General features: G+C 39.5%; 2 protein-coding genes and 1 pseudogene across 2 annotated transcripts; 2 read left to right on the top strand and 1 right to left on the bottom strand.

Moving 5' to 3' along the window:
• Positions 1-9,050: 9,050 nt before the first annotated feature.
• LOC142606868 (clathrin heavy chain 1-like) lies at positions 9,051-22,033 on the top strand. Its single transcript, XM_075778231.1, has 30 exons — positions 9,051-9,280; positions 9,377-9,581; positions 11,117-11,205; positions 11,327-11,405; positions 11,546-11,673; positions 12,322-12,420; positions 12,547-12,655; positions 12,861-12,940; positions 13,021-13,248; positions 13,335-13,400; positions 13,523-13,639; positions 13,801-13,998; positions 14,307-14,423; positions 15,015-15,074; positions 15,369-15,455; positions 15,683-15,766; positions 15,885-16,019; positions 16,111-16,173; positions 16,251-16,355; positions 16,437-16,549; positions 16,641-16,893; positions 17,049-17,185; positions 17,259-17,537; positions 17,631-18,633; positions 19,032-19,517; positions 19,631-19,801; positions 19,883-20,068; positions 20,466-20,588; positions 20,689-20,799; positions 21,411-22,033. Exons 1-30 carry the CDS (start codon positions 9,203-9,205, stop codon positions 21,555-21,557), a joined length of 5,136 nt encoding a protein of 1,711 aa, XP_075634346.1. The 5' UTR covers positions 9,051-9,202; the 3' UTR covers positions 21,558-22,033.
• Positions 22,034-23,106: 1,073 nt separating this feature from the next.
• Positions 23,107-37,057, bottom strand: LOC142605966 (uncharacterized; annotated as a pseudogene).
• Positions 37,058-47,022: 9,965 nt separating this feature from the next.
• On the top strand, positions 47,023-49,906 carry LOC142608404 (ran-binding protein 1 homolog a-like). The gene is made up of 4 exons (XM_075780178.1): positions 47,023-47,356; positions 47,459-47,610; positions 47,704-47,829; positions 49,210-49,906. The coding sequence occupies exons 1-4, from the start codon at positions 47,202-47,204 to the stop codon at positions 49,431-49,433; spliced, it is 657 nt and encodes a 218-aa protein (XP_075636293.1). The 5' UTR covers positions 47,023-47,201; the 3' UTR covers positions 49,434-49,906.
• The last annotated feature ends 14,561 nt before the right edge of the window (positions 49,907-64,467 follow it).

Raw genomic sequence — 64,467 nt, 5'->3', positions numbered from 1 at the left:
ATGGGTGCGTGCTGGTTAGAAAAATGAAGATAAATCGAACAAAAGAGTAATTAACGCTAATCTTTATAAATTATAATATTATGTTTGCCACCACCTATTTAAATTGACTTTTGTAAGGTCATAAGAATATGCATTTTGATTGAATCTTCACTAAGGAGTTCCTCTCAAAATAAAAGAAGCTAGGGAGTTGGGTTAATAATATTAGATATTTACCTGTCAAAAGTGTTTTTGAGAACAAACTCAGACAAATTAGCAGCTTCAATGACAACCGCCCTTCACCTGATACATGACAGTTAGGTTTTAATTTTTACAAAACCTAGTTTTTAGATCTTTCTTTTCCCTTAATTTTTTTAGTTTTTTATGTTTTAAGAGAAGAGAGATATAAAAGGGTAATGAACATACAAATTTATCCTTGTTTTTAATAGAAGTAGGTAACGAAAGATGAACAGAGCTAATTTCAGGTGGGTAAAACATCAATTTTTAAAACTCATGTAGGCAAAGTGTTTTTTGAGCAAACCATAGGTGAGCAAAATGTAATTTTCCCTTAATTTAATTCTTTTCTTTTCTTTTCTTAAGGTTTTTTTTTTTTAATTTCATTATTTGATTTTTTTAATTTTCTGAGGTGGCTTTTTTAATTATTAAAATGCTGACATGGATGATGACATGGTATTTTTAATATTATTTTAATAGCTACGTCAATATCTAACATGCCACATATGCATTCTGTTAGTCACGTAGGAGGTTTCCGTTAGTGGGTTGACGGCAAAGACCAAAATAGAATCTTTTTTTTTTTAGGGACTGCATTAGTAGCAAAATCAATTTAGGGATTAAAATGAAAAACGGCCAAAATGTATGGACCAAAAATGTATTTTTGCCTTTATTTTAACGAGTGTCAATTTTTAATTGGGCCTAGAAACCCCAACTAGATGTTGAGTTGGTATTTCTGAAACAAGATATACTTTCTCCTTTGAAAACAAATAATATACTATTTTGAATACATTATTTGTTTTATCTAACTATTTACTTTAATAGCAAGTAACAATTTGCCTTTTAGAATTTGTTGTGAATATTGTGGACATAACATTTCTCTTATTTTAATTCAAAGATAACCCCTTATCCATATCCCTAAAAATTAGGCACATCTACCTTTCCTTATTTCTTGTGAACGGCAAGTCAGTTGCCAAAAATTAAACATAAATAAACATCTTTCATCCTTTTCTTTAATCTTTAAAAAAAAAAAAATCTCTATATTTTCTCTTTTAGAGAAAAGAGTAGTCCTCCTTTTCCTACAAGGTGATTCTCTAAGTGCTTTTTTTTTTTTTTTCATATGATTTTGATTGTTGTATATTGTAGGGATGAAAGACCCAAAAATGTATATTTGGCTGTGGGCGTTGTCTCAGGACATTTAGTAGTCCGAGGACAAGTAGATGTTAGGGAAGAAGTATGAGTCAGAATGTCATGGAAGACTTATGAACAGGAAGGTTTGGGAAGGTAGTCAGAGGAGGAATGCTTCCTTACCTAAGCAAAGTAGAGCTTAGAAGGTCTGATCTGCCATCTAGAGCAACACTCTAGACAATTCTATTGAAAAGGATAAATATCGAGAGGGAATAGGACAAAGGAAAGCTAAGAAATATCTAAGAGAAAGCTGCTACCACTGCATTGAATGATCTGCAACTAACTCTCTGGCTGCATTTATATGGAGGTGATACCTGAACAATGATATTTAGCCTTACCGCTAGTCCTAGAGACTTCAAGAATGTGCTGATGGGATAAGGATCAAAACCAGCAATTTGACTTGCACGTGGAGGGTGGAGATGAAAAAAAAATGAATATAAAGGAGAAAGAGACCCTTTACAAGGGATCAATCAGAGTATCAAGAGAAAAAACATTGTATCAACAAGAACTAAAATTGTAGTCAAGTATAAAAGAAATATATACAAGAACCGTTCTCCTCGGACTTTGCCGAGGAAGGATTTCTTTGCATAAAGCTTATTTTTCTTTGCTTTCTTATCATCTTTTGTCCCTTGTGAGCATTGTTCAATTCATTGAAGCCTATTTTTTAGTCCATTCTCTACAAATTCATTGTGTTGGGTTCTTTGGGCCTTAATCCTGTTACCTCTTGGGCTTAGGACCCAAATCGCGCCCTTACAATTGGTGTCGTCTGTGAGAATTACTTGAGCTTTAGTGAGATCAAAGTTCAGTTATGGTAGAATCGGGGCCAAACTGAGAAGAGTTTGTTGGGTCCCAACGTGAAGATTATTTTCTTAATCTTTAGTGGATAAGGGATTAGGAGATTAGTGTGCACACCATACACACTAGCAGGAGCCAGTCTCGAAGTGGGAGTCATATCTCTCATGAGGAAAATACTAGAAGCATGCAACTAGAGATTGACCGGTTGCGAAGAAGGTTATGTCGAAAGTGATGTAGAGGAAGTCCCTCGAGTTCTGATCATTCTTCTAGTGATGATAGTGATAATAGCCACGGGCCTAGGTCAAGGGCTCCCTTGAGTGAGTCCTTTTCATGTGATGAGAAGCGCTATGATAGGCAGAGGGGGAAGAATCTATCTCACAAAGGACTGGGCAATGACGCTATGGGTAGGGCTCTGAATTAGATTTTTAAGTCACCTTTTACTCATGGAATTGAGAGAAGAAAGCTTCCTCGGCGGTTTACTCAACCAACGTTCACTATGTATAATGGTTGAAATGGCTAACATGCTCCACAGGGTCCATTCGAATGGACCCTGTGGAGCATGTTAGCCATTTCAACCAAAGAATGGTTGTTCATTCGAAGAATGAGGCCTTGATGTGTAAGGTGTTCCCATCCAGTTTGGGGCTCGTGGCGATGAGATGGTTCGATGGCTTGAAGAAAGGTTCTATTAACTCCTTTAAGGAGCTTACCAAAGCCTTTGGTTCTTGTTTTGTAACTTGTAGTAGAATTCCTCGGCCTTTAGACTCCCTGTTGTCTATGACTATGCGAGAAGGGGAAACCCTGAAGACGTATTTTGACAGATACTAGGAGATGTTCGATGAGATAGATGAGAATTTTGATGACGTGGCTGTAAGGACATTCAAAGTCAGCCTACCTGCCAAGCATGGTTCAAGGAAATCTTTGACTGAGAAACCTGTTAAGAGTGTGCATCAGCTCATGAACCGTATTGACAAGTATAAGCTGGTCGAGAAGGACTAACAACAAGGGAAAGGGAAGGCTGAGGTGGTCCATAAGGATAGAAGGGATTTTAGGTCGGACAGATACAACAATAAGCGTCCTCAGAGGGATTTTGCTAGGCAATTTGGACCTACTGCCACTCAAGTGGTTAACACGGTGTTCTGAGAACTAGTGCATCAAATCCTGAAAAAAAATTAAAAATGAGCCATACTTTAAATGGCCGAATAAGATGGGAGGAGACTTCACGAAGCACAATTAAAGCCTTCATTGCCAATACCACCAAAAGCGAAGACACACCACAGAAGATTGCAAGATTTTCTGGAATCATCTGGAGCAGCTAGTCAGAAGTGGAAAGTTGAAGCAATTTCCATTTCAACCCAATGAGCAGGGAGGCCAGACAGGGTCGGGAGCTCAGAGAAATGCTTCTTTAAGGCCACCTCTAGGCACAATCAGTGTTATTCTAGCTGCTTCGAGGAGAACTGGTTCTCGTGCCTTCAGGGTAATGTCTATAGCTCGGCCATTCGCAGATGACTCCTTCTCTGAGCTGTAGAGAAGTAGGGTAGAGGTCCAACCAGCATTGAGTTTCTTTGATGAAGATAAGGTTAGAACCTTGCAGCCACATGATGATGCCCTAGTGGTCACCCTCAAGATAAGGAGGTATAATGTGAAGAGTGTTGGTAGATCAGAGTAGCGGGGCAGAGATCATGTACCCTGACTTGTATAAGGGGTTAAAATTGAAACTTGAGGATTTGGCATGTTATGTTTCACCTTTGGTAGGTTTTGATGGGAAAGTTGTTATTCCAAGGGGCCAGATTAGACTACTAGTACAAGTAGGTTCAGAAGTGGTGGAGGTGGACTTCATTGTAGTGGATGCTTACCCCTCTTACACTGCCATTGTGGCAAGATCATGGCTTCATGCCTTGGGGGTTGTTTCTTCCACTCTGCACTTGAAAGTGAAGTATTCGTCTAGGAATCCGGTTGAGGAATTGGTGGGGAGCCTATGGCTAGGCAGTGCTTGGTAGCTGCAATTATGCATCGGGTTGAGGGTGAGTCATTGGCCTCTGCTGAGTGGGGCTTATAGCAATCAAGGATGCCCGTGTTATCTACGGATGCAGTGTTAGAAGAGGCTAAGTGTGAGGAATTAAAACAGGTTGTTATAGGTGATGATAAGGAGAAGTTTTTCCAAGTCGGAACTCAGTTGCCCCCTCAAAAGAAGGAAAAGCTGATAGTGTTTCTCAGGAAGAATATTGATGTGTTTGAATGGAGTGCTTATGAAGCTCCTATGGTGGATCCAAATTTCATTTGACATCATTTAAATGCCAATCCAGCTGTTATCCCCAAAAAGCAACCACCTCAGCGCTCAATTAAAGAGCATTCTGAGGCTATCAAAGAGGAGGTGATCAAGCTTAAGCGGGCCGGGGCTATTAAGGAGGTGTTTTACCCTGAGTGGTTGGCCAATACAATGGTGGTGAAGAATAAAAATGGGAAGTGGTGAGTATGTGTAGATTTCACAGATTTGAACAAAACTTGCCCTAAGAACCTCTTCCCCATGCCTCAAATAGATCAATTAGTGGAAGAAAGGTCCATTCAAATCCCTTCCACCTATTTAACAATTGGAAGAAAGGTCTATTCCTGTCTGCTGATCGAGAGATGAATTGGTTCAAGGCATCAGTCATTCTCGTTAACTTTTGGACCTCTTTGGGGTTTCGAGGAGGTTGGAAATTGTTAATTGCCTTAATCCGATCAGGGTTAACTTCAATTCCCCGATGAGTGACTATGTAACTTAAAAACTTTCCTGAACTAACAACAAAAGAACACTTAGAGGCATTAAGGCGCAGCCTGTGTTTCCTTAATATCCCAAAGAAATTTCCGAGGTAACCAACATGCTTGGATTCTACCTTACTTTTCACCATCATATCATCTATATAAACCTCGATATTTTTTCCTAGTTGTGGCTTGAACATCCTGGTCATCATCCTTTCATAGGTGGACCCTGCATTTTTTAAACTAAAGGGCATCATCACCTTGTAGTGGTAATTTCCAGTGGGCATAACAAAAGTTGTATTCTCTTGATTATCTAAAGCTAAAGGTATTTGATGGTACCCTTGAAAGACATCTAAAAAGCTCATTCGAGGATGACCTATAGTTGCATCCACTAATTGATCTATTCGAGGCATGGGAAGGGGTCCTTAGGGTAGACTTTGTTCAAATCTGTGAAATCTATACATACTCACCACTTCCTATTTTTCTTCTTTACCACCACTGTATTGGCCAACCACTTAAGGTAAAACACGTCCTTAATAGCCCCTGCTCGCTTAAGTTTGATCACCTCTTCTTTGACAGCCTCAGAATGCTCTTTAGATGAGCATTGAGGAGGTTGCTTTTTGGGAATGACAGCTGGATTGACATTTAAATGATGGTAAATGAAATTTGGATCCATCCTAGGAGCTTCATAAGCACTCCATGCAAACACATTAATATTTTTCCTAAGGAACACTATCAGCTCTTCCTTCTCTTGAGGGGGCAACTGAGCTTTGACATGGAAAAACTTCTCCTTATCGTCACCTATAACAACCTTTTATAATTCTTCACACTTTGTCTTTTCTAACACCGCATCCGTAGATAACACTAGCATCCTTGATTGCTATAAGCCCCGCTCAGCAGAGGCCGATGACTCACCCTCAGCCCGATGCCTAATTGCAGCTACCAAGCACTGCCTAGCCATAGATTGGCTCCCCACTAGTTCCTCAACCTGGTTCCTGGACGGATACTTCACTTTCAAGTGCAGAGTGGAAGAAACGGCCCCCTGAGCATGAAGCTAGGGTTTCGCCATAATGGTAGTGTAAGGGGAGTAAACATCTACTACATGAAGTCTACCTCCACTATTTCTAAACCTGCTTGTACTGGTAGTCTAATCTGGCCCCTTGGAATAACAACTTTCCCATCAAAACCTACCAAAGGTGAATCATAACATGCCAAATCCTCAAGTTTCAATTTTAGCCCTTTATACAAGTCAAGGTACATGATCTCTACCCCGCTGCCCCGATCTACCAACACCCTCTTCACATCATACCCCCTTTATCTTGAGGGTGATCACTAGGGCATCATCATGTGGTTGCAAGGTTCCAACCTTGTCTTTATCAGAGAAACTCAACGTTGGTCGGACCTCCACCCTACTCCTCTACGACTCAAGGGAGGAGTCTTCTGCTAGTGGCCGAGCTATGGATATCACCCTGAAGGGATGAAAACCAGTTCTCCCCAAAGTAGCTAGAATAACACTGATTGTGCTTAGAGGTGGCCTTAAAGTAGCATCTCTCTGAGCTCCCAACCTTGTCTGGCCTTCCTGCCGATCGGGCTAAAATAAAAATTGCTTTAACTTTCCACTTCTGACCAGTTGCTCCAGATGATTCCACAAAATCCTGCAATCTTCTGTGGTGTGTCCTCGCTCTCGGTGGTATCGACAATGAAGGCTTTGATTGCGCTTTGTGGGGTCTCCTTCCATCTTATTCGGCCATTTAAAGTACGGGCCATTCTTAATTTTTTCTAAGATTTGATGCACTGGTTCTCGGAACACTGTGTTAACCACTTGAGTAGCAGTAGGTCCAGATTGCCTAGCAAAATCCTTCTGAGGACGGTTATTGTTATATCTGTCCGACCTAAAATCCCTTCTATCCTGATGGACCACCTTAGCCTTCCCTTTCCCTTGTTGTTGGTACTCCTTGGCTCGCTTATACTTGTCAATACGGTCCATGAGCTGACGCACACTCTTAACAGGTTTCCTAGTCAAAGATTTCCTTGCACCATGCTCGGTAGGTAAGCCGACCTTGATGTCGTTATAGCCACATTATCAAAATTCCCATCTCTCTCATTGAACATCTCTTAGTATCTATCAGAATACGTCTTCAAGGTCTCCCCTTCTCACATAGTCATTGACGACAAGGAGTCTAAAGACTGAAGAACTTTACTACAAGTTACAAAACGAGAACCAAAGGCTTTTGTAAGTTCCTTAAAGGAGTTAATAGAACCTTCCTTCAGGCCATCGAACCATCTTATTTCCACAAGCCCTAAACTGGATGGGAACACCTTACACATCAAGGTCTCATTCTTTGAATGAATAGCCATTCTTTGGTTGAAATGACTAACATGCTCCATAGGGTCTGTTTTGCCATTATACATGGTGAACGTTGGCTGAGTAAACCTGTCGAGGAAGCTTTCCTTTCTCAATTCTATAAGTAAAAGGTGACTTAGAAATCTGATTCAGAGCCCTACCTATAGTGTCTTTGCCCAGGCCTTTATGAGACAGATTCTTCCCCCTTCGCCTATCATGGCGCTCCTCATCACACGAAAAAGGCTCACTAGTGGGAGTCCTTGACTTAGGCCGGTAGCTATTATCATTATCATCACCAGAAGAATGGTTAGAACTCGAGGGAGTTCCTTTACATCGCTCGCGGCGTAACCTCCTTCGCAACCGGTCAATCTCTAGTTGCATGCTTTTAGTATTTTCTTCATGAGAGATGTGACTCCCACTTCGAGATTGGCTTTTACTAGTGTGTGTGGTGTGCACACTAATCTCCCGATCCCTTCTCCGCTTAAGATTAAGAAAATGATCTTAACGTTGACCCAACATACTCTTCTTGGTTTGGCCCTGAGCCTACCATAACTGAACGTTGATCTCACTAAAGCTCAAGTAATCCCTACAGACGGTGCCAATTGTAAGGATGCGATTTGGGTCCTAAGCCCAAGAGATAACAAAATTAAGGCCCAAAGAGCCCAACACAATGAATTTGTAGAGAATGGACTAAAAACTAGGCTTCAATGAATTGAACAATGCTCATAAGGGACAAAAGATGATAAGAAAGTAAAGAAAAATAAGCTTTATGCAAAGAAATCATTCCTCGGCAAAGTCCGAGGATAACAGTTCTTGTATATATTTCTTTTAGACTTGACTACAATTTCAGTTCTTGTTGATACAATTTTTTTTCTCTAGATTCTCTTATGGATCCCTTGTAAAGGGCCTCTTTCTCCTTTATATTCTCCTATTTTTCTTCATCTCCACCCTTCACGTGTATGTCAAGTTGCTGGTTTTGATTCTTGTCCCATCAGCACATTCTTGAAGCTTTTAGGACTAGTTGTAAGGCTGAATATCATTGTTCAGGTATCACTTCCACATAAATGAGACTAGAAAGTTAGCTGCAGAGCATTCAATGTGGTGGTAGCAGTTTTTTCTTAGATATTTCTCAGCTTCCCTTTATTCTATTCCCTCCTGATATTTATTCTTTTCAGTAGAATCGTTCGAAATGTTGCTCTGAATGACAGATCAGACATTCTGAGCTCTGCTTTGCTTAGCCAATGAGGCATTCCTCCTCGGACTACCTTTCCAAACCTTCTTGGTCATAAGCTTTCCATGACATTTTGACTCATACTTCTTTCCTAACATCTACTTGTTCGCGGACAAAGTCCACAGCTCAATATACATTTCTAAGCCTTTTATCCCTACAATAATTTTTCATTCGTCTAAATTTGAGATTTACGTATTTATCCAATAATATTATGTATTTTCAAACTAAAGATACAACTAGGACTAGAATGATCAGGAGATTAGCTAAAAAAAAAAAAACACAGTTCTCTGTAACTTTTTTGACATTTTGTTTTTAGAAGTAGTTCTCTATACTTTTTTTTTTTTTTTTGATAAGCAGTACTCTATAACATTTTTTTTTTTTTGTTGAGAAGCACAGTACTCTATAACTTAATTGATAAGTAATTATAAGTAAAATATTAAAATAAGTTTTATTCAGCAAAAAAATTCCAATTTCCACGTGGAAGCGCAAGTTAAATGACTTACTCGCAGACGCAGTAGAGAGCAGTACATAATTTTTGCATTGACTAATAATAATCGTGAAGGTACAACCCAAAGAAGCAGAATACCCTGCCGAGTACCTGTACAAGGAGCAGACTCTCTCCCAGATCTGCACCATAACCATTTCTCTTTCTCTCTCACAGTCACAGAGGGTTGCTGTACCCTCCGATCTGCACCACCATGTCTACCTCCATGTCTCCAACCAGGGATTCCGTTTCGGCTCCCAAGCCTCCCATTACCATGAAAGAGACCCTAACGGTAAAAAAAAAAATTCCCATTCAATTTCATCCAGATCGAGCTTCTGTCTGTGTTTGTTTCAGTTGAATGAAATTGTTGTTGTTGTTGTTGTTGTAGTTACCGAGCATCGGGATTAACCAGCAGTTCATAACGTTCACGCACGTGACAATGGAATCGGACAAGTACATATGCGTGAGAGAAACGGCGCCTCAGAACAGCGTTGTGATCATTGACATGAACATGCCCATGCAGCCTCTCAGGCGCCCTATCACAGCCGATTCCGCCCTCATGAACCCCAATTCCAGAATTCTCGCTCTTAAAGGTGTACCACTATTCCCTTATTTTCCAAATTAATTATGAAAATAGTAGGGCAGGGCCAGTTTTACGGTAAAATATCTGAAAGTTTTTTTATCTTATGTTAAGGTGTGGCAAAAATAAGATCCAAATTTTTTATTGTTTAATTGGGAAATGAGAGTATAGTTGAAAATTGAAATGATAGGATTTCAAGAGTTTGTTTAATTGCTGATGTTAAGATGGATAAGTGGAAATACACCGAAAGATAGGGTTCAAAATGGGGAAGTCGCTCGAGATGGTTTGGTCATGTTTAGAGGAGACCGAGTAATAGAGACTATGATTTTGAATAGAATATAATGGAGGAAAATAATGCATGTGGCTGACTTTAACTAATTTGTTAAGTATCCATAGCGGACCCTAAAAAAGTTGGGGTTAAGGCTTTTGTTGTTGAGGTTGTTTTGACATATAATTCTAGTGAAATTTATTGGATTTTGCAAATGGTGTAAGACTCGTCAAATAAAATTGTTTAGAATTTGCTTAGACTTTTTAGAATTCGTTCGATATGAATTGATTTAATGTGAGCTTGTATATTTGATGAGACCTAAGAGAGTGGGTGGATGTTAGGTTTGTACTTTTATGATTGTATGGTGGTTTTATTGAAGGAAATTAACCTAATTTGTGTGCTAATGTCATATGATTTGGTTGTCATAAGCTTATCTTGTACTTTGAGTGTTGAAATAACACCCTTTAGCTCATAGGCTGTTGACTCAATCAGTTCTTGTTTACTGTGAATGCCAACTTAAGATTATGGTACACTTGAATTTTTCTTTGGTTTCTTCCCCTAATAAAATTATAGGTGTTTGATTCAGTGTGGACAAAGGTGAGCCGGGCGCTCGCCTAGGTGCCCGGGCGAGGCGCCACTAAGGCAGCTTAAAGGCTCTAAAGATGAGGAACATGCCTTTTGAAATTGATAATCTAAATATAAGTTTCACAACAAACTTCTATAAAAAAAAAATTAAAAAAAAACAAAATTGGGGCTCTCACCTTAACGCCTTTTTCATGGCTTAAGGCAGTCACCTTGCTCACCTTAAGCCATGGAAAAGGCGTTAAGGTGAGATCCCCAAGTTTTTTTTTTTTTTTTAATTGTTTTTTTTATAGAAGTTCATTGTGAAACTTATATTTAGATTATTAATTTCAAAAGGCGTGTTATAAAACCTATTGTTAGTTAAATTAATTTACAAATTTATTTTGTAAGACTTATTGTTATATAGAAGCTTGTTGTAAAACGTATCATTAGAAGTTTGATTATTGATGTTTTTGTGGGGGCTAGTAACTTAGTGTTCCTTGTTTTCAGAGGGGTTAGACATTGATTGCAATTCTCAAGTTCAATACTTCCTTTTTTATATTTAAAATAGTTGGTGTATATTTTTTTTACATTACGTATTTGAAGCAATACTGGTATTTATTATTAAGAAATAGTAGCAAGTTTTTTACATTTCCTTCTTGATGTTTTTTGTTTTTTGGTTACTATCTGCCTAATGAATGGTTTCATTTGTTCTAAAGCTCAAGTTGCGGGAACTACCCAGGATCACTTACAAATATTTAACATTGAACTGAAAGCAAAGATCAAGTCTCATCAGATGCCTGAACAGGTGACAATTTTTCCTGTTCAAGCATATTAAAAAAAGTGTTTAATGTCAACCTTCAGTTTGCCGTGCTATGAGTTTAGCTTCATTAAATGGTGTTCATTGTTAAATTTCTCTCTTTGGATAGGTTGTCTTTTGGAAATGGATCACCCCAAAGTTGCTAGGCCTTGTCACACAAAGCTCAGTATATCATTGGTCAATTGAAGGTAAGAGTAAGACTTAAAAAAAAAAAAAAAAACTTTTCCTGATTATTTTGTTTCCCTTTTGTTGGAGTGTCCTTTTGTTCTCTGTGTGTGTGTGTGGTCATTGGTTTTATTTAATATGTTGAAGGTGTTTCATATATTAGGTGATTCTGAGCCTGTGAAGATGTTTGACCGAACTGCTAATTTGGCAAATAATCAAATAATCAACTATCGTTGTGATCCTACTGAAAAGTGGTTGGTTTTGATTGGTATTGCCCCTGGTTCGCCCGAGGTAATTGGTTCCATCCTTCTCTGTAGTCTTTGGCTTTGCCAATGTTTCTATGTTTTCTATGCTTGCTCTTATCTTTGTGTATCTTTCACTCTTGATTATGTGTGTGTGTGTATATATATATATATTAACATTTTTAGTGATTGGGTGTCTCTTAGTCATTTCATAATGCTTCAGACTTTGTACATGAAATGCATAAAATGTGTTGTTTCTATTTTTGACACGCACAAATACTCCTACATGCTCATCACTTTGATGAATTGTGTTGTTTACCTGTATATATGAGATAATTGTTATGCTGTGGTGAATGTTCACAAACTAAGCTTGTTATAAGTTGTCGCTCAATTGCTTAAATATGGTCGTGTCATTGTGTTCTATTTTCTTATTATAAGCGTTGTTAAAAATCGCGATTTGGATTGTGGGATTGTGCAATTCTATGACCATTAGGGTATCTTTTTGCACTAAACAGTTGTTTTATACTTTTTTTTTTTTCCTCTTAAAAAAGTAATAAAAATTGTACTGGATATATGGCTTTTGAATGATTGAAATCACGTCTTCCTTTAATAGAGCAGAACCGTCATGAAATTTAGCAGTTCATGTAATATTTATTTACCAATGATGTATTTTCTGTTTACAAAATTTTGGTTACAGAGGCCACAACTGGTCAAAGGAAATATGCAGCTCTTCTCTATGGATCAGCAACGTAGTCAAGCTCTAGAAGCACATGCTGCATCATTTGCCACTTTTAAAGTATGACTCTTGCCATCTATTTTGTTTTTTGTTTTTTGTTTTTTTATGGGATTTATGTTAATGTGCAGTTATTTTGTTGTGGTGCTAATTTGTTCTGTGTAATATTCATTTTAATGTTATGCACAGGTTGCAGGGAACGAAAATCCTTCAATTCTAATTTGTTTTGCCTCAAAGACCTTGAATGCTGGACAAATTACATCAAAGCTGCATATTATTGAACTTGGTGCCCAGCCAGGTCCAATTTTTCTTCCATTGACATCTCTCTTAACATAGAATTGAATGCATGCAACTAGCTTTATTATTATTGGTTTGTCAAATGCATGATTTCATGCTATCCGAAACTACAAGCAATTTATTTTGTCACAGTTTTAAGTTGAATGCTTCCGGTCTTCTCCTTTCTGTATTATCTTCTTGTACTGATTATGGATTTTTTTTTTCAGGCAAACCATCATTTACCAAGAAACAAGCAGATCTGTTCTTTCCCCCAGACTTTGCTGATGACTTTCCAGTGTCAATGCAGGTATCAGTTTAGTCTCTTAGTGTTTTGGTTAGTCCCATATATATTCACTATAAATTAAGCTGCAATTATTTACATGGCAGGTATCGCAAAAATATGGTTTAATATATGTGATCACAAAGCTTGGACTTCTTTTCGTGTATGACCTAGAGACAGCTACTGCGGTTTATAGAAACCGAATCAGTCCAGATCCTATATTTCTGACATCAGAAGCTGCATCGGTTGGGGGCTTTTATGCTGTTAATAGACGTGGCCAGGTGTTGCTTGCCACTGTAAATGAAGACACAATTGTAAAATTTGTTAGTGACCAGGTATGCTTATAAAGATTTCCCTATTTTTGGCTGCCGGGGCAAAAGAAATGATTCTCTTAAAATTATAAATTTTTGTGATTTTGCAGTTGAAGAATTTGGAACTTGCTGTTAATCTCGCCAAAAGAGGAAACCTTCCTGGAGCAGATGAGCTGGTAAGTTTACATTGATTTTGATTCCATTTATAATAATGGTTTTGCATTTGAGCTGTTATTGGTGATATTTAGTGAACTCTGAGCCATGTTTAACTGGTCTCTGTATTGTTCATAATGCTCAGATTATCCAGCGGTTTCAAGAGTTGTTCGCTCAGACAAAGTATAAGGAGGCTGCAGAGCTCGCTGCAGAATCTCCTAATGGAATACTCCGTACTCCTGATACTGTTGCTAAATTTCAGGTATATGTTTCAGTTTGCTTTTGCATATTCCTCACTTCTGATTATTTCTCGTGCATTCCATTTTGGTTAAGTGATCCTGGCAACAAGATGCTTCGTTTATAGATGCTTTTGTGATCTTTGGGGCTTGATTCTAATATACTTGTGTTGTTCATATGTTGCAGAGTGTTCCCGTGCAAGCAGGGCAAACACCACCGTTGTTGCAGTACTTTGGAACTCTGTTGACAAGAGGAAAGCTCAATGCTTTTGAGTCTTTGGAACTGTCACGCCTTGTTGTAAATCAAAATAAAAAGAATCTTCTGGAGAATTGGTTGGCAGAGGACAAACTTGAATGTAGTGAGGAGCTCGGAGATCTTGTGAAGGTCTGTGTGGAAGTTTTTATTGAACTCTTTAGTAACACCCTATGTGTGTTGGGATTTGTTGGGAAGTTTTTGAGAATAGTTCAAGCTGGCACAGCTCGAATTGTTAGCTCATTGGGTGGGGTGGGTTAAGTTATACTTCTTGGGAAAAGGGCAACTTTGTTCAAATTGTACTGCAATATGGTTTTGACTTGTAATTGACAATGGCCTCCCTGGATCTTTATAGTTGTGTGTTTATGGTGCTTTCATTTTAGTAATCTATTTACTTTTCCCCCTCTCTTTCTAATATTTTGAATGGTTCCAATTTGCAGACGGTGGATAACGACCTTGCATTGAAAATATATATCAAAGCTAGGGCAACTCCGAAAGTTGTTGCAGCATTTGCTGAGAGGAGGGAGTTTGACAAGATTTTGATTTACTCAAAGCAGGTGACTGAGATATGCTTTCCTTCTATTACCAGAGTCTTCATTGTACACTTAGTCAAATTCTACTATTTCAGCCAATAGTCATTATTTGTAAATTGCATCAAGTTCCTGTTTGTTATGGTGTATTGTTATTTAGGTTCAATGTTTTAAAGCTTCACTTTTTTTCTCTATCCTTTTTTTTTTTGTTTGTTTCCCTCTAGATACAGCTTATTAAAATGGGGTCCACTCCTAAAAATAAGCTGCTCAAAATAAGCTATCCCAAGTGGAAGGGTCCGTTTGGATAGAACTTATTGTTGAAAACTGAAAACTGAAAACACTGTAGCAAAATAATTTTTAAATGTATGAATAGTGCTGCGGGACCCATTTTTAATAAAAAATTGCTAAAAAAGTACGTGAACAGTGCACGCACAGTACGCGCACTGCGCACTTGTCTCCCCGCAGCAGAGAAAAAAAAAAAGCAAAACTCAAAACGTGGACGCAGCAACAAAAAAGCTGGATCCAAACGTCCTCGAAATTTGTCATATCATTGTAATATAATATGCAATACATGCTTGTTGATGCTCATCATACTCATGGTTTTCTCTACCAATGCAGGTTGGCTACACACCTGATTATTTGTTCCTTCTGCAAACGATTTTGCGGTCTGATCCCCAGGTCTGTGAATTCTTTTGTAAGAGAAGTTTTGAGGAAGTTTTGTTTTCCATACTAGGATATTATAATTAAGTTAGCTGCACTATCTGAAGGTTCATATACTATGATTCAAGTGTTAAATTGTATTCACTAGCATCTATTGCTGTCATGGAAAAGCATCTGTTCACTTGCGATGTTAAACACAATTTTCTTTGTTGGGTTCAACTTCTAGTGCATTTTTAAAAACCCTTTACTTTTTCCCTGATCTTTGGAGTTAAAAATGATGATTTAAGATAATTTGTAACTTTCTTGATGCAGGGGGCTGTTAATTTTGCATTAATGATGTCTCAAATGGAAGGAGGCTGCCCAGTTGACTACAATACCATAACAGATCTGTTTCTTCAGGTTCAATTGAAATTTTCCTTTACATGTCATTCAATAGTTTCAGATTCCACCTAGACTTCATTTTCTTTGTAAGATAATAAAATTTATTCTTAGATGAAGTTAAATACATTTTACACTTTTTAAGTTATCATTTATCATTTTCAAATTTTCTACCAGGACAACATTATTGTATTCTTATTGTTGATTTCAACTTTGACGTCCATTTATAAGTAATTTCTGTTATTCAGAGGAACTTAATCCGTGAGGCAACAGCGTTTTTGTTGGATGTGCTGAAGCCTAATCTCCCTGAACATGGATTCCTTCAAACAAAGGTCCAGTTTTTCATATTTTCCCCCTCCTTTTTAAATAACGTTTTGTTGTCTTAATGTGATTTTATGATTTTGTTTCCACGTTTTAACTTGTATCATATTTATTTTCTGTTCTGTTCAGGTTTTGGAAATTAATCTTGTGACATTTCCAAATGTTGCTGATGCTATATTAGCCAATGGTATGTTCAGTCATTATGACCGCCCACGTATTGCACAGCTTTGTGAAAAGGGTGGCTTATATTTGCGGGCCCTTCAGGTACAATGGCCTCCTGAACTTTGATAACAGATTTCTTTGATGGGATAATTAATTATCTCCAGGTCTGAATTTATCTATTTTTATTGTGCAGCACTATACAGAGTTGTCTGATATTAAGCGTGTCATTGTGAATACGCATGCTATTGAACCACAGGTTTGGTACTGGAATGCTTATACATTATTGGTCAAATGTGAATATGGTAAATTTTCTAATTGTTTGGTGCTTTCCAGTCTCTTGTTGAGTTCTTTGGAACCCTTTCCAAAGAATGGGCACTTGAGTGCATGAAAGATCTTCTACTGGTCAATCTTAGAGGAAATCTTCAGATAATTGTGCAGGTCAACTACTGTTTCTTTCAGCCTGTGTTGCTATTAGTTGTGTTCTTAAAACATGAGGCTTACTAGGATATTTTTATACAGGCTGCCAAAGAATACTCTGAGCAGTTGGGTGTTGATGCATGCATAAAACTATTTGAACAGTTCAAGTCCTACGAAGGATTATACTTTTTCTTAGGGTCATCTTTGAGCTCCAGGTACTCTTTATGGTGAAAGAAAAGGAAAATCTGACATTATTTGACCATGCTGTGGGAAACTTTTCATTACTTTTTATTTCCTTTTATATAGTGAGGATCCTGATATCCACTTCAAGTACATTGAAGCTGCTGCTAAAACTGGCCAAATTAAGGAGGTAGAACGCGTGACTCGGGAATCAAACTTTTATGACCCTGAAAAGACAAAGAACTTTCTGATGGAAGCCAAGCTGCCGGATGCACGTCCTCTGATTAATGTCTGTGATCGTTTTGGTTTTGTTCCGGATCTCACCCATTACCTTTACACAAGTAACATGCTTCGATATATTGAAGGTTATGTTCAAAAGGTAAATATTTAATGAGTTCTGCTTATATATACATACATATATTTACATATGTGTGTATGTATGTATTATGGTGATTTTTTTTTTGGTTCTGTACTTATGAAACTTGGTCAGTATCAGTTGGACATTAAGCATTATAATTCTTGGTTGCTTGATAGGTCAATCCGGGAAATGCTCCCTTAGTTGTAGGGCAGCTGTTAGATGACGAGTGCCCTGAAGATTTCATCAAAGGTCTTATTCTTTCAGTTCGTTCTCTTCTTCCTGTTGAGCCCCTAGTGGAGGAATGTGAGAAGAGGTGCGTTGTTTTCTCACTATGCCCTGTTTCATCATTCTGATTTCTATCTAATTCTTGCTTCTCTTTTTGGCAGGAATCGTCTCCGCTTGCTCACTCAGTTCTTAGAGCATCTTGTGAGTGAGGGAAGTCAGGATGTGCATGTTCACAATGCTCTGGGTAAAATCATCATTGACAGCAATAATAACCCAGAGCATTTTCTCACAACCAATCCATACTATGATTCTCGTGTTGTGGGAAAATATTGTGAGAAAAGGGATCCTACTCTTGCTGTTGTTGCTTACCGCAGAGGGCAATGTGATGAAGAACTTATAAATGTCACAAATAAAAACTCGTTATTCAAACTGCAGGCCAGGTTTGTGCATTGTTGCTTGCTTTTAGATTTGAATATGCATCCTTACCTATTTGGTGCACACAGTTTATTTATATATTCTTGTTTCTTTATCAGATATGTGGTGGAAAGGATGGATTCTGACCTCTGGGATAAAGTTCTTATTCCTGAAAATGAGTATAGAAGGCAGCTAATTGATCAAGTTGTGTCGACTGCTTTGCCTGAAAGCAAGAGTCCTGAGCAAGTGTCAGCAGCTGTTAAAGCTTTTATGACAGCAGATCTTCCACATGAACTAATTGAGCTTCTTGAGAAGATTGTGCTCCAAAATTCTGCATTTAGTGGAAACTTTAATCTGCAGAATCTGCTGATCCTTACTGCCATCAAGGCTGATCCATCAAGAGTTATGGATTACGTTAATAGGTTAGACAATTTTGATGGACCTGCTGTTGGGGAGGTGGCTGTGGAAGCTCAATTGTATGAAGAAGCATTTTCCATCTTTAAAAAGTTCAATTTGAATGTTCAGGCTGTGAGTGTCCTGTTGGATAACATTCGTAGCATTGAACGAGCTGTGGAGTTTGCTTTTCGGGTTGAAGAAGATGCTGTTTGGAGTCAAGTGGCTAAGGCCCAACTGCGAGAGGGGCTAGTGAGTGATGCTATTGAGTCATTTATCCGTGCGGATGATGCCACTCAATTTTTAGATGTCATACGGGCTGCTGAGGATGCAAATGTATACCATGACTTGGTGAAATACCTTCTGATGGTTAGACAGAAGACCAAAGAACCCAAAGTGGACAGTGAACTCATTTATGCATATGCTAAGATTGATCGGCTCAGTGACATTGAAGAGTTCATTCTCATGCCAAATGTTGCTAATCTCCAGAATGTTGGAGATCGTTTATATGATGAAGCCCTATACGAGGCGGCAAAGATTATATATGCATTCATTTCTAACTGGGCTAAGCTTGCCGTTACCCTGGTAAAGCTAAAACAATTCCAAGGTGCCGTTGATGCAGCTCGGAAAGCCAATAGCTCGAAAACATGGAAGGAAGTTTGCTTTGCCTGTGTTGATGCTGAGGAATTCCGCTTGGCTCAGATATGTGGTCTTAACATCATCATACAGGTACCAATATTGTTTAAAGTCCATTTTAATTTTTTATCATCTAACTTATGAAAGTTGTTTTTTACTGTTTTATATGTGTTGGGCTTCAATGGTGTAAATAGAGGGAAATCTGTAATAAATGTTCCTGTTGTATACTTCCACATGTCATGGATTTTCACACCAGTCCCTTAATTTTTTTTTATCTTTCCCCTTTTCTTTGTTGGGTTTTCAAAATTATCAACTTGGTAGAACTGTGATTGAATACAGGTACTTGGGTCATTTTGGACTTAAGTTGCCAGACTTATGGACTGGTGCCTATACTTTGGTCCATTGTTTTATAACATATTTAGTTGATTGCTTTATTAGAATCCTGTTGCTGTTTGGCTACTCCATAATTCTGTATATTTTGTCATTTTAAGGTGGATGATTTGGAAGAGGTTAGTGAGTATTACCAGAACAGGGGATGCTTTAATGAGCTCATATCTCTCATGGAGAGTGGACTAGGCTTGGAACGTGCTCATATGGGAATCTTTACTGAGTTGGGAGTTCTATATGCAAGATATCGTCCTGAGAAGCTTATGGAGCACATCAAATTGTTCTCAACACGCCTGAACATTCCAAAGCTCATACGAGCTTGTGATGAACAGCAGCACTGGCAGGAATTAACTTACTTATACATCCAATATGATGAGTTTGACAATGCCGCAACCACCGTAATGAACCACTCCCCAGAAGCATGGGATCATATGCAATTCAAGGATGTGATAGTCAAAGTTGCAAGTGTTGAGCTCTACTATAAGGCTGTGCATTTCTACTTGCAAGAACATCCTGATCTTATCAATGATCTTCTTAATGTGCTTGCCTTACGTGTTGACCATGCCCGTGTGGTGGATATAATGCGAAAGGTATGAATGTCACTTATGATGCCATTGATATTCTGGGAAGAAGACGATTGAGTTTTTTTTTGGCAAAAGATCTGTCTTTAATATCTTTCATTTCCTATCTTCTTGGCTTCTAGGCTGGTCACCTCCGTCTTGTGAAGCCATACATGGTTGCAGTTCAGAGTAACAATGTTTCTGCCGTAAACGAAGCTTTAAATGAGATCTACATAGAGGAAGAGGACTATGACAGACTTCGTGAATCAATTGATCTGCATGATAACTTCGATCAGATAGGCCTTGCACAGAAGGTGAGGTTAAAATCTTCTAGTTACTGGAAATTTCTGATGGTGGAACTCATACTAAGCTGTGTTAATGATACAAATGTGCAGATTGAGAAACATGAGCTTCTTGAGATGAGGCGTGTTGCTGCTTATATTTATAAGAAAGCAGGAAGATGGAAGCAGTCCATTGCATTGTCAAAGAAAGATAATCTTTACAAGGATGCGATGGAGACATGTTCACAGTCTGGTGACCGTGAACTTTCAGAGGAGTTGCTTGTCTATTTCATTGAGCAGGTTTGTGTTCTTATTTATTTTTAAGATAAACATATTCTAGAATAAAGCAAAGAGTCAATGACATGTAAATATCAGACTGATACCTGTTCTCTTCTTCCTACCCATATCCTCTTGCCTTTCCTTTCTAAATTTATCTTTTTGGATTAGAAGTTGTCCAAACTATAAAATACAGTACTGCTGTAGTCACTAGTCATTTTTATATAGCTCCTCCACATGTGTACCCTTTGTTCTTCTTGTTGGTTTTCTTGGATGAATCACATCTTATTTTTGGGCAGGGGCTAGGGTCTTCTCCATTTCCTTACTGTTGTATTGTTTTAGATGTGTTCACATGAAGTTTAGATTCACCTGTGAAAGCTTCTTGTTCTTCTTTAATGATTTGTGCTCAACGTATGTGCAGGGAAAGAAAGAGTGTTTTGCATCGTGCCTCTTTGTTTGTTATGATTTAATTCGGCCAGATGTTGCTCTTGAGCTAGCATGGATGAACAATATGATTGACTTTTCCTTCCCATACCTATTGCAGGTAACCTTTTTATGTTTGATAGTACTCTACTTTTTCTTCATCTTATTTAATTCTTGTTTATTTATTCTTAACATCTTTTATTTATTTATTTATTTTATAGTTTATTCGAGAGTACACAAGCAAGGTAGATGAACTTGTCAAGGACAAACTTGAGGCTCAAAAGGAGGTCAAAGCTAAAGAGACGGAGGAGAAGGACATGGTTGCTCAGCAGGTATGGCAATTCTCTTTTTGTATCATTTAGTAGGATTCCTTTTCTCCACCTGAAAATTGTGGTTCCGGGGCTTTTTTTTTTTTTGCAACATCTTGGCCAACATCGCATCCTAATTTTCAGTTCTTTATAGTGTTGGACACTTTGTCAGAAGAATATACTGTATTCAGGCCAATGGCCTATGGGTCAACTGGCACTTCCTTCCCTGGTGGAGGGGCCTCTCAACAAGTTTCCTGAGGAAAGAAGTTAGTCTATGCAGTCTGATGGTTTTCATTAGTTTCAGTCAGTCTGGGGGTTTCCTTAGTTGGGGGGCCTGCCTGCCTTGGATTTGATTTTAAGCCACCCTATGGGCCTTATCATCATAATATAAAAAATGATGTAGGAATTAGTCATATATTGAAAATTTAAAGTTATCCTTATGAGGCACTATTAACAAAATCTTATAAACGTTATCAGAGTTTAGATAGTTTTCTAGTGGTATAAGAATTCATTTGACCATCATTATGAACCATTTGAACTTGCCCATTTACTAAAGTGTTCATAAATAAAATTTGTTTCTTTAATAATAAGATAACAATAATAATTACTGATTTTTATGTTTTCATTTTCTGCAGAATATGTATGCTCAGTTGTTGCCTCTCGCATTGCCTGCACCACCAATGCCAGGAATGGGTGGAGGTTTCGCTCCACCACCACCGATGGGTGGGATGGGGATGCCTCCAATGCCACCTTATGGCATGCCATCCATGGGCTCATACTGATCTCTGGTTTGTTGAACATACAAGAGAGAACTTTTACATTGTGTAGCTAGTCCGGATTTCTTGTTAAACCGTTTACATTTATGATTGGCGCAAATTAAAGCATTAGTGCCAAATATTCTCATCTCTTGTCAGTACGTGCATCTTTTGTAGGGTTAGTTGTTTTGAATTAATTAGTTTGCATTACAAAGCTTCATTTCCTTGGCGGTCAAGGCTGAACTGAGCAGGCGGTGTTGGACTGATCATTCTGAGACCTTGGTATGACCAAACCTGGCTGTGGGTGGGCAAGCTGTCACGTGTATAGGTTTTTTTTTTTTAGATTATTATATCTTTTATCTTTTTAGCACCAAGACTCTTACATAGTAGGGTCTCACTGAGGGTTTAGAAATTTTGTACACACTAATGCCCTTGTATTACAGTTTTAATCTCTTAGTTTTATGATTAATTCTGAATCTCGATTATGTTCTTTTTTGGCCAAATTCTTTGTTCTTGTTATATGTGCTTTTAGATTCAGGGTCCGTTTGGATACAGCTTATTGCTGAAAACTGAAAACTGAAAACACTGTACCAAAATAATTTTTAAATGTGTGAATAGTGCCGTGGGTCCCATTTTTAATTTTAAAAAATCTGAAAAGTGAAGTTTGTGGGTCCCGTGAACAGTACACGGGACCCACAGAGGTGCTGAAAAGTCAACAAAATCGGCTACTGTTCATGCACTTGCATGAACAGTAACTGCTGTCCCCCTGAATCGTGCATCAGCCGAAGAAAAAAAAAAAAAAAAAAAAAAACGCACAGACGCGGACGCAATAATTTTCGTCCGTATCCAAACTCAGCCTCAGTGTACGTTTGGGTAGAAATTACCCACGTCTGCGTTTCTTTTGTGATTTCACGCTTTTTTTTTTTTCTTCCTCCGGGATGCGCACCATGCACTGTTCATGATTTCATTGGTCATGAATAGTGAATTTAGGCCAATGATTTTAAAAGTGAATAGTATTTTTTACACATTAAAAAATTATTTTGTTACAATATTTTTCAATTTGCTATTTCAATTTTCAGCTGTATTCAAATGGACCATAAATAAAATGTTTACGTGCTTGTTTGGTTAAGCTCATTGTCACCAATAATATGGAACATTTAGCTTTTTGAAGTATCATATTTTTCAAGATTCAGGGTGGGTTTGGATAGAGAGGCCAGCGTCCACGATGGGTTTCATGTTTCAGACTTTTTTTTTCCTTGCGCACGAGTTTCAACAGGTATTGTTCACCACTGTGTGATTACTGTTCACGCATAGTAGCGCACTATTCATATACTGTTTTAGCCATTTTTTTATTAAAAATGGAACCCGCAGTACTATTTACACATTTAAAAATTATTTTGCTACAATGTTTTTAGTTTTCAGTTTTTAGTTTTCAGCTGTATCCAAACGAACTCTAAATAAAGAGTCTGTAGCGTATAAACATAATTAGATAGCACAGAAATGTCTATTACAGAAATGCTTAAATGAAAATCAAGTCAAACATCTAACAAGCAAATCAAGTAATGAAGCTACCTCATATTTAAAAGGAACAGACAAAGTGACGGGGCATTTCAACAATCACATATCATAAGGAAGATCAGAAAAAGGAGGTACTGAAGTAGTCAAAATTGAAACAAAACATTAAATTTGGACATTCATCAATCATAGACAACAAGCTTCTCGTACATCTTTCCAGTGATGGCTTGGTGCATAACAGTCACAGGGTTGATAATCCCACCATTTTCCAAGGACAACTTCACCAAATTTTTAGAAAACCCACTCACAAGAGCCACCCCACCCTGATCGGAAGGAACGGGCGTGGCCTTGGGGTCCCTAAGGGGGTGTTTGGATTGAAGCTAACTCATTACTCAAAATTCTTGACTCAAAACTCATATCTCAAACTCATTACTCATATCTCAAAACTCTATTCCACCATCAACCCAAAACTCAAAATTCTTGTTTGGTTCATAACTCAAATTTTGTTCCTCTTCATTATTTCTCCTTTTTAGTGGAGCCCACACCTTGCCAAATACTCAGAATAGTAACCTGTGTATCCTCTCAGCCCATATAAAAATTGCTTAAAAACAATTTCCTTCTCTCCCACATACTCTGACTCAAGCATTTCATCAAATACCCTTCTCCCCAATTCAGTGAATCCTCTCCGAATCCATCTCCAGCACCTCCAACACTCTCCGATTTCCATCTCTAACACACTCCCTCAAATACCCATCTCCCTAATCTCCAACCCATTGCATATTCCATCTCTAGCACAAATACCCATCTCCCCAAATACCCATCTCCAGAAAACAGAGACCCATCTCGTCATCTACATTGCAGACCCATCGAAAGCAAAGTTTGAGGCTTCTATTCTTCTCCAACAAAAGTTGAAGACCATCTCTAGCAAAAATCAAAGATTATCGGTGAGTTTTTTTGGTTTCTCAGTTGTAGTGCTCTGTTGGTCTTCGTTTTGTTTCTTCTCTGCCTCGAAAGGAACACCGAAATTCATAGTGGGTTTATAGAGGGAGAAGGGGAAACCATTTTTACCTATGTAATACAAGGATCGGATTCTCAAACTGGTGTCGGCGCCGGTATCGGATGTGTCGGGGTGTGCTTGTTTTTGGCTACGACTCCTTCTTCTTCCTCTCGGTTTGTGTTGGGTTAAGAGTAGCTTGTGAAAATATAGAACACGTGAGAGGTCTGAGCAATAGAAGAAAAGACAAAAGTTAGAAATAATGGTATGTTGGTAGAGGTGGGTGAGAGGTGTTAATGGAGAAGGAGTAAATGAAATAAATGGAGAAGTCAGGAGTAAAGAGGAGAGAGGAAAACAGAGGCCTTGGCACGAGGCGGTATATGGTGTACCCGGCATATATGCCGGGTCACTCACATAGGGGCGGGTCCCACACACTGTGGGGCCCGCCCCTGTGTGAGACACCCGGCATATATGCCGAGTACAAGATATATTTTTCGCCTTGGCACAGCAAAAGCTTTCAACGGTTGAGGATGATGTGACCAGACACTGAAGAGGGTCCCACACTTTACAATTATTTACAAAAAATGCCACAGAAATCATATTCCAAAAAGTGAAAACAGCTTCTAAGGTGTTCTCATTTTTCATTCTCAAAACTCAAAATTTTGAGATATGAGAATTGGAAACAAAGAGGGCGTTTGGATACAGCGTTTTCTGCGTTTGCTGCGTCTGAGTTTTCTCTTTTTTTTTTTTTTTCTTCTTCTTCTGCTGCAGCAGCACGGGTCAGGGGGGACAAGGCTACTGTTCATGTTACTGTGCATGAACAGTAGCCACATTTTGTTTACTTTCAGCACATTTGTGGGTCCCCTGTACTGTTCATGGGACCCACAAACTTCACTTTACAGAATTTTTTTTATTAAAAATGGGTCTCACGGTACTATTCACACATTTAAAAATTATTTTGTTACAGTGTTTTCAGTTTTCAGTTTTTAGTTTTCAGCAACAAGTTCTATCCAAACGGACCCAAATACTGAAACACAATCCAAATAATATCTCAACTGGTGGGTCCCACATTTTTTGAATTTTGAGTTAAGATTTTTGAGTAATGTAACTCAAAACATGCCAATCCAAACACCCTCTAAGGTTCTAAAACACAATCTCAGGCACCTTGTTGTACCCCTTCTCCCAAATACTGAAACACAATCCAAATAATATCTCAACTGGTGGGTCCCACATTTTTTGAATTTTGAGTTAAGATTTTTGAGTAATGTAACTCAAAACATGCCAATCCAAACACCCTCTAAGGTTCCAAAACACAATCTCAGGCACCTTGTTGTACCCCTTCTCCCTAAACTCTCTCTGTATAACCTCATAGTCCGTTTCCTTCCCCGACCTTCTCAGCCTAGCCTCTCTCTCTTCCTGCCTTTTCTCTTCGCTCTCTGACTCCGACTCCGACTCAGACTCAGAATCATAACCAAAACAATGCTCAGATGCTTCATTAAACTCCATATTACTGAAAACAAACACTTTCTGTATAAGTTGATCCTCCCTCAAGTTTGCTTCAACCGCCACTTTGGAGAATCTCATCAAACACTTTCTGAAAGTCTGTACTCCCACCACATTCCATTTCTCTTATAAAACTGGTCTTCTCATAGAGACTTTCTCCTTGAATCCTTTGAATTTTAGGGTTATCATCTGAAGGGGATAAAAATAGTAAATGGATGGAAACAGTGAGGACGGATCGACACCATGATTGACCCAGCTATGACGGTTAGGTGTTGCTGAATATCCGTCTTGTATAAATTAATTATGGATGCCACGTGGCATGTCTTTTGATATATTTCAGATAAGCTTCTGCTTTATCCCCACGCAAACGTGTATATTTAGACTTCTTGCGACACACGTTTGAGAAGACTCCTATATGGAAAAGAACTTGAGAAGGAAGTTGTATCCTCAAAGAAAGGTAATTCTACTCACTATAAATACCCCAGAAACCCTAAGTATGAAGGTACGCATAATATTCTTAACTCTAGCACTCTAGGGTTAAAGGAACAAGATTCTAACTTGACCTTCGGAGGGTATTCGGCCGACACCACACCGATGCTCTCTTCTAGGTCCTTCGTTTTCTTTTTGCAGGTGTTGCTTTCGTTTGAGGAGCGCTTGCAACTCACTGGTGATATTTTCGGCATCATCAGTTGGCGCCGTCTGTGGGGAAAATAACACTAAGGAGGAGGAAGAAAAACTTCGGATTATTTTAGCCTCGCTCTATCCCTGAGACAAAGAGTTGCATGGCACTCACCCGATTGATGGCAATGAACAACAATCAAGGCGACGAACCACGCGCCACCGCTTTGGAAAGGCAGGTCCAAACGCTTGCAGCGGCGGTTGAGCGCCTCACTAAGCAGAATCATGATCTGGAAGAGCAGTTACGACAAATAACTGCACATCAGAGCGCACCACAGGAAGATCAGGAGGGAGCTAGTCCCGAAGGAAGGAACGCGGAAAGACCTGAGGGCAGCAACGCTCCGACTAGACCCGAGCGACAAGAAACCAATCAACCGCTTGCTTTAGACCCGGTGCCGACTCACATAGCTACCGAAATGCAGGAGATGAGGGAACGTATGGATGCAATGATGAACGCCCTGCGGGACGAGTATCCCGCAACTGGACGACCTAGTCCATAGAACGGATTCACCATTCACGGCGTTGGTGAATTCATACCCCGTCCCTTCAAAGTTTAAAATGCCCCATGTGGAAAACTATGACGGATCCAAGGACCCGTTGGTTCACCCGGAGTCTTTCGAACTCTAATGCATCTTCGGGGGCGTACCGGACGAAATCATGTGCGGGGGCTTTCCTCACCACCTTGAAAGGGCTGCGAGGGATTGGTACAGCAAGTTGACGCCTAATTCCATCGGCACTTTTAAGGAATTAGGTGCACAGTTCGTGTCACACTTCATTGGAAGTCATCGACACAAGAGGTCTATTGCATGTATATTGGGAATTAAACAACGAGAGGGTGAGACTTTAAGGTCTTATATAGCTCGCTTTAATAAGGAATCCCTCTCGATAGACGAGGCCGACGACAAGACACTTGTGGCAGCATTCACAAACGGGTTACAAGAGGGTAAGTTCTTATTTTCCCTATGTAAGAATGACCCAAAGACTATGTCCGATGTCTATTATAGGGCGACGAAGTATATGAACGCGGAGGATGCCTTGCTGGCCAGAGAAGACTACAAACTAAAGAAAAGGGAAAGAGAGGAAGATATGAAACCAGATAACGGACGAAAAGTGGCTAGAACCAGAGATCGACGAGAAGACCTTATAACCAAACCGCATTCAGTGAGGTTCACAAGTTTCACCCCCCTCACAGCCCCAATTGACCAAGTGCTAATGCAAATCAAAGATGAAGGAAGCTTGACATTCCCGGGCAAGTTGAAGGGAGATCCGAACAAGAGGCCAAGAGATAGATATTGCCGCTTTCACCGGGACCACGGCCATGATACGACGGATTGTTTTGATTTGAAACAACAGATTGAAGCTCTTATAAGGCAAGGAAGGTTGCAAAGGTTCGTGAGGAAGGAAAGAACTGATCATCCTCAGGAGCAGAATCCTAGACGGGAAAACGAGCGTCCCGGACCACGTAGCGGACATACGGATGATAATGGGGGGCAACGCTTCAGTAGGATCGTCCAAGAAGGCCAGAAAGACTTATTTACGGACGGTACAAAGTGTCCAATCGACGGGACCTTCATTAGAAAGAATACGGCGAAACGGCTCCAGCATCGAGTTTTTTGAAGACGAGGCCCAACGCCTTCACCACCCCCATGACGACGCGCTTGTGGTTAGCATCCAGGTAGGGGATTTCAACGTCCACCGAGTTCTAGTAGACAACGGGAGCTCAGCAGACATCCTTTACTATCCTGCGTTCCAGCAGATGGGGATTGCAAAGGAGCGCGATCCCGCACGCGCGCCCTCGTCGGCTTCGGGGGAACCCGGGTCCATCCTTTAGGATCCGTCACATTGGAGGTGACGGTAGGAGACTACTCACGACAGATAACTAAAAATGTCTCCTTTCTAGTGGTGGATTGTTCTTCAGCATACAACGCCATACTCGGACGTCCTACTCTCAATGCATGGAAAGCCATCACTTCAACCTACCATCTGATGATCAAGTTTCCCACTGAACATGGGGTTGGAGAACTACGCGGAAATCAGGTAACTGCACGGGAATGCTACGTGGCCATGATGGAGATGGATGACCATGTACAGACAATGAGCATCGAAGAACAGAGAACAGTGGCGGAACCCGTGGAGTCATTGGAAGAAGTCCAACTAGATGATTCGAGGCCCGATCGAACCACCAGGATAGGAACCTCGGTCGACCAAACGATTCGACATGCGATCCTACTATTCCTCAAAGAAAACCAAGATGTATTCGCATGGAGCCATGACGACATGCCAGGGATAGATCCGACGGTCATAGTCCATAAATTAAACGTATCACCTTCGTTCTCTCCAACTGACAAAAGAAACGCGTATTCGCCCCCGAAAGGGATCGAGGCTGCAGAGGAAGTGCGAAGCTACGAGAAGCGGACTTCATACGAGAGGTGTACTATCCGGGACGGCCGGCAAATGTGGTAATGGTCAAAAAGTCAAATGGGAAGTGGAGAATGTGCGTTGATTTCACGGATTTAAATAAAGCGTGCCCTAAAGACAGCTACCCGCTCCCACGGATTGACGCTTTAGTCGACTCCACAGCAAAGCATGAGTTGTTGAGCTTCATGGACGCCTTCTCGGGGTACAACCAGATTAAGTTGGAGAAGACAGATCAAGAAGACATCATTTGTGACGAGTCAAGGGCTTTTTGCTACAAGGTGATGCCATTCGGGCTTAAGAATGCAGGAGCCACGTACCAACGATTAATGAACAAGATGTTCGAGCACCGCATTGGCCGAACGTCCAAGTCTACGTAGATGACATGTTGGTAAAAAGCGTAAAGGCGTCGGATCATCGAGGGACCTCCGGGAGACTTTCGACACTCTTCAACGTACAAAATGAAGCCGAACCCAAGCAAATGCGCATTCGGAGTAACCGCTGGAAAGTTCTTAGGGTTCATGGTGTCCGGCGGGGCATTGAGGTCAACCCCGAAAAAGTGAAAGCAATTATGGATCTATCCCCTCCAAGGACGGTGAAGGAAGTGCAAAGCCTGATGGGAAAGATAGCAGCCTTAAATAGGTTCGTATCAAGAGCAACCGACAAGTGTCTCCCTTTCTTTAGAACGCTAAGGAAATCTTTTGAGTGGATGGACGAATGCCAAAGGGCATTTGAAGAGTTGAAGGCATATCTGTCTGCCCCGCCATTACTTAGCCCGTCTACGCCGGGGGAGGAATTATTCCTGTATCTTGTCTCGTCGGCGGTAAGTGCGGCTCTCATTAGAGAGGAAGGGAAGGTCCGAAGCCCTGTGTACTTTGTAAGCCAGGCGCTACGAGGCGCTGAGGAGAGGTACCCACGGATAGAGAAACTCACCTTCGCACTTGCAACTTGCGGCTTGAAAACGAAGCCGTATTTTCAAGCACACACAATAACAATCTTGACTCGGATCAGCCATTACGGAGAGCAATGCACAATCCTGAAACCGCCGGACGAATGGCTTTGTGGGCTATCGAGCTAAGCGAGTACGATATCCAATACCAGGCCACGAACAGGTCCGTGAAAGGACAAATATTGGCGTACTTCATTGCGGAATTCACTACACATGAGGAGCGGGGGCGAGAAGAGACGCCTACATGGAGAATTCATATAGACGGATCCTCCAATAAGCATGCGGGAGGAATCGGGGTTGTACTCCATACCCGGAAGGAGATAAGATTGAATGTATGATCCGTCCGGAGTTCCCTGCTACGAATAATGAAGCGGAGTATGAGGCCCTGGTGGCGGGATTGGAGCTTGCAATAGCAGTTTGGGGCCGGGAAGGCAATGGTCTACTCCGATTCCCGAATCGTAGCTAGCCAAGTTAATGGGAGTTATGATTGTAGGAATGAACGAATGAGAAAGTACCTCGAAGAAGTGAAGGGTCGGACGAGTGCCCTCAAATTCACGATAACTCGGATACCGAGAAGAGAATCAAGAAAGCGGATCAACTCGCAAAGGCTGCTTCGGCCGAACCTATGGTCGTCCCGGAGCGGTATTGTCCTTCGTCCAATATTCATCGTTACTAGATAATGTTCGGTTGCGGGAACTAATCACTAGAGATGATTGGACGGTTCCAATTGTGGCGTACCTCAAGGACGGCAAGCTTCCGGACGGGAAGGAAGATGCAAGAAAATTGAAGGTTAGGGGCTGCCCGATTCATGCGATCAAAGGCATCCTCTACAAAGAGGATTCTCCCGCCCTTATCTAAGATGCACGGGCCATGACGAGCGAGACTACGTAATGAGGGAAGTTCATGAAGGGATCCGTGGAAACCACTCGGGGTCAAGGTCTACGGTACACAAGCTACTCGGAGAGCCGGGTATTGCGGCCGACAATGCGAAGGATGCCCATGTATACGTGAGAGCTCGCGATAAGTGTCAACGGTTCGGCAATCTTATTAGGCAGCCAACGGAGGAACTCACACCTATGACGGCCACGGCCGTTCGCACAATGGGGATTGGACATCACGGGTCCATTTCCAATGGCGGCAAGACAACTGAAGTTCCTGGTAGTAGGAATCGACTACTTCACCAAGTGGGTGGAAGCGGAAGCTCTTGCTACTATCACGGAGAAAAATATTCGCAACTTTGTATGGAGAAATATTATCTGCCGATATGGGATTCCGAGAGTACTTGTGTCGGACAACGGGAAGCAATTCGACAACGATGCGTTCCGAGACTTTTGTTCTCAGCTAGGAATCAAGAATCACTACTCGTCGCCCGCTCATCCACAGGCTAACGGACAAGTTGAAGTCACGAACCGGTCCTTATTAAAGATCATCAAGACCCGGCTCGAGGGGGCAAAGGGCATATGGCCAGACGAACTACCAAGTGTCCTATGGGCGTACAGAACAACGGCAAGAATGCCAACGGGAGAGACACCGTTTTGATTGGCGTTTGGTGCCGAAGCCCTCATACCGGCAGAAGTTGGGTTGACGAGCTACCGTGTGGAAAGCTATGACGAGGGTAAGAACGCTGAAGCGTTACGCCTACAGCTTGACCTTGTTGATGAAGTCGGGGGCAACGGCTCAAAGATCGGCTCGGTATCGGGACATGATGGCAAAACATTACAACTCTAAGGTTCGGCACGGACTTCAAAGTTGGAGATCTAGTGTTACGAAAAGTGCTTGGCGCTACGAAAGATGCATCCACAGGAAAGGCGGGTCCCAACCGGGGAAGGCCCGTACCGAATCATTTCATGGCACGGGAAGGGAACGTACTACTTGGAGACATTAGACGGAAGGAAGTTAAGCCATCCTGGAACACGGAGCACACGAAGAAGTACTACCAATAAGTACGGCCAGATACAATACCAGCCTTACTTTCCAGTTTAATTTTAGACAGTTATAGCTTTTACTTTTTAGAGCTCAGTTTTTTCTTTTTCATAAACAATTTGGTTTATTAAACTTATGAGAGGAATTTTTTTAAAAAAAATGCATGCTGATGAAAATCTACAAGTCCACATAGTCGACGGATCACCCAAAGGGTGAAGAACCTACAAGTCCACATAGTGGACGGATCACCCAAAGGGTGAAGAACCTACAAGTCCACATAGTGGACGGATCACCCAAAGGGTAAAAAATCTACAAGTCCACATAGTGGACGGATCACCCAAAGGGTGAAGAACCTACAAGTCCACATAGTGGACGGATCACCCAAAGGGTAAAAAAGCTACAAGTCCACATAGTGGACGGATCACCCAAAGGGTGAAGAACCTACAAGTCCACATAGTGGACGGATCACCCAAAGGGTGAAGAACCTACAAGTCCACATAGTGGACGGATCACCCAAAGGGTGAAGAACCTACAAGTCCACATAGTGGACGGATCACCCAAAGGGTGAACAAGCTACTGAGTCCACATAGTGGACGGATCACCCAAAGGGTAAAAAATCTACAAGTCCACATAGTGGACGGATCACCCAAAGGGTGAAGAACCTACAAGTCCACATAGTGGACGGATCACCCAAAGGGTGAAGAACCTACAAGTCCACATAGTGGACGGATCACCCAAAGGGTAAAAAATCTACAAGTCCACATAGTGGACGGATCACCCAAAGGGTGAAGAACCTACAAGTCCACATAGTGGACGGATCACCCAAAGGGTGAAGAACCTACAAGTCCACATAGTGGACGGATCACCCAAAGGGTAAAAAATCTACAAGTCCACATAGTGGACGGATCACCCAAAGGGTGAAGAACCTACAAGTCCACATAGTGGACGGATCACCCAAAGGGTAAAAAACCTACAAGTCCACATAGTGGACGGATCAACCAAAGGGTAAAAAACCTACGAGTCCACAAAGTGGCCGGATAACCCAAAGGGTAAAAAACCTTAAGTCTAAAAAGTGGACGGATTATCCCATGGATAAATGTCTACATTATGGACGGATAACCTGATGGATGAAAAGTTTTACAACTCCATAAAGTAAGGTAGACTACACAAAAAGATTAGAAAATCTAGTTCATAAAGTGGACGGTTAGTAAAAAAACTCATTTGAAAGTCAAGTTTAAAAATTACAAATGACGGTTCAAACAAAAGTTCTCTTAACAGTGATAAATTTTTACAAAAGGGAAAGTGTTCTATTCGTTCTTCGGAGATGAGTTCCCGTCCAATGGACCGTCGTCTGGCTGAGTAGGAGGTTGAACGTCACCTTCATCGGCTGGAGCAGTGACGACGAACACTTCATCTGTACTCTCTGACTGGACGGATTGCGCGAGTGTTTGCCCTTGAGCATCAATGTTGATGTGAGATACGTCCAACTCAGGGTACGACGACTTAACCTGACGGATAGCGTCGTCGAACCCGTCTGCAAAGGAGTTTCCAAGCTTCGTCAGAAGATTCTCAGAATCACGGTATTCTTGGACGGCTATCTCCTTGGCATTGTCAAGCTTCGACACCGTCTCCGTCAGCTGCTTATCTTTATTATTCAAAAGTTCACGTAGATGCCCATTCTCTTTCTCCACTTCGCCTCTAACTTGCTCCGAGCACTTGAGCTTTCTGTCCATATTAATCTTATAGGTCTTCAGCTCATGTAACTCCTCCTCCATCGTCTTGTTTTTCTGTCTCAGACGGTCCATGGATGTCTCGTGATTAAGGCAACGGCCAAAAAGCCCCTTCATCATCACCATGGCTTGGAAGCAAAAGAAAAACGATGTCATGATAATGACGGGCGTAAAGGAACTTAGCAACAATACTAGACGGATCCAAAATTACCTGAGCAAGAGTGAAGAGTCCCGTTTCACCCATCACTTCCGTCGAATGGTTTCCAAGGTCTGCGTAGTCGTCAGCAGTCAGCATGGACGACATCTTCTCGAGAGCATAGCTCGAGTCTTCCCGGAAGAGGACGGGTGGTTTCTCCCCTGGAGGTGTTGGACCCTTCATTAAACCTTTGCCTTTCCCGTGTTTGACGGGCGTTTTCTCAGCTTGTAAGGCCACGACGGGTTCGACGGTAGTCCTCTGTTTCTTCGAGGACGGTCCGTCTTCTCATGTTGGATTCGTTTTGACGGTACCGTATGGGTCGTCCCCGTGACCCCCGTCCTGCTTTTTCTTTGCTGCGTTTAATAAGGGCTCTCCTCTGGCGGCGTCCATTTCTCGCAAATCATAGACGGATGAGAGAGGAAAGGTAAAGTAAAGCAAAAGAAAAAATGAAAGACGGGTATAGTTTTGACGAACTTACGTTTTCGAACTTTGTTATCGTATTGACGGGCAGCGGATGAAGGTTCGGGTCCGTCACAATACCAATTCAGAGTATCAAGCGTGACGAGTTGAGCCCAAGTTCTTTCCTGCAGTTTTGTCTTGTTAAAAATTCTCTCCAAAAAACTCCACTGCTCCAAGTCAACCTGAGGACGGTCCCGAGCTGCAATAAAGGACGGTTAGACCTAGAAAATAAATTAAATTGACTTCAAAGATCGGACGGAAGCAAAAAAAAGGGTCCACATACCCGACGGAGGCATTATGCCCCATGTTGTGTCGACGGGCATGTTAGTTACATCTCCTGGACGGCACATCCATTCGTCCCCTTCTAAAAAGAAGTAACGACTCTTCCAGTCTCTATCGTGAGTCCGGAGGTGTCACCGACGAGCCTCAATAAAGGGACTTCTAGCTACAAAGCTATACATCCCCTTGGACTTGACGATCTTCGTTGGACGGTAACAATGGAAAAATTCTTCCACCGTCAACCTTCGGCACCTTCGTACATCGCCCCATACAAAACCTCAACCCCAATGAACACTCTCCAGGGCATTTGGGGAGATTTGGGTGACGGACAGACCAAGGTATTGAAGAAGTCGACGGTGAAGATAACTCAAGGGAAATCTTAGCCCCGCCTTTAAAGCTTGCTCGTAGATCCCAACACCGTCTACCCCCTTGTAGTAGCATTTCTCGGATTTGTTGGGAAGACGTAGACGGATGTTGTCTGGTATTTGGTACTTTGTCCTAAGTGTGTTGAGTTGAGATTCGGTCATGGACGACCTAAAATCGTTTACCGTCCAGAGAGGCAGCATGACGAACTCCCTAAGGCCATTCGGGCCAATTGCGATTGGACGGGAGGATCCACACCGTCCAAGCTACTACTGGACGATTCTAAACTCTCCGTCTCTAGACCACCATCAAGGGAAGAAGAGGTACTTGACGGATCCCTCTCTTCACTTGAAGTGTCAGGATCTCTTGGACCTGACGGAAACTTTTCATCGTAGCCCGCCCCCTCGCGGACAAACGACTGGTTACTTGACGCACTAGACATTACCTACATTTATGACGGTACAACCTAAGACACCGACGGTTCTAAAGAAAACACATACTTAAAACAGTGAAATTCAAAGAAAGACGGAGAAAGGTTTGGAATACGTACCGAATCGAAATGATTTCTGACGAGAATCGACGGACGGATCTGCTGAAATGACGGGAAGGCACGATAGTTGTGACGGTTGTGCTCTGCTCACAAGTTTTTGATATGAAGGTAAAATAAGGGGAGAAAAATTTGGCTTTTTATAGAGCAGAGGGCGCGGAATACGAAGCGACGCCTCGGTTTGGGTAAGTAGCCAATCCATGAGGGCCACGTGCTCTTCGCCAGAAATGTAGGCCACGTGTCATCCGTCATGATATGCCACGACCGTCCCCATTTAATACATTGCTTTTAGTCATTCCATGGATCCGTCAGATTATAAGGACGGATCCAAGGAATGAAGGGGGCAACTGAAGGGGATAAAAATAGTAAATGGACGGAAACAGTGAGGACGGATCGACACCATCATTGACCCAGCTATGACGGTTAGGTGTTGCTGAATATCCGTCTTGTATAAATTAATTATGGATGCCACGTGGCATGTCGTTTGATATATTTCAGATAAGCTTCTGCTTTATCCCCACGCAAACGTGTATATTTAGACTTCTTGCGACACACGTTTGAGAAGACTCCTATATGGAAAAGAACTTGAGAAGGAAGTTGTATCCTCAAAGAAAGGTAATTCTACTCACTATAAATACCCCAGAAACCCTAAGTATGAAGGTACGCATAATATTCTTAACTCTAGCACTCTAGGGTTAAAGGAACAAGATTCTAACTTGACCTTCGGAGGGTATTCGGCCGACACCACACCGGTGCTCTCTTCTAGGTCCTTCGTTTTCTTTTTGCAGGTGTTGCTTTCGTTTGAGGAGCGCTTGCAACTCACTGGTGATATTTTCGGCATCATCATCATCAAACGTTATGACTTGGCCTTTCCACGGGTCCTCACTAAGCTCCGAGATCATTAACCCTAGAGCCACACAGACCTCCATAGGGTCACCAGACATACTCTCCGACACGTCGCAAACCGCAATGCAGTTACTCAACTTGCCCTTCTTCGACAAGTCGTCCACCATTCTCTTCCACTGAAGCTCAGCCACCTCTCCTCCATCGCTGTCCTTCAATGACGCGATAATCTCGTGTGGGAGCAACGCGCCTGCCGCGATTGTAGAATCCCCGCGCTTCACGTCGTCGTGCCTGAGAAAGTGAGACTTGTAGTTCTTCATGGCCACCGAGGGTACACTGTTGTAAGGTAGGGTTTCCCACATATTAGCACTCATGTACAGAACCTTACATAGTGGTTCCAGAACTTTCTTCCTCAACCGGCCTAGAATCCTATAAGCATAATCAGCTTCTTCTAGGGTTTGATATTCTGGGTCAGACTCTTTTGGGAAAACCCGGCGTGCAATGCTCTCGCATATCAACAACGACTTGTCGTATGCTGAGTCTATCGCAGGGCACCACTTGGCCGCGAGACTGATTTCTTTACGCTTTCCGGCATTCAAAGCTTGCATATCGGCCTTCAACATCTCGGCAAAAACGTCCGAAACGGTGTCGTGTAAGAACCGATAAATCGGATCTCTGTTGTACCTCTCGTGAAAATGCGTAGCTGCCACAATTACCCCCTTGCCTTTGGATCCTTTTCTAGTGTTCCATTGAATCGACTCCCTCTCCGCGGTTTCGCGTACCGACTCGCCCTCTAAAATGTGGTATAGAATTTCGAGGAGGTCTTCGAAGAAACCGAACTCGGCGAAAGTTCTGGCATTGAGGGCTAGGGTTTTGGGATGGTGCTTGTGGAGCCAAAGCGCTGTCGTATAGAACCGTTCCTTATCGGATTTTCTAGTACCACGTACGCCACGGAGGTTAGAGATGAGTTTGAGGGTGGTGAGGGGGTCGTGGGACCATGCTTTGTGGACACGTTCGACGATTTCTTCAGACGGCGTGGACGGGACTACGTGGAAAAAGAAGTCGAGGCAAGGGTTTCCAGTGGCCCTGTAGATATTTGGTGGACCAAGAAGCAGGGAATCAGAGGCGGCCATTATTAGGGTTTAGGAAGCGTGGTGGAATTATATTGGTGGTAGGAATACTATTTTTATTGAGAAGAAATAAATCAATACAAAGTGTGCAATTGTGCAGATCCGAGTCCACATAAGGACCTCCTATACAGGGAGGAAAATGCTCAATCCAAAATTGATTAGTATCCAGTGAAGTGATTAACAGCAAGAGTACAAGCCGAATTGCTTTTTTTTTTTTTTTTGGTTCTGTAATTTTAAGAAGAGTAATGTTATTGCATGAAATTTATAAATTGATATGTCAATACTTAGCCAAAAAAAAAAATTTCAAATATCTATTTATTAAGTAGTTGAAGTCCATCAATCATAAACATTGTCACATCAGTTTATAACGTTTATTTATAGTACTTTAAACATTTTTTCTTAAAAAAAAAACCCAAAAAATTGATTGATAGTAGAAATACTACAAATTACACCGGTCTTATAAATTGTTGTGTCACTAATAATTAGAAGTAATTCAAATATTCAATTATTTTTTCCTAAACATTTGGACATTTCCCCCAAATGTTCACACAGCAAAAAATTATGTATTTTGAACATACAAACTTGTGTACATTTTTAGAAGGTGTGCACATTAAATATACAAAATTATATGCATTCTTTAAAGATTTAGAGTTGTACATTGAAAGCACATACTTTACACCCCAAAATTGTGAAGGAAAATATCCATACATCAAATAATAGTCTACTTCAAATATACAAACTTGTGTACATTGCTTGAAGGTCTATGCATTAAACGTATAAAATTGTGTTCATTTTTTGAAGGTTTGAGCATTGAAAGTATAGATCTTACATTCTTAGTAATTTGTGAAGAAAAATGTTTACACATCACAGAATTGTGTACTTTCAATGGTCAGACTTATGTACATTTCTTGAAAGTCAGGACATTGAATGTACAAAAATTTCACTAATATTGATTGGAGGTTTAATAGTTCAAATTACAATTTTGCCCTTGGGTTATAAAATGACCAATATTCCCTCATGAGGTTAAATTTAGGGTTGCAAAATGGGATGTTTACACTAGTAAAATGCAAAAAACTAGGTGAATACATCCTTTGAATTAGAGAACGAAAAGCTCAAGCTCAAAAAATTCATAAACTAAATTTCAAATTAAATAAAAAAAGAAGAAAATGTACGGAAAATTCAAAATCAGTAGTGAATATATATATTCAAAACCTAAGGCTATTCAAAACGATAACTTAAATTTAAAGGAAAAAAAATCAGGAAGAACACCAAATTATTATTATTATTATTTTTCCATGAGAGGTTTACAAAGAATCTTTGCATCAAGCTCAACATGCAAGTTAAACGACACCAAGCTTTAAAGAAAGGATGAGTCTATATAGCATAGCCCAGCCCATAATTCTTAGAAAATATTTTTTATGGAAAAAGAAAAAAACAATTGAATTTTTAAAATAATTTTTATAAAAGTGGTAACAATTTTTTTTTAAAAAAATTATCCATTAACAAATGCCCTAAGAGCACTCGTTAACAAGACCCAATATTAAAAGGGAAAAGTTAATGGATAGCTTGAGTCGTTTGTTTAAGAAATATTTTTAGAAATTTCTATGCGAAAAGAAGAAAGTAACTAATTTTTTGATAGTGTTGATGCCCATTTTTTGAATCCGTACCCAAAAGCCCATACGGAGGGAAACCCAATGAAAAGTGATGATGCTAAGAAGATCAGTAGGCTGGATGCTTCGGACTTGATAGGACCACTTGCTCTCTCTGCGGCCTGAAGAAAAAAGAAAAACGGATCAAAGGCGACCGGGGCTGCCGGCCGAAAACCCTCCGATGGTAAAGTTAGTTTTTCTCGCTATGTTTTTGGAGTTCCAACTTTTCTGGAGTAAAATTCACATACCTTTGCCTTGTCTGAATCAGTCTTTATATAGTGCCTTCATGAACGGTTATCGAAATTGGGACCTCTCCTGGATTCAAGGAGGATTAAACGTAACTGCCATAACCGTTTAGGAGTTACACTTCTATTTCACAACGGATACATGACAGTTATGCGTGGGATAAGGGATTGTCACATTATATTCGGAGATTCTTCTAAGTATGATCTCCTCGTCCTGGAATTCCTTCGTCGAGTATGCCTGATAATTCCAAGTGTAGCATACTCGTCCACGAAGCTTTATGTGGACGAGTCCTCTCGGGGTAGGCCGCACGCATCCCCTGGACGAAGGATGTAGCTTCGCTATCATCCTCTGGACGGCCTTGTCCGTTACCCTTGTCCTGAGGATAACTCCTGGACGGCTGCCGAGGTGACGACCGTCCAGGGACGGTCTGAGCGTTTTCATCCCACATCAGTTGCCCCTCGTCCAGGAGTTATGCAACGCATCGACAGATTTCAAAACGTGCTACGTGTCGCACATCCATAGGGGGTTAGTCAACTAGTTTACTTCTTCGAGGCATGCACCACGTGTCGCCTTCTAATTGGTTCCGTCGTTGCGGTTATCGAGATTTTTCTGCCTATAAATAGTGGTTTCCCTCCCATGCCCCTTTCACTTTTTCAAATTTTCTGCTTTGACACTCTCGTCCGTCGCTTCGTCTAAGAATATCCTCAGCGTCCTTAGTTTCCCTCGTCTAGTTCCAGGTAATCTCTCTACACTTATTCTAGCTTTCCGTTTTAAGTATTAGGACGTTGTCAATGGCCTCCTGCTCGTCTAGCGACAGTGTGGTCAAGGCCATAGACGAGTATCATGACGACTCTAGTTGTGATACTTCCAGTAATGCCAGCAGTAGTAGTAGTGGTCACACAACTGAGGAATACACATCTGGTGTTCCTGGGATTCCTGCAGAAGCCTTTCAGGAGTGTATTAGGACGAGGACAGCCTTTGGGGCTGACACCTCGACGAGCTCCCCGCCGTCCTCCCCTTTGGATGAACGGGAAACCGTATATAGTTGTGCTCTAGAGGTTCCTTCTAGGACGGACGAGAGAAAGTTAGATTCCCTTAGGAGTTGGTTTCAAATTCCTGATGATCTAAACCCTAGGTTAGCTGTTCGAGGTGAATGGTGTTGCCAGCCTCGTTTTGGGATAGGTGTCTATGAAGCTTATCTATTAGGGGGGCTTAGACTTCCCTTGAATTCCTTTGCTAGGGAATTGCTCACTAGGCTGGGCTTAGGAGTGTGTCAGCTTAACCCCAACGCATGGAGACTAATTGTCTCCATGCAAGTCTTATGGATGGAGGTGTTTGACGGGGACCGTCCTATCACCGTGGACGAGTTCCTGTACTGCTATAAACCCTCCGAGATAAATCAATCTCGAGGCCTCCATCAGTTCACAGCCAGGAGCAATGACTGTAGACTGATTAAGTCTTTGCCCTCGTCTGACAGAAACTGGAAGACGAAATTTTTCTTCGTCTCTGGTTTCTGGGCGGGGCATCCTGTTGAGATTGGTAGAGACTCGTTTTCTCCTTATACTGGAGACATAGGGAACCTTCGTCCAGAAGGTATGTTATGCTCTTCTTTTTTGCTTCTTTTTTATTGTACTTTTTCTTTGGACGATGGTCTAACCTTAACTTCCTTCTTCCCTTTCCAGCCGTTGGACAACCTTCTTTGAGCAAGTTCCACCGTGATCGTGTCCACAGGGCCCGTCTACATTCTGAACGAGACTTTCACTCGTTAGTGACCCTTAAGCGTCTACACAAGTGGGGACTCGGCCCTGAACCGTCCGTCGACGCCTTAGCACACGAGCTAACTACCTGTAGACGTGAGTGTTCCTCTTTAAGATATGTCTTTTCCATTTTTGTTATTATTATTTATTTGTATGTATGTGTTCGCACTTTTTCATTTTATTTTTTTTTTTAATTTTTTTTTTCAGGAATGGCAACCATGAAGGGAAACAAGGGGAAGGAAGTGATCGACGAGGCAGCGAGATTTGAACCTCAGCCCCAAATTTCGTCCCCGCTCTCCGGAGAAAAAGGAAAAGCTTGTCCAAGCATGTGGACTTGGCTAGCTTGCCAAGTCGTCGGGGGAAGAAGGCTAAGTCTGGGTCGTCCAGGCCTGAAACTGCTAGGCCTGAACTTCCTTCCCAGCCGCCCGTCCTGGTCGTTGATGTTGACTCGTCCACGCCCCTTAGTGCCACTCCGTCCAAGTCTCCTGCTCCTGACTCGTCCCAGCTTCCTCAAGGGATTTCTACTAACTTATTGGAGAACGAGGATCTGGCTTGGGAGCGATTCCAAGAGGCTGTGAAAGGCGAGGACGTAGCTGCATGCTACAACATGTCCTTGAAAGAGTTCGAGCACTCTGGCGTCCACGATCTCTTCAAGGTGACCATCTTTGCCTCGTCTTGATTTGTCCATGTTTGCCCAATATTATTTCTATCATCTGAACTTCCTATTCTTCTATGTAGGCAATGTCCAAGTTCATAGCTGCGTCCAGGCAGGCCACAAAGATGGATAGGACGAGGATCCTTCTAGAGAAAAGGATAGAAGAGATCAAAAACGACTGTAGGACGTGGGCAGAGGTGGCGAACAAGGCCAAGGACGAGTCTGAGGAGTTCAAGGCTTTGGTGGGGGAGCTGAAGTCCGACACTGCCAAGAAGGACGAGCGTCTTGAATTTCTTCAAAAGGAGAACGACGAGTTGAGTCTACTTCTGAAGAAAGCTAAAGACGAGGCAGTGGAGGAATTCAAAGCGTCCAAAGAGTTCACTGACCTGATGGATACAAACTACGCAGCAGAGTTTGAGGACTTTAGAATGGACACTATGGACAACTTTCCTGAAGTTGACTTTAGCACCATTAAACTCAACCTTGCTGCTGCTACAAGTTCCCTCGTCCACACAGGCTCAGACGATGTCAACATCGAGGACGACGCTTCCACCAAACCAGCTCAGGACGACCCCAACATTGATGCCCCTTCCTCTTGAAGAAATTGTTATTGTTGTTTAGCTTTCTTCTTTTCTCCTTTCTCTCTTTTTATTTTTATTTTTTTATTTGAGATGTATTTAAGAATTTGAAATGTATTCAAGTACAATTACCTCGTCTAGAGTGTTCTGGACGAATTTATGCACAATGCCTTTTAATACTTATTTTATAAGGGTTTTTGGACGGTTGCCGTCTACCCTCTTTAGGCCAAAGAATGTCTTCTTTATTTGTTATATATTGTGTGGACGAGCTTATATGTTATTATTTATGCAATTGTCTTTCAAACAACGCTCTAAGTGTTGGATGATCGTCTATCTTTTTATGGACGACCCACTTAAGACGATGATGATGACTGCATTACTTTTGCTTGTCCTTTAGGCCATTATTACTCGACTTCTCGCGAGAAGTCCATAATGTTTATGTTTTCTCGTCTTGACGAGTGATCGTCTTTGGAATGCTATACCTTAATGCTTACTCTTCCTTCTTAGACGAGTGGGACTTGGCCTTTTTCCTTTTGCTTTATACTTATTTGAAGGAAAGTCTTAGACGAGCATTTTTTTTTCAAGGAAAGCTTTGGACGAGTGTGCCTTAGCTTATTTCTCTTTGCTTTATCCTTATTTAAAGGAAAGCTTTGGACGAGTGTGCCTTAGCTTACTTCTCTTTGCTTTATCCTTATTTAAAGGAAAGCTTTGGACGAGTGTTTCTGCGTCCGAGGTTTTCAATTCGTCTTAGGCTTTTGTCCCTCCTGTGGGTATTTATGGAAACTAAATCTATGCATCAAATATATAAGAAATTCAAACCATATTATTACATGAACATTGTTCACAAACGTGGCACATGCCTATAAGCTAGTGCCTTATTAAGATACTTAAGTACATAGCCTCGTCTTTTGTAAGCTAGTCTGTAAGTAGTGCCAAAGTTTAAGAACTAATGCACTTTTATTCGTAACACACCATAATAGTAGTAAAAACACAGCAGTAAATATAAGCAAACACACAAATCATAGCTGTAACTTTGCAACTGACTTCCCTCGTCCCTGCTTATCACTGATAGTACCTCCTCAGATGTTCCACGTTCCAGGGATGCTCTAACTTCCGCCCGTCCAGGGCTTCCAAGTAGTAAGACCCTTGCCTCTTGCAATTGATTACCCTGTAGGGTCCTTCCCAATTGGGTCCCAGTTTTTCATGAGCTGGATTCCTAGTCGCCAGGGAGACCCTTTTGAGAACAAGGTCCCCCACACCAAACCGTCTGGGTTTTACCATGGCATCATGCTGTTTGGCCATAAGATTTTTGTACCTTGTCGCTCTTTGCTCCGCATTCATTCTTACCTCGTCAACAAGATCGAGGTCAAGCCGAAGTTGTTCCCCATTGTCTTTCTCCCGGTACTCCATCACTCGATGACTTGCCATATGAACCTCCGCTGGTATGACAACTTCACTTCCATAGGCTAGTTTAAAAGGGGTCTCTCCTGTCGGAGTTCGTGCAGTCGTCCTATAGGCCCAAAGAACACCTGGTAGCTCGTCTGGCCATATCCCTTTTGCCCCCGCGAGCCGAGTCTTGATGATTTTCAGCAGGGATCGGTTCGCTACTTCTGCTTGTCCATTTGCCTATGGATGGAAGGGTGAGGAATAGTGATTCTTGATCCCGAAATGATTGCAAAAATTCCTGAAGGGTGCATTGTCAAAGGCGACCGGGGCTGCCGGCTGAAAACCCTCCGATGGTAAAGTTAGTTTTTCTCGCTATGTTTTTGGAGTTCCAACTTTTCTGGAGTAAAATTCACATACCTTTGCCTTGTCTGAATCAGTCTTTATATAGTGCCTTCATGAACGGTTATCGAAATTGGGACCTCTCCTGGATTCAAGGAGGATTAAACGTAACTGCCATAACCGTTTAGGAGTTACACTTCTACTTCACAACGGATACATGACGGTTATGCGTGGGATAAGGGATTGTCACATTATATTCGGAGATTCTTCTAAGTATGATATCCTCGTCCTGGAATTCCTTCGTCGAGTGTGCCTGATAATTCCAAGTGTAGCATACTCGTCCACGAAACTTTATGTGGACGAGTCCTCTAGGGGCAGGCCGCGCGCATCCCCTGGACGAAGGATGTAGCTTCGCTATCATCCTCTAGACGGCCTTGTCCGTTACCCTCGTCCTGAGGATAACTCCTGGACGGCTGCCGAGGTGACGACCGTCCAAGGACGGTCTGAGCATTTTCATCCCACATAAAAAAGAAAGGCCCAAAGACTCACCAAAAAGATTGAAAAGTAAGAAAGGTCCAAAGAAAGAAGTGCAAGGAAAAACAATCTACAGCAAAACGTAGATTTACAGCAGAATACAGATCTGTCGTAGAATACAGTTTTTCAACAGAATGACTTTGATAGATCAAGACAAATTGGGCCCAAGACCCTTTTGATCTAGTTAACATTATTTGGCCCCATAAAGGCCCAAATCCTTTTGTATAAAAGGATAGGTGTGAAAACTAATATGAAGAAGCACGATGAAAAGAAACAAGGAACAACAAGAAGTGTCAGCAGCAAAAATTGCGTGAAGGAAAGAAAAGCCAAACTAAAGCAAATGACAAACATAGCAGGAAACATATGAAGAAATAAGACAGAGACATGCAGCAGAACAAAACAAAGCTAATCTGCTACATGTTCATGCATGAATGCCATAGGTGCTGAGATGCAGTAAGGTAAGTGAAGTAAATCGTGCATTAGTATGAACACGCATTTTAATGATGTAATGTGTTTGTTTGATGTTTGATTTCATGCCTAAAAGTTTGGAATACATGTGAGATCTATGTTTGTTTGCTTAATGCCTATGTTTTTGCCTTGGGTTAATGATTATATGCTTTTGCCTTAGATGTAATATGATATGCATGATTAGATGTATGCTAGGTTGATTTGAGATGCCATGATAGGTGAATGTTAGGAGATACCATGATAGATGTATGTTAGGTCTTTTTGGGATGATTGATGCCATGTTGTATACGTAGATGTATGCTAGTGTGTATGTGAGTTAGAATGCAATATTGAGTGTGTCTTTAATGGGGTTAAGACATGAGACACAATGAGGGGAAAGGTTCGCCTACTTCTGTCCGAATTCATGCTGCAACTAAAGAGCGCTCTCGGACCATGGACTTTCAAGAGAGCCCACGTCAACGACTTCTCTGAATCAGGAGATGCGAGATCTTGGGAAGATCATGACTGGCTAGAATGGATCTCGGCGGTAGGGGCAACTCAAGTCACCCTAGCTGGCTTCATGCTGGAACGCGACATGGATCCTTCTTCCAACAACGATAAATACCTCGTGCTAACTCAAGATGAAGAAGAAGAAGGAGATGATGGGGTGATTAGCTATTGGAGTGAAGATGACGGCGACTGGTTTTTCAAAGAGGCGGGAATAGATTTCCCCAATAAGGGTGAGGTTCTGTATGACATAACTGAGGCTATATGCACATGGGGGCCTTTGTAAGATGAGGACTGGTCTGCTGAGTTGATGATTCTATTTAAAGAGGAAAATGAGAAGAAGAGCGACGAGCCCTAAAGAAGAAAGGAGACGATATTCATTGTGCTCATTGTGGGGCAATTTAATAATTGGACTTGGGCTGGGTTTTCTAAAAATGTGGGAACGAAAGTTTGTAATGCAAGTCCCAATGTACTTTTTAACATTTTTAATAAGATGAATTCTGATTTGGCTTATTTTTATGTGTCCCATAATATTGAAATTCTCACTTAAATGACTCTAATGAATTTGAAAATGAAATTAATAAACAATTGGAAAAGAAAATCAAACCTATAGAACCAACATTTGAAACTCTTAATTTGGGCAATGATGAAAATCCACGCTTAATTAAAATTGGCCCAATCCTAAATGAAAAAGAAAGAAAAGATCTCAAGGAGTTGCCCACAGAATTTCAAGAAGTGTTTGCATGGTCCTTTGAAGATATGCCCGGTATTGATCCCAAGATAGCTCAACACCACATTGATACTCATACTCACATGGTACCCGTCAAGCAAAAGTTGAGACGTATGAGAAGATCTTTTCTCAAGAGGATGTTATATATATAGTTCTTAGACCATTGCAAAAACTAAGTGGTGACACAAGTGAATGTGTCGAGGAAACGAAATATTGCCTTGAAAGAATTTGCCAATTGAACATGGGATTTGGCATTAGGCACATGTTACTAAAGGGTCACCTCGATTATAGAGGGAGGGTCCCTCCTCTTTGACACGAGATTTGATACGGGGAATAATAGCCTAGATTGAAGGAGCCACTCACATCCTGTGGGCTGTGAGTGGAGGGATCCACTGACACACGAGAGATTCTCTCATTATGACTACCCCACTCAAAGAAGGGTAGAAATAGAGAGAGGAGTATTGGAAAAAGGGGTTGGAACAAAAATTGGGAGAGTGATACTCGAGAGTAAGGCAAGAACACAGTTTTGGGGACAGAAGTCTTGCTCGGACATTCAAGGGGAGCTCGATTATTTGAAACCCTTCTCGGTTGAGCTTAGTTTGATGTAGCTTAATAGAAAAGCGAGACGGAGGGTGGTTTACTCAAGGAAAAATCATTTCAGAGATCTCCCATTGTGAGCTAAAACCAACTTAAAATACAAATAAATTGGAAGCCTGAGCCAAATTAGCTTAGGGTTTTTGGGAAATAGTTGCCATAGTCTTAATTTAATTTTTTTACCCAAAAAAAAAACAGGTCAGGTCATGGGTTAGCCGGGTTGGGTCAGATTGATCTACAAAAAATGGTCAAGTCATGGGTCAACCTATTTTTTCTTCAAGTAAAAAATTTCCAATTCAAGTTGGATAATTTTGGGTTGAGTCAGCAAATTTTGAACTATTTTGTCAACTTTTGATTGAATGGTAAAAAGTAAAAAACTCAAAATAAACAAATAAAAACTCAAAATTGAGTTCAGTGGAGCCGATTCAAGCTGAATCTAATAAGTCATAAAATAAGTATAATTTTCAACAAGCTATACGTGAATATTCTGATCGGCTCAGCTCAGTTCAGCTTCCACTATAAGCGTAAACCTCACGCTTTATTTTTAACACAATACTATTTTACACACACAAAACACTCCGTCTCTCTCTCCCACTATAAAACCCCTCATTTCCCGTTGCAGCAGCCCAATTCCCCAATCTCTCTTTAGCTTTATTGTGAATCCTCGCTGTTTTTGAATCATTCTCTACAACATCAAATCGAGAAACCAAACCAAACCAAAGGCTATGGCAAGCACCGAACCCGAGCACGAGCACAGAGAAGAAGAGGAAGCCCCAGCCAACGAGGACGAGGACACCGGAGCTCAGGTTGCTCCGATCGTTAAGCTCGAGGAGATCGCCGTCACCACTGGTGAAGAGGATGAGACTTCCATTCTCGATCTGTACGTTTCTCTTTCCTCTCTCTCTTCCTAGGATTTTCCATTCTGTTTCATCGCGATCTGATTGAATCTAGGGTTTTTTTTTTTTTTTTTTTGATTTTGCAGCAAAGCTAAACTTTACCGATTCGATAAAGATGGGAACCAATGGAAAGAGAGAGGCGCTGGTTCTGTCAAGTTTCTCAAGCACAAAGAGTCCGGCAAGGTTCGCCTCGTTATGAGACAATCTAAAACCCTTAAGATCTGCGCCAACCATCTCTGTATGATACTTTCTTTCTTTCTTTCTTTTTTGGTATTGTATTTTCTTTTATTTTTGTTGTTTTGGAATCTGATCTGTGTGAAATTTTTTGCAGTGCTACCGACTATGACGGTGCAGGAACACGCCGGCAACGAGAAATCGTCTGTGTGGCACGCTACCGATTTTGCCGATGGCGAATTGAAGGACGAGCTCTTCTGCATTAGATTTGCTTCCATTGAGAGTGAGTGTTCTTCTGATTTGGAAGTGATTTCCTCTTCGATTTGTTAATTTACTCCTAGTGTTTTTGAATTTAATTATTAAATCTAGAATTCTAGATGAACTTTCAGATGCTACATTTATTAATTTTGGGCAGTGTGGGTTATTTAATCTGGATTATATATCTGCTAGATGAATTTTCACATGGATTATAATATCTGTTGCCATAATCTTGAAAATCAGTAAGAAGTTAGGGATTATGAACTTAATTTCCCAAATTTTAACTTAAAAATCTAAAAAGAAAGGCTGTCAATTTGTTATCAACTTCTAGAGCTTTTATTTTATTCAAGCCTGAATAACTACCTTTTGTTTTTACAATAATATAACATATATTTATTAAGTCTGCCATCGAGTTGTGCACTTATAATTGTTGGGTTTAGAAAGTTGTGTTGTTAAATAATGCTGGTGAAGTGGCAAAAGCGAGTTTGGAGGGCAATATTATTGGCTAAACATGACCAAATACGGACTGAATCATGTAAAGCTATGCTAGTGATTAGTGAAACGAGATTCTCATTGTAAATCAAGTAAGTAAAGTCCCACTTTATTGGGGAATTCATTAAGCATGTGAGTATATGAAGAAATAAGAGACAATGAAACCCAATGAATTCATTGAATTCACTTAAATGTTGTGCATTTGTACAGGAATGAATCCTGCTTGCTATTATAATTACAGAATATCAATTGGAAATGCCTATTGAAGCTAATGAGCTTTAGCTCAACTGGCACTTCTTCCCCTTGTAAGGTCTAGGGTAAGGTATTGGCCTCAAGAACCATTAAGTGCTTGTGTAAATTAGCAGTCAAAAAAAGAAAAAAAGGAAACTCCTAATGACTCTAGAAATTTGAAATGCTTAGCATCCTTGAAAAAAATGGAGCTCCTAATGATCTTCTTTTTTGTTATTATAGGTTGCATATTAATGATACCTCTTGGACTTAAGGGGGAATGATGTTGAGTTCGATTCTCTATTGAATTGACAAAACAGAGGTCATTTTTCTTTAGATTCCTAGGGCTACTAGCTTCCAGGAAGTGTTATTAAATGTGTCTTGAGGATTGATTATGAAATATGGCGTGTTTTACTTATGTTCACTTTGTTGTTGATAGAAAATTGCTTAACTGGTATACTCTGAGGTTCACTTGATGTATTGTATTATAATGTCCTGCAACATTCTCATATTAAATTTATTGTGTTAAAAAGGGTTACTTTAAAGTTGCTCTACTCTATTTTGATTTGATTTTATGTAGTCTGATTGTTGATGTCCTTTGCTATTGTACCAAAAGTAAAGTATGTATCTGTTTTGAAGTAATTATTCTCTTATAGAGATTATTAATATTTTGTTTCCTTATCAGATAACAAAACCTTCATGGAGACGTTTCAAGAAGTAGCTGAATCTCAAAAGAACAAAGAGGAAAACAAAGATGCATCTGCAACTGCTGAGATTCTCGAGAAGTTGACTGTTGAAGAAAAGAAAATTGAGGAAAAAGAAGAGGTGCCTGTTGGATCAGAGAAGGAAACTAAGAGTGATGCTGAAAAAACAGAGAAGAAAGATGAGGAGCCTGCTTCTTCAGCTTAAAGAGGATGTGTTTCTAATATGGAATATCCCTGGAAATATGATGAGGTTGGTGGCTGGGTTTTTCCATCCATGTCCTTGTATTTTTCGCAGCTGAAATTCATTGGATTGTGTTCTATGGGTTGGATGGTGTGGGTTTATGCGTTGGTTGTTGGAGTCTTTTTCAACATTTGGTCGAACTCCGGTTCCTATTCCTTATTTTGAGGGTTGTGTTTTTTTTTTTTTGCAGTTTGGGTATTGTCAGAGTTTATCTAGGGTTTTTTTTCTACACTATTTATTTACTTGGTGTAAGCTGCAGGGCATTAAGCTCATGAGGTGCTGCAAGAAAGAGTATTTAGTTTTATAAACATACAGTTTTTGTTGGGATATAATTTCTTTATTTGTGCAGAGTCTGGAATTGTTATCTATTTAAGTTATGAACCAAAGGTAAAAGGTTGCATCTTATTCTTAATTGATTACCTGAAAATTTAGTTTAACTGCTTGCATTGTATGCTACAATTTAGTTTTGATCTGATTTCTATTGATTGGGTATGGTTACCTTCATTGGTACCATGGTGAAATGGAATGTTACCTTGTCCAAAGTTAACCCCATGTATATGTTAGATTTTTCCACTCATCTTCCTCTGCTTCAAACATTCCCTCCCATGGTTAGAAATGTGAATGATTTAATTTAATATGTTGCAAAAAATTTCCTGTCATTAGACTTGTTGTTTGCAGTGGCTTTTGTTTTGATTTTTTTAAACTGTAATGGGGGTTTCATACTAGCTTCCTCGATTGCGACATGGTGTCTAACCTGCTTGGTTAGTAGTGAAATAAAAGGAATGATTATGGCAGACGTATGGCCCCCGAATTTTTATAGTACTGATTTTCTTCCTAACATCTAGTCTGTGAATTATTCAAGGTTAAATTGTATATTGGGGCTTTGACATTTGTTTTAAAATCGTTCTTAAAACTTTAAAATGCTTCAACAAGGTCCTTATCAAACTGAGGTCACTTTGATGATGATGATGATGATATTGCATGAAATTTATTTGCTATTTCACTATTTTCCTTTTATACCCATCTATCAGATTAAAATTAGGATTTTTATCTAAAATAATTTTGGAAGTATAAGAATTAAAGTGAAACATTTTAAAGTAGGATGATGATTTTAAACGTGGTAGAAGGTTGATCATTGATGTAGTTGAGTCCTTACCCCAACTCCAATTAGACATATACATGGGTAGGAAGTGGAGGCCTGCATATTGTATGATTTGGTAATTGGAAATTCACATATAGAAGGGCAGCCTGGCAAGGAAGAGGAAGAGCCAGCAGGAAAGATAGAGAGGAAAAAAGAAAAAGAAAAAAAAGAAGCCGAGTGAAAACTTCGCTAAATTATCACCTATATTGGTTATCTAACAAGACTAACATGATATGTCATCTGTTTGAAGACGTAGCGAGGATAGAAGAAAAAGATCTAAACTTGACAATTTCGAAATAATTTCATTTAGGTATTTGATTGCAATTAAAAAAAAAAAAAAAATTAAGTATCAATTTAGAACTTGTAAGATGTTAGTGATAAAAATAAAAACATGTTGATTCAATTGTACCTACAGACAAGACAGCGAGACTGACCTTTCTGGCTAGGTGCAATGATCTGTGTAATATTACGGTACGGGTCTATTCATTACCAAAAATATCCTGCGGGTTAATGATTAACCCATGTGACCTGTGAACGGTACTTAGGTGATTAGATCTTTTTCTGCCCTATAGAAAAAAATTTAGAGTTAAAAATATAAATTTGTCAAAACTAAAGATAAAAAACCTGATGATAAGCCATGGAACCTCTTTGTTGCTTTGTAGGGGTGTGGTCAGCTTGGCAAGAGCATCGTATCTTGTGTTGGATTATTTTTATATAAATTGTTGTAATTTATTTTAGGATTAATTACAGATTATCCACTTATAGTAGGACTCGAATTTAAGTTACCTAAATATTGTCACTTTGTCTACTTGAGCTTAGTTTCGTTAGACTTTCCTATAAAATGGATCAAAAGGTTAGGATTTGAAATTTTTGCAAAATGGACGAACATTGCAGGTAAACTATGCACAAAAAGCTAGGCATTGAAATTATGCTTTGAGCGCTCTGTTATTATCCTAGTATGCCTACATGAATTAAGTATAAGTTTAACTATGTATTTATAAGCGCTTGAGCACCCTCTATTTGTAAGCCGGTTTTCAAGGATAAGTTTTACCCATAGGATTGTAACACTCTTTCTTTCCCTTTGCGCTAAATTTTTATGTTTACAAATAGAGTGAACAAAACAAAATTTAGAAATATATTTTTTTTTCTTATATGTCCTCCGCGCCCACAGTTTCCAATTTCCTATTACATGGTTTTGGGCAATCAATAAGCATCGATTTACCTTCGAATTTGTGATGATGAGTGATGGATCGAATTTGCCCTGTGATTTTGATTACATTTCCTCATTGTACGAGTTTAAATTTCAGTCCAACCAATTTTGTCAGTATTCCTGAAAGCATTATCATATATTGAAAACCTCAAGACTTAGCAAAGTTAAATATTAATTTCTTTCTTGGATGATTGCATTAGGGTTCAATCCATGCAAAGGCGACACAAAGAAGAACGGTAATCTGATTCAATGGAAACATACTTGGGTGAAATTTTTGCCAGAGGTAATTCAAATTCCAATATTATACAGCCTAACCTATAAGAATCAACTATGTCGAATTTTTAATTATTACTTTCCTCGGTGTGGCATTCCAATTGGTTTTGCTCTCACATTGGTTTCTTACTACTAATGAAACTCCCTCCAAATATATACAATAATCCGGATTGGATAGAAGAATTTGCTCTATGTAATGTCCATCCATTTTGCAAAAATTTCAAATACTAACTTTTGATCTTTTTTATATTATATTTTTGTGTTAAAAGTTGTTTTTAACGGAAAAATTAGAGGTGAGTTACAAAAGCTTAACGGAACTAAGCTTAAGTGTGCAAAATAACTACTTTTAAATCACAGATAGACAATTTAAATTCAGGTCAAATCATAGGTGGATAATCTGCAATTAACCCTTTATTTTAAATAGTGTTTAATTGCTTATTATTATTATTTTTTTTTTATTTATAGGAATTGCTTATTTAAGTGAATTGATGAAATCAATTTACTTTTTTTACCAAATTCAAAACCTTTATATTTGTATTCATTTGTGAGTTATTTTGTACATATTGTTAGCATCTTTGTTTTTTTAGAAAGAATAATGTTAGCATTAGAATGACTATAAATAAATGTTGTAATTGATTCAATGAAATTATAATTCCGTATACTATCCATTTGATAGGATAGATACAGGTCTTTTTGTGTGAAATTATATTAGAAGTTTCTCAATTCTAATGAGTATATATTGTACAAACGGCTAGTAACATAATGGATTTTATGTGCAATGCAATGACCATACATAATTGTCTTTTTGGTCAAATGTTTTAATACATGGACATTATGATAGCCATGCCATTTTTACAGCTCATGTAATTAAGTTTTGAAATTCCCTTTATCTGGTATCAAATGGAAAGACTACCCGTGAGTTCTGTATATATATCCGTATTACCATATTTTTTATGCACTATATTTTGGGAAAAGAAAGTACTATTTTGAGAGCTTCATATTCTACAAATGATTTGAGCTTGTAAGGATAATCAGTAAGGTGGCTGGACTGTTGTATCTTGGAGACAATATGTAGAAATTATTTGTCTATTACATTGCATAAATTCGTAAATTGCGTGTATTGTATTATCTCAAGATAGTAATCTGGTCCGTGCCTAAGGACAGAGCTAGAACTTGGTATCAAGGGGGGCAAAATATAACCAAAAAAAAAAAAATCGTTATGATACTCTAAATAAGTTTTCCATATAGTATGTATGTGTGTGTGTATATATATATATATAAGTTTAAAAAAAAAAAAAAAAATTGGGGGGCCCATTGCCCCCACGCCCAACAATAGCTCTGTTGCCTCAATCAGACCACCTAAATTATACATGAATTGATGATAGTTTATTTTAGGGTAAACTGCATAAATGGTTCATATCCTTGACACCAGATTTCAATTTAGTCTCTAACATTTTAATTGTGTCAAATTGGTCTCTTACATTTTAATGTCGTGTCAATTTAATCCCTGCCATTATCTATTGGATGGAAAAGTTTGATGTGTCAAACGGTGTAAATAAAAAAAAAAAAATTATTGCCACATCAACTACCTAGACTAACATGTCAGCATTTTGTAATTTTATTTTATGAAATGTTAGCATAATTTTAAATTAGAAAAAAAAAAAAAAACAATAAGTGAATTTCTAACTCACGTCTGTCAACAACAACAAAAAAATCCCTTTCCTCAATAAACAACAAAAATCCCTAACTAACAGTCACGATTGCTTCATGTTTGGTCCTCTAGAGAGAAAGGTGAAGCCCTACGGTGGCTAGAAATTATACCGAAGGTGATGACTGAGGGCAACGACTGGATCTAAGGGCTGACGGATTCGCCGATCTGAGGGCCAATAGAGTCCTTGATCTGCTGGTAATATCTCTCTCTTTCGGTATTACCTTCCTCTTAGGTGTTTATCTCTTGTTTGTTTGGAACGGACCAAAAAGTGAAGGTTTAGTTTGAGCTGGTATTGACTTTTGGTGCAGTTTTAGGTAAATTTATCTTTTTGTTTTCCTTTTCGTTCACCTTTAAGGTTCCTTTTAATTGTACAGATTTTTTGGGTACAAAGAGATAGAGAGCCCCAATTTCGTTCACCATATTTGGTTCTCCAATTTGAATTTTTTTTTTTTTTAATGAAAGTCCATTCCCTTGGGAGTTTTAAGGAAATAGAGAAGAATGAGTGTTCCCTCCTACCCATTCTATTCTCTCCTATTTAAATTCCCTTAAAATCTCAAATTTTCATTCCTCGAAATTGGGAGGAATGGGAGGGAATGAAATTAGATTTAATGAATTTTTTACTAAAACTCCCAAAATACCCCTATATATTCAACCCTTTATTTTAAAGTAGGGGTCTAATAGTAATATTGTCATAAAATGATTCAATTCTATTTCCTCCATATTACTCCCAAACAAGATTACTTACATTCTATTCATTTTCATTCCATTCATTTTCATTCCTTTCAATTCATTTATTTTAAAACATCCAATCAAGGTTACTTAATTCCATTCCATTCTTTTTCATTCCTTTTCCTTACTTAAATGCATTCCATTCCATTCCATTCATTTCCATTCCCTTATGATCATTCTATTCCATTCCATTCCATTCTCTTATGAACTCCCAAACAGAGCCTTAAGGTAACCCATTGATTCTGAACAACCCTCACTTATTTAGGACATTCATTCTTAATTTTTCTTGTGCTAGTATTTTAAGAGCAATATATTGGGAAAAATTTGTTCTTGTTATAATTGTGTTTATTTCTTGATTTTCTTTAATACCTTGGAATGCTGTTTGAAATTTTCTAGCTGAGAACCTTAGCTATTATTAGTCTTTGATCAATGAGAACATATATATGGAGGATAGTACCAGTGTGTAAGAGCACAATATCTTCCATGATAGGTAAATTGGAAGTAGTAGTGCAGCCATAATTTTGTTTAAAACTACTCATCTGTTTTTGCTTTAATTTAATGTCATTAAAGGTCTTTTTATGACACTTTTTTTTTTCCAGATTTTCAAGCAATTTTATACTCGTGGATATAGGAGCAACAAAGGAAGACAGAGGTGGTATTTTGTGTAAAGCAAGAAATGGCAAACCTTTTTACTCGGCTGTGACTTCAGCTAGACTTTTCTCATAAACAGCTAGCATTTTGCTTGCTGTGAGAGAAGCTTTATTTAGCCTAAAGGAGCTTTGAATTTAAGTAGTCATCCTTTTGACTAGTTGGAGTGAAGTATTTTTGTTCTGAAGCTATATGAGAAAAAGTAACTAGGGACTGAATGCAATAGTGATCTTAACAAGTTATGTAAAGCTACCTATCAACAAAAATAAGTAGTTATGTGAAGCTACTGCTCTTTTTTGAAGATTTGCAGATCCTACCTGTTATTGTGGCAGAGCAAAGAAGCAAAGAAAGTTGGCATCAGAGGAGGTCTCTTGGTCTTTTGTAGATAGATTTGATTTGTTGTATTCTCTTTTTTATCTTGTTTTGTGTACCAATGTGTTTGAACTTTTCTTCGTTTAAATAAAATTTTCTTGATACCCAATTGTTTGAATAAATTATTGCTCTTCATATGAATTCATTGGATTTTTTCCCCTTAAGTGCAGAATGATTTTGTTGTATAAAACCTGTGTCACAATCAGAATGAATCATTTTGTTGGATAAACAAAGGACTAAGCCATTTCGAATTTTAGGATTCAGATTCAATCTCATAAAGTGGGACAATTGTGTAGTGGGATGAAGAAGTTTACTGATTGTAATCATAATGACCATGATAATGACAACAAACTTTTCACATCTAACAAATATATCTCATGTACCAAAAGAAGGCTTTGACTGGTTGGAGCTCTCCCTTATATATAAATTTTTAAACCTGTTATGTACTGCATAGAAAGTAATATATGCTAAACCTATCTTCTCACTGCTGAAGAATTGAATAGGTTTGTAACAAATTATCTGGATAGTGGACAGCAAGAAGTTTTACTGATACAATGAAGGGATTGGGGACCAATAAGAAGATTGTGAACCCATTACAAATAGAGTACCTTCTCTATGATTAGGAAAATGAGGTCCAATAAGGAAAATAATGGACATGATATATAAAAACCTGGGTATCATAAAATGACACTAAACAATAACATCCATTCAATCTTGTTGGCAATCATCCATATCTTTTGGCATTAAGAAGTACCAAATTGCAAATACAATAAAGAAAATATAAATGACAAAAAAAAAAAACCAGGGGTGATCCCTAGTAGAACATAACTGAAAATAAATAAAATTCCAACATGTCTACAAAATGAACATATTCCATGATTAGCCACGACTTCCTTTCTTTCCATTCTCACTTTCTCCCCTAAATGATGGTGGTGCATGAACTGATTCCTGAGTGCCAAGTATGTTGAATGTCTCCCTATACCTTGCAGTTTGACTAGCAACCATCAATGTTTCTTTGGTTATAGAAGAGTTTCCTTTCCATTCTTGCAAAAAAAAGAAAAAAAAAAGATACATCCACATTAATTATATTTCATAATTTTATTAATGTGTAGTATTTTTGAAAAATAAATTAAGAAGTACACATGATATTATGCAGCTAGAGTGTAAACATTGAAAAGCCAGGAAAATTTATTCAATGAACAAATCAAAAACTGTTAACAAATCAAACACTCAAGCAATAACAATGAAAACAGCAAAATAAAAACTACCACTTTCAATGAACGTAATTAAACTTTTACGTTTTTTCTGAATACCCAACAGATTGAATAGATATTTTATATCATGAAAGACAATTTTGTGATGAAACAATAAAGCAGAGAAATGGGTATAAGGAATTGTGGAGGAAGAGTCAGGGGTTTGGGAATGTTTTATTGTTGTTTGGATTACTCAGAGAGAGAGAGAGAGAGGGACGAACCTGAAGCTGCTGGAATAGAGAAGGTGCCGCTGAAAGGAAGGAGAAGAGATTTGGATTTTAGGGAGAGTGTTTTACAAGGGACTGTGATTGTCCTGTTTAATGAAATAAACAAAATTCTGAATCAAATTAAAAAAGATTTGATTTGGGTTTTCTTAAAAAAAAAAAAACAGACGTAAAGGGCAAACTTTTCCATCCAAGAGATAACGGCAGGGGTTAAATTGATGCGTTATTAAAATGTTAGGAACCAAATTGACACAATTGAAAAGTTAGATACTAAATTGAAATATAATGTAAAGAATATGGACCAAATATGTAATTTATTCTTTATTTTATTATATTGTTAGACGTACTTTGAGTACCAATGATTTAATATCTCCTAATTTTATTTATGTTTTTGTAGTGAAATTTAATTTAATTGAAATGTTATTATTTAAATGATGATTTGAAGATTATTTATACATCGATTATTGTTTTTTTTTTTTGAGGTAAAAGATAGAAGATATTATTGATTTGAAAAACAATATACAAGAAAACGTATAAACCCTGTTTAGGCACATCCGAAATAGGGGAAGAGTTAGACCTCTAATACAAGTATCAAATACAAGCCTAAAAAACGGCTAAAACACAAATCCATGGCTGAAGGAGTGTCGCTGCTTGGGTCTCCATTTCATCTTCGGCACTAAAACCTGATAGCTTATCCATTATTCCTTTGTGCGTTGTTGAGATTTTGGTAATCCTGCAAGAACCCAACAGCCCCTGCCAAAATGGCTTTGGGGTGGGGTTGAACTTTCTCAAAGTAGACTTTATTTTGTGCATTCCAAATTCCCCATGATACCACTGCCCATTTTTCTAATTCCTCTGTAGAGAGTCTCTGTACCAACATTTTGAACAGCAAGAAGAAATCATTGGCTTCGTTTGGGCATTTTTGGATTTTCCCCGGACATAAGGCCCATACGTTCCTTGCGAAAGGGCACTCCCACAACAAGTGACCTGCAGATTCTGGTTGCTGACAGCACAGTTCACACTGGGCATCCACGTTCACCCTTCTCCGATGTAGGCTCTCCCTGGTAGGCAGTATATTTGAGCAGGCTCTCCAGATGAAATTGCGGACCTTTGGGGGCACATTCAGCTTCCAAATTTTCTTCCAACGAGTACTGTCCCTACCAGCTGTGGAGTGTTCAACCTGATTTTGTTCCTGCAACCTGATGGCAACTTGATAAGCTGACTTTACCGAGAAAGAGTGGGATTTGTTTTCCTTCCAAACCAGTACATCCCGAGTTGGATTACTTTGCAATGGGATAGATAAAATTTCCATACGTGTCCGATGTGCAAAGAGGTCATGTATTTTTTCCCTATCCCATTGAAAAGTATGGACATCAATCAGATCCTTTACCATCACGTTGTGTTGTTGCTCACCAAGGAAAATTGGCTTATGGGACAGCCACCTGTGGGCAGACACTCTAATAGATTGACCATCCCCCACCTTCCACTGTGCTCCTTTCCTGATTATATCCCTTGCGGGTAGTAAGCTTCGCCATACATAGGATGGATTGTTCCCCAACTCAGCTTCCATAAACGAACAATTTGGGAAGTATCGGGCCTTATAGACCCGAAAAAAAAAGGAGTAGTTTTGATGGATCAACCTCCACGCTTGTTTTGCCAGCAAAGCTAAATTAGGAATAACATCTTGTACACTACTCCTGCTAATTCACAATCAGTGGAGGGGAAACAGTATCAATTTTCAGCAATGGCATGCCTGCTCAACATTTGCAGAGGCATCATTCCAATGGTCCTCCTGCTAGGTTCCAACTTTTAGTTCTCACCATTACAGGCTTACAAGTTACAATGCTCTAATATCTGCCGGCTAATAAGACTTGAGGCCATATATATATATATATTCTACTTTCTATATTATCGATTTTTTTTTTTTTTTTAAATTTAGTCTTTTACCTTTGTTTTTTAGGTGCAAAATTGTTAATTAAAACTTTGTATTCAACTTTTTCTTATAGATTCTTTTTAATTGATAAAATGACAAATTACTTTAATATAATTTTTTCTTATATAAGCAACTTTAACAAGTATTGTTAATAAAATTATAGAAATTATGGGCTAAAAATCCGAAGGCCCAAAAAGGTATTGGACTTGGATCTAGGTCCACAACAATTTATTTATAGAAATGGACTTCTTCACCAACCGTTGAACTACTTTAAACAGTAATTCATATCTAACGATTGATATCAAATAGGGAATTGGATAAAAATTAACAATGAGATAAGTTTGAATTATATTCTTACTTCCTCGGAATGGCCAAGGAGCCTTTACACTTAGTAAAAAAAGCAGGGCTAAGTTCAAGTTGATTCTGTTCTTTCTTTTCTCTCATTTTCAAGATCCAATCCCTGTATATGGAGGATCTCTTTCCTTTTATAGTCCCACTACTTCGATCCTGGCTCTCTATTTGGATGGTGGATGATCTTTTCTTTGATACTTATCCCATCCTACTTTTCCCTTCCTTTTGAGGTGGTGTTGGGTAGATAACAGGCTGTGAGACATTGTTCAGGTGTCATTCGGCTATTAATGCAACATGCCTAGTTGGTACAGTGCATTTAATGAGGAGGTAATGGTAGCTTTTTTGGAAAGTTACCCCTTCTTCTTAACCAAACTGGCTACTGCTACCTTCCTCAGATCAACATCCTTAACTTGAAGCGGATCCTTTCCCAACTTCTTTGAATTGTCCCTTTCTTAGCACCTTCCTCGGACTAGTTGCTTCTTTGGTCAACTCGGGGCCACTTGGGTTACATTAGTTGATGGTTGGGCCTTTAGGCTCCTCGGCTCAAGCCCAATGGGATCAATCTTTCTAACCTCCCACAATATATATGTAGAGAGAGAGAGAGAGAGAGAGAGAGAGAGAGAGAGAGAGAGAGAGAGAGAGAGGGTTAGGTTCAAGTTACACTTGGTGTAGCTTTAAGCGATGCTACACAACTCAATATTTTTTGATTGAATGCAAATTTTGACAAATCCATCGCTAGATTACATTATTTTTATATATTATCTATGTTTGAAAATTTTCAAGGTAATAAAAAATTAATAGTCACGTCATCAATCAAAATTGTTTTTTTTTGTAGTTTAAAATAATGCATTAAAGTTGAGTTTATGGATCGAATGGTAAATAACATCCAATTGACATGGAAATTGGTATAAATATTAAGAACATATAGAATATGTAATTCAACAATGAGATTTTCAAAATATGAATTCTATAACAAGGTATTAGATAGTTGTGCGTACCCAAATATGGTTATTGGGCCTAAGATGTATTTGGGCTCACAATCTATTTGTATGGTGGGCTTTTGGATTTCCTACAATGGGTGATGCTATGCTCGGCAACTCTGCTTCCCAAGTTTCCCCTCTTTTTCACCAAAGCTCCCCCCCTCTTTTCTCAGGGTGATCACCTCTCCTCTCTAGTCCCTTCACTTCAGAATCACCAGCCCTTTTAACTGAACCTTCCTTGCCTATTTATAGCCAAACTTAGTGGAATGGTTATGATTATTCCCCTGGTGGGTGGAAGGAGGGGTCCAATACTATTACCTTTAAGTGGGGGTTTAGTTGGGAGTGGGAAGAAGTGAGAGTGGTGTTGGAACTGGTTCCACCGTTGGCTGTACTACTCGGCAAGGATGTTCCCAAAGCTTTTACTGGACTTACGGGGACCCGACCTTTCGGGCAGTCACATTCCCCAAACAAACAGGGTTTTACGTTTACAGCATTTCATCGGTGCTTTCCTAATTTCGAATTGGGTGCCGAGGATCATTCGGACGGTACTCGTAGGCCCGGTTACACACGTGATCTCAAGCATGATAGTTCTAGAACTCGAATCCCAGCAAGTCGTAGGCTTCGTGTACGTGGCATTGTTGTGATGGGCTTTAGTGAGTATTGGGCCCGCGGACGAATAACATCCTGTATAATAGTGTAATATTGCTTAGAGTTACACTAAGTGTAACTTAAACCCAATCCCTATATATATATATATATATATTTATATCAGAGTTAAATATTAGCATTGATACACCATGTTGAATATGCTAGTATGGATGTGAAAGTGAAAACATAAAGTATAGAACACAATAATACACGAGGGTTACATGGTTTAACTTAGCGACTTACATCTACGGAGGAAACCCTAAAGGGATACATTAATAATATATTAGAGTGTAGTATAAATCCTATGTTATAATGAACCATAACATGTGTATATACAGTAGACTAAACCCTAGACTCATAGACTTCTAGTATAAGTAGGAGACTTGACTTGCACACAAAGTAGAATTAGGCTTGGGCCAATGTTAATGGGCTAATATTTGCACACAAAGTAGAATTATACTTGGCTTGCACACAAAGTAGAAATATATTTTATTTAATTTTTTATATAAGTATTGCATTATACTTTAGGATTAAGATTATGGGCCATTTTCTATTTTGAGGGCCCTAGACAATTGCCTAAATTGCTTAGGAGTTGCAAACTTGCAATTGCTGAATTGCATAGGGGTTGAGCCGACCCTAAATCTAATTTTAGATTTCTACTTAACATAGTGAAAACGTTTGACTCTAGCATATTCATTAGGAATTATTGCACAATTCTTTTGGTTACGGAAGAAATTTGTTCTAAACTTTTTGTGATATATTTGAACCCTCCAAATTTCATTGTAAGCCAATTAATTGCTTCGAGTATTAGTGACTCGATACTCTCTTGTACTTAATTTTTGTCTTTTAATTTGGGACAAAATTGAGCTCTAAGTTAGTGTAGAGCTATTTCCTTTAACCCATTATGTAACAATTTATAAGATTATTCATATATTTAATTTAAACAAGATTCATGATTCATTAAAAAGTTCATATGATTAAAACTATAGTCTCTTCCATTGCCACATGGTGAGTTAGAGGAAAATAAATTTATATTGGTTTGGAACTAAATTTTTTCGTTTAAGTTTTCCTTCTTGACGTGCACAACATCATCTAAGGTCAGAAACGGTGAACGTGAATGATGGCCTGATTCCTGATGGATAGCCAAGCAAACCGAGTTGGAGCAAGTGCACTTCCTTTTCTTTCTTTTTTTTGGTCCATGAAAGCAACTGTTGGATATAAGTTTTCACAATCACTTTCCAATCTTGGAAGGCCAAGCATTGAATCAATATGGGGACATATATAAAAGACCTATAAATATTTGACGTAGAAAGGAAACCTAACAGTCACATCTCATGAGTTCTCACTTCTATACTTTCTTAATATTCCTTCTTTGCATCTCTAAGCGCATTAGCATATGCGATGCCAAAAAAGTTTTATTTTACACCTTAAAAACCTACTTTATCTATTTTACAATTTCATTTTACAACTCTCCCAACATCTCAATTTTTATTTTTACAAACAACTCATTAAAATAATAAGAAATATACCAACAAATAATATTAAAAATTATTATCTCTTCTGAAACACCAAACACCCAGAAACACACCAGTACCACTGAACACCAAACTCAACCACCCAAAAACACCAAACACCACCACCACCACCACCTCTGAAACTCCATTAAAACACCAAACCAAACCCCCAGACTCACCATTGTAACACCAAACCCATAGCAATGGCAACCACAAATAGCAATGACATCCCATAATAGCACCATCGACACACCCACCTATAGCAGCACCACCAAGAAACACTCCAAAAAAAGCCCATGCGCCAAAATACTCAAATCTAAACACTAATTCATCACCGAAAATACCTTAAAAAAACCCAAATCTAAACACATAACGCCCACGGCGAGCAAAACTCACGAACCCATGGCAAGCAAAACCACCTATCCACAGTGGCCCATAATCCCACAGTGAATAAAACCACCCACCAATGGTCACCCACCCTAGAACGAACCCATGCTTACCCATGCCACTAACTCCTACCCACAGCCACTAACAGTCCCGATGACCACACGCCGATCTGAAGCCACCTAAAGCAGATCTGAAGCCACCGTGAGAGGAAGAGAGTATAGAGCATGAGAGAAAGAGATGAGAAAAAAAGAAAAAAGAAAAAGAAGAGAGGGGTAGAGGAGTTTGAACTCTGAAGTGAGAGAGAGAGAGAAGAGAAAAAAAAATTATAAATTTTTTACAGCCTCATGAATAGTAAGGTTGCAAATATGCAACCTTACTATAGCTGAGATGTAAAACTTTTTGGGTTTGCATATCGGGATGTGGAAGGAATTTAAGGGTTCAGTTGGTAAAATAGCAACTATGGGGGTTTTTACACCTCCAAATGCTAGTGCTCTAAATTGCAATAGTAAAATACTATTGGTTGGACCCCAATAATTATCAGAAGGATCATGTTAAAGGTGAGCCAAGGATTTGAATTGGAGCTATATAAAGAACTTAAAGCTGGAGCTTCTACAGAAAACAGAGCACTGGAACAATTGCTTCTGCATAAATGGCAGTAGCTTAGCTTGTATCTTTGTAATACTACTTGTAGTTTAGACTTTGTAATAGTGAGTTAGTTGTAATTATTGGCACATGTTTGTTGCTGATTAGGATAGTTCATAAAAGAATTTTGGAGGGAAGATCCGTATAGTTTGGAGTTAGTTTTTAGGGATTTGGTTATTTTCTTCTTGTATAAATACCTTGATGTACATTCGATTTTCTAATTAATGCAAAATATTCAGTCATCAAATTCTTATATGGTATTAGAGCGCCCTGAGTTCTTCTAGATTTTTCTTTCATCTCAAAGTTCCTCTCTCTCTGTTTTTCGAAGGTCCTTTAATGGCGACTACTGCTACTGAAACCATTACCACCATTGATGAATCACACCCCTTCTTTTTACACTATGGAGAGAATCTAGGGGAGATTCTAGTTGCTCAGCCTTTAGTCAATGGCAATTATCCTACCTGGGCCAAGCCAATGAAGAGAGCACTAGGTACGAAGAGCAAGTTAGGGTTTATTGATGGAAGTCTTTCATTGACTCTTGCTATGGAGAAAAGTCCATTGCTTGTTCAAGCTTGGACTAAGTGCAATAATATGGTGGTGTCTTGGCTCTGAATTGTGTTTCTCCAAAGATTCTTGCAAGTGTTGTTTACAAGAACACAGCCTTGGAAGTCTGGAGTGATCTCAAGAATTGATTTTCTCCGAAAAATGGGTCAAGAATCTTTCAGCTTCAGAAGGATCTTGCAACTAAAGCAATTGATTTGGCAACTAGAGCTTCTTGTGTTGAACCCATTGCTTTGGCAACTAGAGCTTCTGGTGGATCAGGTATATCTGGTTATGGTAGTAATTCTAGTCATGGTGGCATGGGTAATAAGAACAAACGGAAATGAGCCAAACGGAAAAATCCAATGGCTAATCAAGTTAGAAATTCTGAGTTTGGAGCCAATCTTGGTGCCATGGAATCGGACTCTATGCCACATCAAGC

Source organism: Castanea sativa, chromosome 8 (assembly GCF_040712315.1).
Source record: "Castanea sativa cultivar Marrone di Chiusa Pesio chromosome 8, ASM4071231v1".
NCBI lineage: Eukaryota > Viridiplantae > Streptophyta > Magnoliopsida > Fagales > Fagaceae > Castanea > Castanea sativa.
The sequence above is the reverse complement of the archived record's forward strand: the minus strand, read 5'-3'. Positions and strand labels throughout refer to the sequence as shown.

Coding starts and splice junctions, on each gene's coding strand:
- LOC142606868 (XM_075778231.1), top strand. CDS start 9,203: ATGTCTACCTCCATGTCTCCAACCAGGGATTCCGTTTCGGCTCCCAAG. Junction 13,401..13,522: donor TTCCTGGAGCAGATGAGCTG/GTAAGTTTACAT, acceptor CATAATGCTCAG/ATTATCCAGCGGTTTCAAGA. Junction 18,634..19,031: donor GTCTTAACATCATCATACAG/GTACCAATATTG, acceptor TGTCATTTTAAG/GTGGATGATTTGGAAGAGGT.
- LOC142608404 (XM_075780178.1), top strand. CDS start 47,202: ATGGCAAGCACCGAACCCGAGCACGAGCACAGAGAAGAAGAGGAAGCC. Junction 47,611..47,703: donor GATCTGCGCCAACCATCTCT/GTATGATACTTT, acceptor AATTTTTTGCAG/TGCTACCGACTATGACGGTG. Junction 47,830..49,209: donor TAGATTTGCTTCCATTGAGA/GTGAGTGTTCTT, acceptor TTTCCTTATCAG/ATAACAAAACCTTCATGGAG.